Genomic DNA, 62,930 nt, shown 5'->3' on the forward strand with positions numbered 1-62,930 from the left:
ATTTCTGGACCCCTTGTTTAACTTTATTAAATTATTCCAATACCTTGTACGCCTGTCAGAAAAAATATCGTTTTTAATTTTTAGCGAGATAATCCATTCATTTCTATTTATATCTGTTGAACATCTTCTGTATAGTCGTTCCATCTTTCTACAACATCGTTTGGCGCGCAAGCAGTCTTCATCAAACCATGGAGCCACCCGCTCACCTCTGTCAAGAATCATTCTTTTAGGCACCAGTCTGTCAATGATATTCTTTAACTCATCATTGAAAATTTTTATCTCACCATCAACATCATTGCTACGACAAGAACCAGACAGTGGAGAATTTAAAACTGCTTCAACAAATCTATCTTCATCATTCTTTTTCCATGATCTAAAAATTTGGCTGTTGTTCGACGTAGTTTAACAATTACCGCCTTAATCGTTATTAGATTGTGATCAGAGAAAACTCCATGAGGAAAAACCGTAGTACTTATAATAAGAAAATCAGCGGAGCTAACAACCAGATCCAATGTTCCACCTCCTGAATGCGTTGACTCATTTCAAATAAACGTATGGTGTTTTGATTATTTATTCTTTCAATATGCACATTAAAGTCGCCCATCAGTAAAATATTTGCATTAACATAATTATATGCTCCAGAACTGAAACCAACTCTTCAAAAAACAAAACGGTTATTTGTGCTGAACCAGGCCTGTACACACCCAGAAGAATGAATTGATTTTTATTGATTACTAATTTAATGGCAACAGTTTCAAACGTTACAAATACAGGTAGACCTAACTTTCTACAACTAAACTCTTCACGAAAATGCTGCTCTTCCTGACAAAGTCTACATAACAATATCCCGGTGGCTTAGCAATATTGACAGAGTTGTTCCCAGCCAAGCCATGCCACGTTTCAGTCAACACCAGCACATCCAACCCATCACTAATTAGGCCATAAACTCCATCAACATTAGGTGCAACTGATTTGACATTTAGCAAACCCAAATTAAAATTTTCATTCAAATTATCATTATTATCATCATTACGGTAAAAATCATGACTACCACATTTGATCAAGCTGTATAAATCATACCCCCGGCTCTATCGTCCATTTATAAGGTTGACTCTTTTTTTGCTGGGAATTGAACTATCTTTCATTTTCCCACATCTCCTCTTACTATGAATAAAAAACCCTCCGTTGAATTTTTTTCCATCCGCCTGGCATCATCCAAGAATTTTTTAAGTTCATTTCTTTGCTCAACAGTCAAATCGTGGCTCAGACCAACATTAGTCAGACCATCGCCACAGACCTCATTTTAACAATGTTCTTGAAGATTCAACCTTCACGTCATCAAATTTAATCAAAATTGGTCTTACCACATTATCACTTTTCTTACCAAGTTTTAACAGCTTCACTATTAACCATCATAAACACCATCAGTCAGGTGAGTTATTATCTTGCAAACCCTGTTTCTGTCATCAGTTCCTTCACTCAATCAAAAAACTATCATGTTCGCCTCACGTTCTTTCGATTCCATTACATCGGTTAGCGTTTTCTGTACTTTTTTTACATCATCATTTATAATCTTTTCTTAACCTCTTAACCAACCACACTAGCGAAAGATCTGCTCATTTTATTTTTAAGGCTTAAAATTTCATTACAGAGCTTTGATTCAGGGATATCCAATGTAGACATTTTGCTTTCATTTTTTTCTAACCTCACTTTGATTGCATCTATCTTCAACCTAATCTCTTTGCTTAATCAGTCTATCTTGTCACGTATTTCAGCATTTCCACTTTTAACGCTTTTGATGACCTGGTCCTCCAATGAAGGTGACTTTAAACACCCATCACATACAAATTTGACATTACTACATGCCTTTATTAGTTCTAAGGATTCTTCAGTCAAGCCGACAGCAAACGAACCCCGCAACGAAAACACTGAACGTCTGTTGACTCTTTATCACATCGTACGGCATCACTGTTTGCATTTTTTTCCCCAGAATTTTATTCGAAAAGAAACAGGAGATCATATATACAAAAACATGTGCTGACCACCTTAACTAGTTGTGCAACAATATGAGATACAAATATAAACATTTTTAGTATATCGATAAATATAAATACACCCAATAAATCCATTTTTATAACTTAAAGTAAGGAGGTTAAATATTTAATCAGATGTAAAACAATTAAATTACACACGACAAAATTAAACAAAGAAAGCATCATACCTACATTGATCAGCATAAGTTTTCTATATATTTTTTAAATTCATTATATCCGGAAAATTTTTCTTACCTAGTTCCAAGGAATTCCAAAGACGAATTCCTCTTACCGCCCAGTATCTAGCATTTAAATCAGTTCTGCAAGTCATTGGTATCAACAAACCTTTTTGCCTAGTGTTTGTTGACACCGTTTCAAATAAGCCTAACATGTTGAACTCAGGTTAGATACCTATTAAGCTGTTCAATACTGAGGATACTATTATCGGAATATATTGCCAGTGTATGATCAAGATGTTTCAGAAAAAAACAAACCCTAAGGTATCTTTTTTGTACTATTGTCAATGATTTTATTAAATAATCATAAGAAGCTCTCCAAAAAACATTTCCATATAGGAGATATGGATAGATTAGGGAGTAATATAGCATTAACATGATTTTAGTACCTAATTTATTGCGTGATCTATAAATAATGCCAGTAATTTTATATAATTTGCTTACCAACGAATTTATATGCTCATTCCATTTCAAGTCAGACTGGATAATAATTCCCAGAAATTTAGCTGAAGAGTTTCTGAATATCACTGAGTCACCTATGTGAATGGTTAGGCCAGAGAAGATATCCTTGTTCGTTTTGATTTTAGGGCCAAAGGCTAAATAGGATTTTTTTGAATTCAGAACCAACTTGTTTCCAGTGAACCAGTTGGAGAATTTAACCAGTTGGTTATTCATTTCAGAAAATAGTCTTATCGGGTCTTCGTCAGATAAGAATATAGTTGTGTCGTCAGCAAATAAAATAGTGGTACACACATTTGATATTAAAAAAAATATCATTTATAAACAAAATAAACAAAAGCGGTCCCAAGATTGAACCCTGGGGAACTCCAGAAACTATTTCCTTGGGCAACGATTCAACACTTTCAAAACAGACATATTGACACCGATTGTATAGGTAAGACTTGAACCAGCTCAGTACTATACCTCGAAAACCATACATAGACAGTTTATACAATAAAATATTGTGATCAATTAAATCGAATGCCTTGCTTAGATCTATAAAAACGCCTAAGCTAAGCTTCCTTGAATCATAATTATTTATGAGAGTCCCATACAGCATAGCAATAGCCTTCTCAGTTGATGACTCGCAGATCTACCCTTCCCACTCATCATCAACTGATCAATAGGACAGTTTAAATCAGTTTAAATTATTATATTCTGAGTCTGTTATAAAATATCAGTTCGCAAAATTAACACGAGTCAGTTATAATATATTGCAACTAGCAAAATCAACATTAGACAAACAATGGAACTCGGCAAACGATATATATATATATATATATATATATATATATATATACAATAAAACGAACTACAAACATATTAACGCCAAACATTCGGTAGAATTTATAGAATATTGTAAAAATTATAGATTACCAATATATATATATATATATACATATATCTACATAAAAAAAATTTTTTTGATGTGTTTCGTTAGGATCACCATCATCACTAACTTTGCAATAAAGTTTAAAAATGGTTTTTTGATGTATTTGGGTTAGAAACTTCAAAAAACTCTGCGCTTAGTGCTTTTCTTGTGCTTCAAATTTTTAAATTTAGTATTAATTATCTATTTCATTATTTCTTTATTAGTTTTTGGTTGAGCAAAAAGGGGACAAATACGAGTCCCGCAGACACCAAAGCGGGACATGGGAGGCAAAATTCGGGATTGTCCCGTCCATTTCTGGACGGTTGGCAACTACGCTTTGTGCGATATGACACTTTTACGTGTCATCATTATTGATGATTCCTCTGTCTATAAATTTATTAATGGGAAAGATTCCAATTGCATGTAGTTGAATATTTATTATCGGATGTCTTTGTTCTATTAGTATTGATTTGGCTCGTCGTAAATTATAATGGTTGTTATTGTAATGTAAGATTTCAACATTGTGGTCCAAAATTTTTCTAGTAATTTTAATTTTGTGTTTCTCTTTCATGTGATTCTTTATAGCGCCAGTTTGTACGTGCATCATGAGTCTTCTCGATAACTTTGGTTGTCGTCATACCAATATATTTAGAATTATGGTGCCCACACTCACCAATATTACATTTGAACAAATATAATAGATGGCTATGATCCATTATCGATTCTGGCTCACTATTGCAGTTGTTTTTCATCACGAGAGATGACGTTCTTTCGCTGGAGTAGTGTATTCGTAGTTTAATACTATTGTTTTCGTTTGTTGCTTGGACGTTATTTTTTATGATCCTTTTCATATTTCATCCTGTTCGAAAACGGTTGACCTGTGGTTCTTATAATATATTACTATATTATTTTTGTTATCACTCTACGAAAACAGCACTAAATAATGTGACGTCTTACTTGTTTGATTCCATGAAGTTGCGTAATGTTTCCCCTTTTGCTCTTCTTGATATGAGCGCAGAATTTGATTGTGTTGATCACAAATTATTTGCTAACAAACCAGTGCCGGATTAACCATTAGGCAAACAAGACGCGTGCCTTAGGGCCAAAAATAGACTTAGGGAGGGGCAAAATTTAGAAGCATTTTTTCGTCAGAGTCAGAAGTTAGTGTTGACTTTTTAGTCTACGCAAACCTGCGAACAGGCGTCAGTGTTATTATAAATATAATAGACAGCAAACACGTTTATTTACACATATTTTTAAATCTGTAAGTACTGTAGCAGTTATCCTATCACTCAGTTTATTTTATTATTTAGGACTGAAGTATTTTAATATTTAGGAATCTCTGCTACTTTTAGTTGACCTTAGATTAGAACTATAATATATAATATCCAGCCAGCCAAAATATGCATCTCAAGTACAATAAGCGTACGCATATTTAAATTTAAATAAATTACTCTCAATTCACTTCAGTGTTTCTCTGTTTTCAGTATCATTATTATTTATTAGTTAGGCATATTAACACCTTGAAAGTACATGGGAGGTTTAAATTTAAATCTGATATAAATTTAAATTTTTTTAATTTGATATGTTATTAAATTTATAATATTTATGTAATTATTTATATTTCAGATTTATAAAACAAAATTCTCATAAATCAGTTTCATTCTCAGCTTATTAAGTTAAAACTTCTTAGTTGTAATTATTATCACAAAATTACTTATTTACCTTTTTTAATTTGGAAAATTAAAAAACTCTTCGATACAGTATATTTATTTTTTGGAGGTCGAATAAAATATTGTATTGTATAGTATTGTAATATATTTTCAGGCCACTTATAAATATGGGCCTTAGGGCCAACAGAGCCTTGATCCGGCTCTGTAATAAACTTAAATGCTGTGGAATTACAGGGACTTTCTAGCGTTGGATAGTTGCAGTTAAACTGTGCTGAAAAGTATAAAAAAAATCGAAATAGGTCCTATACACGCGAAAATAAATTGGAAAAATTTATATTATTCTAACTTTAATAAAATAAATAATGACGTCAAGAATTTGGTTAGAAATATTGAGATATGTAATAAAAAAACTATCCATCGATAGAATTTCGGTAGATTCGCACGTACACACACATGTGTGTGTGTGTTGTGTGCGTGTTGAACATAAACTTTTCTCTCACAAAAACTTGTAATTGCAGCAAATTGTTGCCTATTGATTATCCCTTAGATAAAATTTGTTAACGGTAATTTTATACTGATGCTGGAAAGATTTAATTGCTAATTAATAACTTGAATATAAAAGAAAATCTTAGTTTATATTTTCATGTATTTATTCGCACAGACGGCAACAACCATGGGGTCGGCATGGCTAGCAATTCGATACCAACAAACGACGGCGAACACAAAAAAATGAATGAACTTTTCATGATCTAATTTTTATAAATGTTTGAAATGTAAGCTTTTTAAATATTTTCCTATTGAAATAAATATTTTAAAATTAACAATTTCTTATTAGTATTTATTAAAACGTCTCAATTATTATGAATTTAAATTTTTACAAAGTTTGTTGGCGTCGTCTGAATTTCAACATTTATTATATATATATATATATATATATATATATATATATACAAAAAGTTTGTTGGCGTCGTCTGAATTTCAGCACATTTATTATATATATATATATATATATATATATATATATACCAACTATATATATATATATATATATATATATATATATATATATATATATATATATATATATATAGGTTTTTTGGTCCCCGAATCATTCATTCATTCATGTTATTATATATATGGAGTCTCGTAGACATCAGTCCTTACCAAGAGCAACTTCAAAATTATTCCTTATTTATTTAGTTAAATACAGTTAAACTTTTGGGCGATAAAGACACATCTATCGTGCGAAGATATTTTGAAGGCATGCACAAGCACCGCACCATACATGCATTCTGAGTTTTGGTATGAACAATGAAATAAGAAAATGTTTTGACAAAATAGTTTGAAAAGTTGTCAAAGTGTAATTAAATATTTTGTTTATTTTAACAACACGATGAGATATAAAACGTATGAAAAACATAAGAATAGAGCAATGATTTATTCAAAATCTGAATATTGCAATTTTCTCGAAAAATTTATGTTATCATTGTAAGAAACAAATAAAGTTAATATTGGCATCCCGATAAATTTGAACTGGAATTAATCGACATACAAACAGGTTTAAATAAATCTCATGATAGAAATGTGAATGACCTTAACTTAAATATAAAAAACTACTAGATAAGTCACCATGTTAATATCGTGGCTATGACGTCGTTTGTTCTCCCGAGTTCAGGATTTGTTTACCTTTTACGCATTATCGTAACCTTATTACCTTAATCGTTGCATTCGAATTTTTCGATAATTTTCAGCTTTTTCAATTTTCCGAATGTTAAATTAACCTATACATTTTTAATTCATCGTTGTAATAACAAATACCTATGTTTAATTTTAATCAATCACGATGCCTATGTTGTAACTATTGTTTGGCTTAGTAGTGTTACGTAATTAATGATGTTTGTTTCTCTTTCCAGTAATTTCGTTTGAACATTATTTTATTTTTTCGGAAGTTATACTTATTATTTACACAAAGTTTACTTTTTGTGAACTTTTGGTTGGTTTTTCGGAGTTTGAGATAAAGATTTCTAACAATAATTAGATATAAATATATGAACGTGACTTATCTATTAGTTTTCCATATTTATCGTCTTTAAGTATTTTAAATGCTAGCCGGAAAATTTTTTAATTTATAGGAAAATGCAAATGTGTGCCTCTACAGTTTAGACTTACATAAATATGTAAGCAGACTTTTTCAATAAATAAAATAAATAAACTGTCAAACTAAGGAACAAACTGATTGGCAAACATTTCGAAGCAGTGCTAAGAACTACAACATGCAATACTGAGCCAAACATAAAATTAGTGTGCAGACTCCAGTAACAGTCATCTCACCAGGACAGTGTCAGTACAAGCTCTCTACGCCCAAACATTTTTTCGATGTAGCCTTCTGTAGAATTATTGGAAACGTTGCAAACTGGATAAATATAAATGAAAATGGACGGAATATAAATAATAACTTGTTCACGCAAAGTGTTATACAACGAAAAGAATCTTAAATGAAAATAGTGATTGTAGAAAATTGTAAAATAGCAAGAATTCAAAGATTTGAGACGAAAAAATGTGGCAGAAGAATAATGTAAGCCGATTTGGTTATGTTCACACATGTAAAATCATGATGACCATGTTGATATAAATCGAAAAAGCTTAAAAAATGATTCTGCTTGAAAATCAATGAGTGAAAAGAAATTGTTTAATAGGACACAAATTTCAGGAATGGATGCAGATGCAACCGACATAAAATGTTTGTCCGGTAACAGGGTAGCAGTACAGCGCTAGAATTTTATAAATGCATGTTAAGTGAGACTGAATTTATTAATATTAGCTAAATTGGAAGCATTTGATAGGATGTTACAAATCTGTTTGAGACAATAAGTAAAAAACCAGGTCAAAAAAAAATTTGTGAAAAATGTAAAATGTATACAAAATAGTCATAAAAAATGGCTTTGAACATATTTTTAGAGCGTCAGATTACAAAGCGCAACGACAAAATAGATTGGAATAAAAAATTGAGATTTGCTAATAAATTGGATGAATGGCAGCGCTTAATAAACTAGAATGGGAACGCTGAGTTGACAGAAAATGGCTAAAAGAATTTTTTAAGCAACAAGATAAATTGGTACCATAAGTCCTTTAACAGTGGAAAATAACAATAACATTGGCTGATTGAATAAACTAATAGGTGCTCTTATTACTATTTTCATAGAGGTAATCCACCAGCAATTAAAAATGTGTACATCGGCTTCAAAACGACCATGAAGTATGCAACAGTGTAAATTTTTTGTTGGCAACTCTGGCATGCCTAACGTCTCTAAGCCAAAAATCATCAGAAAGATGTTCAGCTAGATATCAAAAATGAAAATTGGCAACTTAACAAGTTTAACCACTTTATTCAAATGAAGTAAACGATGGTATACAAGTTTTGTAAAATTGTTAGTGAAATCAGAACTGCTGTTATATAGAATAAAGGTTATTGAGAAGAACGACTTCCATATCGATACAAGAATTAAATAGGAACTGGTATTTAAGCGATTCACCTGGTAGTAGAACATTCACTTTTGTTAACGTTAATGCTTACTGTGTTACACAGAGCTATCTACTAACTTACAGCCATACATGTAAACCGATGCATTAAACAATTTTTGCGTACATCAGAAAGGGATCTTCCCGTCTAACTTAACGAATGCAGCTTGACGAATCCAAACTAAGAAACAAAATTAATATTTCATAAAGTTTATTTAAATTTTATTAAAAACCTTTATAAACAATACGCTTTATAAACGGTTAATCTATACAAATAATATCAGTAGAAAATGTTTGATAATTAAGTGATTTAGATGATAGGAAATTTTTACGATTAAAAGATTCAGAAAATGAGTTAGTAGACAACATAGTTCGACTTTGAAAATGTGAATTAGATGAGCTTTTCCCACACTGCACAGTGTGGCTTGGTAAAATACCAGTTCTGCTAGGAAGAGTATTTAATGATTCTGTATTTTTATTGTTAGTACCTTTAAAGCACAATTTTTTAATTAATGGATTATACGTCTCAACCAATTTCCAAATAGTTTTCCCATTTAAAACGCATGGAACTAAATTTACGTTAAATATATTGTGAACATATGCATAATGCTGTCTCATGTTTTCTTGAGAACCACTGTTACATTCAACGACGTTATCACAAATTCGACAAAGAAACGAAAATGTTTGCGGAGATTTTGGAGATGCTTCAATTCTACCAGCAAGCAAATTTTTATTGTTCGAAGGTTCAACTTCACAAACAAAACAGTCATTATCAACATCACACAAATTAATTAAATTCTCTTCAGTTTCATTGACATTATTGATTGATCCTTGATTCAAAGAGTCATTAGAATTATTAAGGGCAAGAGAATAAACTTTTCGAATAACAGGTTCTTGATCCTCCGATGACGACGGGCAATCCTTGAAAGTCTTGTTTTCCTTGTTACTGTTATAACTAGGACTAACCTCAGTTGTTATGCGATTAATGCTTACAGAACAGAGCTTCATTTTAAGCTTTAATTCTTCAGCAGTTTTTGACAACTTTTTAATTTGCTTTTTTTGTCTGAAATTATATTTTCGAACCATTGGATCCTTTGTTATTTTCAAATATTTGCTATCAGAATGTTTTTGTTCGTTTAAAATAGTGAGACACCACGTTTCATATGATGGAAAGCCATTCATAATGCAAGTTTGTTTTTTACCTTTGAAAGATGTTTTGAAATCTATTCTTCTACCCAAAGGAGATGTTACATCTAATGCTAATAGTTTTTGGTATCTGTTTCTTAAATGAACTTTTAAAAATGATTTTACGTGATTTTTGGAATCAAGCTTCTCATCCGTGGCAACAGGATTTTGATACTTTGACAAAGAATTATTCGAAACAGGTAATTCAATTTCATCATCTTCATCCTCATCCTCATCATCTATAACTATGATATCACCACAGAAAAAATTTGTCGAATCATCTGATTTTGAATGTTTTGAATTCACATTCACAGATTTAAGTCCCAACATGGAGAAATATTCCCTCTTGTTACTTGAACTATGCCGATGGTCCAAATCTTCACACGAATTAAATTTAGAACAACATTCCTTCTGATGAGCATGTAGCATAACTCTTAATCTAAACTCTTTATCACAATTAAAGCACGTGAAAACAGGTAGAAGAGGAAAACCTGCAGGAATAAAGTTAACATTTTTAAATTAAATAATAGATCATAAAGATAAAAAACATAAAATATATTATGTAATATCAACCTTCCATCAAAAAACAAATAAAACCAACTGACAGCCTCCCTACCCAGTTAATCTAACTATAACCCTTTATTGATACATTCAATAACTTAATTACTTCCAGTTTTTCCATTTTTCCATTTTGATTTTCGAATTTATAGCTACACAGTTAACATTTGAAGGAAGATTGAAAAAAAATTTTTCTGTTTAAAGAACTTTCTTACGCTTACAAGTGGATTTATTTATTGCTTTCTCTAAACTTATTAAGTTATTCGATGTAATCGCGTTTTTTAAATTTAAATTTAAAAACGCATTTAAATTCTTCGCCGGGATTCCGTTGGGAATCGAAATATGGCCTTATTTGCAGCATGAATTCGGAAAATAAGTTTATTTTGAATTTTAATAAACTAAACGTTCACCAAAAAACTTTAGTGAGAAAAATCGAACAACAAACATATTAACGCCAAACATTCGCTAGAATTTAGAGAATATTGTGTATATATATATATATATATTATTATATATATATATATATATATATATATATATATTGAATTTAATATTTGTAAGGTTTTTGATTTTGATTTTTTTCTGTTTCAGTTTCAAAAGAAAATCTAGTATCATGTTTGGTTTTGAATAAAATTGTTTTTGTACATTGATTATCTATGATTTTTGAGGCACATGTTGGGTGGCAAGCATAACACACTAGTGGGTACTCCGACGACCAAACAACCAAAAAAAAAATCTACAATCTACAACTACAACTTTGACGCCGAATTTTCAACAGCATGGCCAAAACACACGTCAACACAGAATAAAACTTCCAGTTTTTAAGGTAACAGCTTTGACGAGGTGGTTTGCCTTCACCGAGGCACAGTTTTATTAAAACGTCAGATTTAGTAACAAAGCTACCGTTAAGATTATTTGAAAATAAGAGTTATGAAGACTTAAAATAAAACAGTGGTTTAACCTTGGAGCACAGTCTAAACCAGAACTGTTCGCCCGGTTTATTAAAGCAGCAAAATGACCAGTACTACTACTTTCACTACTGACAAGAGTCAGTATTAAAGCAGCAAAATGACCAGTACTACTACTTTCACTACTGACAAGAGTCGTTAGTTGCAGCAAACAAAATAGGCGTGGGAGATGATCTTATCCGCCAAAAATTCATCCAGGCACTCCTTACATCCATTTCGCCAGCCATAGTCGCTCAGAAAGGTTTTGACATGCAACGACTAGGAAATATTGCTGATGAGCTGATGCCATTTGTAAAAAATAACGTTTATGTAGTAAAACAACATAATTTAAAAAAAAAGTCGCGTTTACAAACTCAATCAACATCGAGCAATTTTACAAGAACCAACGTATTCAAATCTGTCGTGGTCACATATTTTGAAAAAATTCTAAAACTTGCAAATTACCGAACAACAAAATTTTAAACATCCAGTTATCATTCAGATCTTTTTTTCTAGCAAAATCACGATCATCAACAATGCGGTATCATCACATCAGTCGGAAAACTAATAAGTCGAACCGAGGTCACCACGTTTTGAAATTACAGCTGAAATTGGATGGACACATTTGAAACTATTGTTTTAGCTCGATTTGGGGTGCCTTTTATATATTATATGTCCAGGAAGCAAACCACAACCAATTGGTTCGACTAGAGGTCGGCGGTAATGAGGGTGGTACGATTTGCAGGGCAGTTGAATAGGTGTAGAGTAGTGTGATGCGGTAAAAGACAGAAGTTGCATTGGTCAGGGATTGTGCTATTTATATGACTGAGGTAGTTATTGAGGTGGGTAGAGTAGCCACAGCGGAGCTATGATAAGATGGTTATAAATTTGCGGGTAGTGATGCTTCAGTTTTATTCATAAGAGATGGATGGCTGTTGAGTATAGGGCTGGATTTAGAGTTTATGGTATTGAAGACTGTGGAAATGTGAATGTGACAGCGCAAATCTTTATTCGTGTGATTGTTAGGGAGTGTTTATATGAAAGTGTTAAGTCGGGTTTAACTGAAGATAATGAGTGTTTATTTGATGCTGCGAGGGGCTGCTAGGGCTGGTGGGGCGTTGACTAGAAGATGACATGGATGATAGTTATTGAGGTATTGAGTGAGGCATAGGTCTGCTAGTGGGGAGGAGTGTTGGGGGACAGATAAGATATTAGTTTCTTGGTGTAGGTGATCTATGGGTGTCATGAGGAGGCAGCCGGTTATAGTTCATAAATCAAAATTTTGAGGGGTTTGGAGTTTTTGGAAATTGGTTTGGGAGATGTTGGGTAGCCAGATGGGTGCGGCGTAGTTGATGACAGGTCGACAGATTGATTTAAATGTAGCAAGGAGGGTTTTTTAGTTAACTCCAGTTAGTGTCTGCCAGAGACTTGAGTATTTGGTTTCTTTGTTGGAATTTTTGTGCTATTGTTTGTGTATATATTGAAAATGAGGGTTTCAAAATTGACACCGAGTAGTTTGGGATGTTTTCGAAAGGTAGATTTGAACTGTTGATAGTTATTGAGAGGCGAATGTTTGCTTCTTTTGTGAATGGGGTTAAAAGTGTGACTGTGGTGACGTCGATTACGTCAATTTTGTGTGTGTGTGTGAGAGAGAGAGAGAGAGAGAGAGAGAGAGAAAGAGTAAACGAAACGATTATTGAAAAAAGTTGTTTGGCTTGTGAAGTAGTTATTGAAAGAAATCGTGATTGATTCAATAAGGGGGCTAGAGGATAAGATTGAAAAGTCGTCAGCGTAGCCAATTACTTGGACGTTAGAGTAGAGGTATGTTTCTGATGTAGGCATTGAGTAGGGCAGGAGAGATAACGGAGCTTTGTGTAAATAATTCTTGTGCTTGATGTGGTGTTGCGGAATTGGGTTTTGCATTGGCGATTGTGTAGGTAGTTGGGGATCCATCTAATAAGGTAGGCTGGTAAGGTGAATTAATGATTTTGAGCACACTTCTCTTTTTTGTAGGCTATTGTTGTTAATTGGTGTAGTGATGGTTTATACAAGAGTTGTCGGCAAAGGGTGTATCTATTGATAATGTGTATAAAATGTTTGGGTAGGTCTTCTTCTTTCTCGTGCCTTATCCTTTCAGGACATTGGCGACCATCGACCTCCACAAAACCCGATCTTTAATACTTTGTAGCAGTTGAAATGTACTGATATTCAACAAGTGACACAAGGACTTCACGAATATTATGCGTTGCTGACCGCGATCGCATTTTTCTGCAATTATTCTAGTAGTAATTAGATATTCGATTCTTTCCTTCTACATGATGTGACCAAAAAAATTAACTGCCCCCGTCGGATCTGTAGTAATCTGTAGTAATTTTCTTTTTTCACAACCGGACTGTTTTAATACAACCTCATTCGAAGTATGAGAAGTTCAACTAATTATCATAATTCTTCTCAGCAGCGTTAATCTTTTCTTCCATTTTTTTTAGAAATTGTTCAGGACTCAGAGCCATAAGTTAGCACAGGAAAAATGTAACACCCTAACAGTTTTAATTTTGTTGATATTGTTATAACCGACCCCTAGAACTTGTAGGGTATGGTTATTTCTCTCTACGTGAGTTCTTGACTCCTAAACAGACTTATTTTAGATGAACTTTATTCGAAAGAAAACAGTGCTGGCAATCACTTGTGTATATTGCTGTGATCAATCACTCGTTTATTCAATCGTTAAAATTGTTAGAATACAGCACAATAACTAATCAACAGATAAATCATGGGATAAAACTAATCGTCAATAATTAAGCTCTTCTCGTCAGATATTTCTTGGCCGTAAATCCTCAGTATCCGCTTCTCGGGAGATTATCGTAATTCGCTCTCAGACCGCGTGTAGAATTCTTCGTGATAAATATTTCCTCGGGCGTTATCGCTAATTTGTTTGCAATATTGCTAAAAACTTCTTCTGACTTCTTCGTAATTCTCCTCGTGTTTCCTCTCGTATTCGTGTCGGTCTTGTTTGTTCTCGTTCGTCTCGTATCTTATATAGTATGCCGTGTCACGTGACTTTCAATCGTTATAATTGTTTACGCCTTCGGCTAGTAAGTGTGTCACATGACTTTTTACAATCGTTTTAATTGATTATGCCTTCTGCTGGTAAGTGTGTCACATGACTTTTTACAACCGTTTTAATTGTTTACGCCTCCTGCTAGTAAGTGTGTCACATGTCTTTCACAACCGTTTTAATTTGCAAGCGCATCGCGCAATTTCTAACCTCTAGTTCCTATCTCGGCTTCGCGTCTGTAACAATATTTTGATTTTACTATTGGTGAGGATGTTTTTCATTTTAGAATATGCATCTGTCGCCATAGCAATACTTCGTTTGATGTTCACATCATATTTAAAACCTGAGGTAATCAGACTTCCAAGATAATTGAAGCTGTTTGTTTAACTTGTTTACCATTAATGATTATGAGTAGATCCAGGCGATATTCCTTTTACTGATAACCATGCCCTCTATTTCGTTGATGTTAACTTGCAATCCTTTTTTTCAATTTCAAAAACCAGTTTGGAAACAATTGTTTGCAATTTTCCATTAAATCTGCTATAAGAGCTGTATCATTAGCATATTTTATATTCACGCCTCAATGGATATTCCAGGTACATCTTCTATCTTTCCCATAATGATCTCACTATAGAGATTGTGCAGGTCAGGAGAGAATACACAGCCTTGCCTATCAAATTTCTTTGGTTCGACAAAACTAGTTATTTGTTACCAACTTTCATCGCTTCTCTTTGGTCCCAATAGATATTTTGGTAATTCTCGTGTCTTTTCCATCAATGTCCAAATTTTCCAATATTTTCATAAGCTCAATGTGTTTCGCGCTATCAAAAGCTTTGAAGTAATCGACAAAACATATAAACAAGTTTTTCTTCATTTCAATCGCATACCATTTCATTCATAGCATAAAGATAACGTTTCTTGTGCCACAATCCTCGACAAAACCACAGTGAACATATGAAATTCCAGATCTGACTTTGCTTCGTGCTCTCATCATCAAAATTCTCAAGAGAAGTTTTGTAAGATGATTCATCAAGCTGATTGTTCGATATAGTTCACATTCTGTTGCATTAGGTTTTTTAGACAATGCAATATTGACTTGAATAGATCTTCAGGAATTTCGCCGCTGTTATAAATCTCTTTTAAAATTTCTGCCACTTTTTCAATGCTAAAATCATCAAGAAATTTAATTTCATCAACTGGACCTGGCGGTTTATTTGATTTCATTTTGGAAAGAGCGGCTCGAACTTCGGATCTAAGTATTTTTGGTCTTTCTACATCTTTTTTTATAGGAGGCTTTTCACAACGGTTATTATCAAAAAGATCGTTAATGCATTCAGTCCATCTTTCAAGTACTTTTTTTTCTCTAAGATTGCTTCACCGGATTTAGCACTCTTTTTTATTGTTTTTTCCAGTTTTTTGTAACTATCAGAATTGCAATCTTTCACTTTCCTTCGTTCATTCATCAGAGATACGATGTCATCTATTATCCAATTATGACCTCTTCTTTGATTTTTCACAGATAAAGCTTCCCTTGCTGATTCTGTGAAGGCATCTCAAAATATTTCATATTTATATTTATTTACGTCTTCCGTCAATAACTGAAAACGATTCCATACTTCAACGTTATATTTGATCTTGATCTTATCATTTTGTGACAGACTGACAAAATTCAAGCGTTTTGGGACAACTTCACGTTTGATTTTCTTTAACTTGATCCTGATTATACGAACAACTGGGTTATGATCACTGCCAATATCAGCTCCGGGATAACTTTTGCATTGTAAAACGGCATACGGTAGGTACCAGACATAAACTTATGTCGGTCGGCTGAAATGCATTTTTTGGAGACTTTATTGATGATCTTGCGATACATTTTTAAAGTTGTATGTAGTTGTAAGTTAGGGGGCTGGAGAGGGCTAATTAAAAAAGTGATTTTGTTTGTTTAAGATGTGTCTCACTAGGCTTTTGAAATGTTGATGTATGTGCGTTTTGTTGATGCTGTGATGTGAGTAGCTGTTTCTATTGTTATTACGATAAGGGCTAGGGTTGAGAGATGTGACTGAAGACCAATTCGTGGAGGTTGCAAAAGTTTCTGCGTTTCCATCGTGCAACCAACATCGCCTAGTCGTACACCAGATACCGAACAGGCGATGCAAATAAATACCTACCCACCATCTTACCTGAGTTTTATAAAACTAGTTGTAGACACTGGTCCAGCAGTAACAATTCAAAAAAATTTCTCAGCGGGGCTATTTCTACAATCTACCACCGTTCATTTGTCTACTGCAAATGGTTAAAACATTAACTTCCTCGGAGAAAGTTTTATTGAAATTAAAATACTTACATTACGCAGAACCTACAAACGGCATGTCGTCACTGCAGATATTGTCAACTCATTATCAGGTAACATTTATCAAATCATTACCTACCACCAATTGATCAACCGAAAAACAAAAAAGTCAACTACAGCAAATGTTTTGTACTGTTTCATATAACATCAACCTGAAAAAAAATCAAATTCAAATAAAATTGAAAGTAAACACATCCTCGACACCAGTCACAACTCTCCAGCATTCGCAGTTGGCCAGCTGTTAGAAAATACAAATTCCATTTCATTGCTCAACACTGGCAGTATTCTTGAGCATCCCCATTTAATTTTGTTTTGAAGAGTACCCATGGACAGTGGAGACCTATGAAGATTATCGAAATGTAAATCTCATCACAAAACCTGACATCACAGCATTGCAGATAAATTACACAGCATACAAATATTTTCAAAATTAGACTTATTAAAAGCATACTACCAGTACATGAAAAAGATTTAAAAACCCGCTGTGATAACACCTTTGGGCTTTTTGAATATATGTTTATGCCAATTGTATTAAGAAACGCAAGCTGAGCCTTCCAAAAATTCATAGATAATATATTTTCGGGTCTCATCTGTGTTTTTATGTATTTAGATGACACTCACATTTTTTGAAAACATCTAACACCAAAAAGATTTCAAAAATGCTTTTCAAATTTTAAGTTAAAATAATTTACAAATATTATTTTCAAAGAAAATCTTAATTATTTAGGAATTAATATTAGTGATGAAGGGCTACCTGCAACAAAAGAGAAGTTAAGTGAAATTGAAGAGTTTCAGTCGCAAATGAAACCACAGATAAAAAAACGTGGAGCGGATTTTGATAGACAGGTGAGCTTGATGATAAATGATCGAATGGAAGAATTGTTACCAAAAGATTGTTTAAATTTCATTCTCAGTCAACCAGAGAAGAAGCTTTGAAAAATGGGCTGTGATTCAAATGTTCACAGCCCGGTCATTTGTTAAGATAAACCTGTTAAAATTCAAAAAATTTAAGTATTCGCAAAACGGAAATAAGAGAAGGTGATTATTTGTATTCAAAGAAGATAGTTGATATTCATCGGGAAGATTCATATTGTTATAACTTCGTATTGTAACTTGTACTATTGTCAAATTATCGATATTCCTTAGGAACAAGATTTCTGATAAAAAAACACAACTGTTTTAAACGAAAACTTGTTTGGACGTTTATTCGAATGCAAGCAGTAATAAAAACGCTAAATTATTTACTAATCCAAAAATATGCACGATCGCAATAATTTAGATCAAGCTACATAAATCACAACTACAACCTTGCCACTAACTCAAAGTAACCTCCTTATATTAATTATATAGCGCAATTCAATCATTACAGCGGTTATGAAATGTGAAAAAATTTGTATATAACTATGTTGAAAAAATATAATCGAAGAAATAACTTGTCAACGGAGGTGCAGAAAGTTGCTGCATAAATCCGAGTCTTATTGATCGGTCAGGAGTAAAGATACAAAACAGAATTTCGGCTCTCGAACAAAATAGTAAGGCGAAAACGGTTGGTTGGTTATTTTTTTTTTAAACGAACCTTTTATTTGAGATGAAATTAGAGATGCAGCCCATCATAACAGATGAATAAGAAAGTAAGACATATAAGTTTGGCTTGCGGTGGTACCAGAATTTTTTTTTTATAAAGGATTATTTTACCACCAGGATAAATAATTAGGTCAAAAAATTGATCAGCTATGTCTACCAGTGTGCTGTGATTTTCATCAATAATTGCATTTCTGAAGTCTTAATCAATATATATATATATATATATGTATATATATATATGTATTATTTTAGTGGATTCATAGCACTATTATATAAACAGTTTAAAATAATATCTATTGTGGCATCAACAGGAACGTTAGTGAAAAGAGATTCCACATCTATTGATGATATGATGCCTGATGATGATCTAGTTTTTAAGATGTGAATAAATTCTGATGATGAAGAAATGCAATGTTCATTTGGAATATATGGAGTCAGGATGTTGTAATAATAATATATACAAGATGGAGCAATTAAACAACATTATCAACAACAGCATAACATCACTTTAATATATATATACATATATATTTTAAAGACCGACCAAAATTCGGTTTCGGCGCCGAAACTGCATACTTTCTAGTTGATATATAGAACTGTTTCAAACTTATATTTCAGTTTCGGCCGATTTTCGGTTTCGGCCAAAATTTAATAAAATTTGCGGAAAAAAAAACAAATCGCCACCCTAGTATATATGAGTATATATAAATATATATATATATATTCATTATTGTATTGCGTGGCCTATCATGCGAAAGCTTCGGGTCTCCTGATAATTCATTGAATAAATTATTTTTTTGAATTTTAATTTAAATATATATATATTATATATATATAACATGCAGAAGTATGTATGTATGTGTATGATCAGTGTTTACAAAGCATATCTTTATTGAAGTTTGACAGCCTGATCAACATAATTTATGCAGAGGTGGACAATCACTTATTAAGCTCAACTCAATTTTTCATGGTATATATATATATATATTAATATATACATATATATATATATTTATGTGTGTGTATTGTGTGGGTGGAAAGGGGGTGTGTACGCACAAGTATGATAATAATAACGTTTTATTGCCTATAAATACATTTCTAAACTTCTTTGTTGAAATAATTCAGATATCGAGTAAACAATAATTTGAATAATTAAATAAAAGTCGTCACTAATTGGGATATTAAAGATAATATCTATGTGTTCGTGACAATACATTCAACATGGTCAGATCAATGTGTATTGCCGGAATAAAAGACTGGATGCTTTTCTCATAATTTGCAACTTGTGAAAAATGCCATTTTTCTCCAATCTTCCGTTGAAACTGTTTAAAAAAATCTAGAAAAATTATTTTCCGATTGAAACACATTGAACAAGCCTGTCGACATCTTTCTCAAATTCAACAATCAACTGATGTTCCACAACATTCACTGATTCAAGATTTTGAAACGCGATGGAACAGCTCATATTTAATGTCGTCTAAGTTGAATGAGCAATAAAAAGCAATTAACTTATATTCAGTTGAATATGGAAACATTGCATTTTTGTCCAAAAATGAACGGAAACTTATAAAACGTTTGGGTATTGTTTTAGGACCATTTTATGACGCAACAATTGAAATATGTCACGATAATGCTTGCATTTCAATAATCATCCCAATTTTTTTAATGTTGAAAATTGGACACAACTACGAAAAATCGTGGATAAATTCAAATGAAGGCAGCTCTCCGAGATTCAATAGATAAACGGTTGGCATTTGTTAGAAGAATCCTTGAAATTCTTGCAGCAACTTTGCTTGATCTACAGTTTAAAGATATGTATTTTGACAATTCTGAAACAGAAGAGGCCAAAAATGAAGTTTTAAGATTTATAAAGCCAAAAATTGTTGAAGTGAAAGAAAGTAGAAACCAGTCCAAAGAAATGATCGAGGTTCATAAAAATATTTTTAAAAGTTCAGCTTCATTGTCTTTATATGCAAATTACGATAAAGTGAGCCTAGCTAAACAAAATGATCATGAGCGTCAAATGCAAACGTATCTTAAAGAACCTCGAATAAATGGAACAGCAAACATTTTTGCCTATTGGCATTGCAGCCAATCTTCCTGCCTTGAACCTGCTGCTCGAAAGTACTCATCCACACCTCCAGCAAGTGTTGCAAGCGAACAGCTATTTAGCTCTGCAGGACAAATTTAAGCAGATCGTCGTAGCAATCCTCTTGGAGAAAACGTTGAGAAACTATTATTTCTTGCATACAATATACGTTTATTTAGACTTAACTATTAAACCAAAACTGTCATTTTCAAATAATATTTCAGTTTCATTGGATTTTCGTTTTTCTTGCATTTAATAAACAATTGTGTCAGCTATTATTTTCATATCATTTTATCTTTCTATATATATTTTTGATTTCATTTTATTGAAAAAAATGTTTTGAAGTAATTGTTTAAATTTTTAAAATGGATACTATATATTAAAAAATAATATAAATGTTTTATTAAAAGTTACAATATTCGGTTTCGGCCGAAAATATTTTCATAATTTCATAATTCTTTAGTTCGAAACCATAATTTTTGCTTATTTTATTCATGATAGAACAGAAAAGCTTTTTTCGGTATTCTTATACCATCTTCGGTGTTCAAATTGATATGTTGTGGTTGTGCCCAGATGTTAAATTATTTTTATACTGTGCCTATTTATTGGTTCCTTGTTTGTTTAAAGTGAATGTTTAGTTTTATGATTTTCAACGTCGTAAAATATAACACTTTTTACGTGTCTTCATTATCGATAAATATAACACTTATGTGTTTTCATTATCGATAAATATAACGCTTTTACGTGTTTTCATTATCGATGATTTCTCAGTTTCTAAATTTATTGGTAGGAAAAAATCCAATTGCCCGTTGTTGAATATTTATTATCGGATGTCTTTGTTCTATGAGTATTGATTCGGCTAGTCATAAGTTATAATGGTTGTTATTGTAATGTGGGATTTCAACATTGTGGTCCAAGATTTGACTAGTAATTTTATTTTTGTGTTTTTCTTTCATGTGATTCCTTATAGCGCCAGTTTGTACGTGCATCGGGAGTCTTATCGATAACTTGGTCGTCGTCATACCAATATATTCAGAATTATAGTGCCCACACTCACCAACATTACATTTGAACAAATATATTAAATGGCTATGATCCGTTATCTATTCAGGTTTACTAGTGCAGTTGTTTTTCATCACAAGAGATGACGTTCTTTGGTTGGAGTAGTATATTCGTAGTTTAATTCTATCATTCTCGTTGATTGCTTGGACGTTATTTTCATGATTGTTTTCATAATTTTTTCATCCTATTCAAAAGCAGTTGACATGTGATTTTTATAATATATTACTATGATATTTTCGTTACTATTGCTGGTTTTATTGTTGTTGTTGCTACTTTTTTGTTCTTTTTTTTCTTTGCATTCTGTTATTTTCTGGTTCATGGAATTTTTATATCCATTATTAATAAGTAGTTTGGTGATTCTAACTAGTTCTGTTCTCTTAGTACTTATATCAGAAGAGTGCCTGTAGGCTTGGTTTATAAAATCAGAGATCGTGCTCTCTAAATATGTTTGACAACATTCACTATTGCCATTGTGGCATAAACCTTTGTTTATTGCTTTGGTTTAGACTGAGGTTTTAAATTCATTTTGCATATTTTGTATTAGTACATCTAGGAATGGTAGTTTATTGTCAGTTGATTTTTCCATTTTAAACATTAATTTTGACAAGTTTAGTCATTGTAAAAATCTTGCTATTTGATCACATCTTCATATGTAGCAAATATATCATCAACATATCGGCAGTATATATTAGGTTTTAGCTCTGGTTCTTCTTTAAATAACATTTCTTCAATATGTCCAACATAGAAGTTTGCGAATATATATATATATATATATATATATATATATTATATATATATGTGTGTGTGTGTGTGTGTGTGTGTGGTGTGTGTGTGAACAACTCTGCATCTCTGCCAAAAAATATGAAGAAGTTTACAAAAATAAATGTGGGTTTTTTTTAGCAAAAACAATTATAATGCAGATTTTAAATACAAAATCCAACAACTTTGTCTTGTTAAGTTTCCCTTATAAAAAAGGTTAGTAATTAAATGAACTAAATGTGAGTCTCCCTTTAAAAAAAAGGTTAGTAACTAATAGCTAATCAGGCAAAAGTAACTTTAAATGTTTTAATTTTTATTTAATAATATTTGTACTAACAAGAAACACATTCCAAATTAAACTGTACACTGATGTATGTATCATATTAAAATATCCAAATAGAACAAAGATAATATAAACATTATATTATAATACCAAATAAACATCTTGTTCATGTTAACAAACTCTCTCTAAAAAAATTAAAAGTATTATATCAGAAAAATCAATAGCACACAAACAGCAGATATAAATATGTGTCAAACGACACATAACACAGAATGTAATAGGCGAGGATCCATTTGTCATATTCAAACATGGTCACTGTGTAACAGGACCAGGGGATCTAAACTATTAGGCCATTACGCCACCAACAATATAAATAACCTTAACCTAAGTTTGAGTTTATTAATAATAAAAATAGCAGTTTTATAGTCAAAAAAGTAGTTGATTTTTGTTTAACCTTTCTTTCCACACTTATTCAACATATAAATATAAATTATTAAAAAATATCACTGCCTTTTCAGTTTTGATTTATTTCTGGTCAGAAAATAATCAAAGCTAAAACTGCAATGATATTTCTTGATAATTGTATTTATGACAGTCCTAACCCTTAACCTTAATTAATTATATATATATATATATATATATATATATAATAACTAATTTTTATATGTGGTTATAATTACTTACAGGATACAATATGAAATAGGAAAAAATAGAAAAATGTGAAAGTACCTGTTTCACTCATGACTGAATTTTTTTTTCTGTTAGGGCAGGTAGATGAAGGTTGGTGAGTAGTCAGTAGTTGCTTTCAGCAAACAAGCCTTACGTTACAATTTACATGCAAATTAAACAAATCAGGCTTTAATCTCTAACTAAATTTAATCTTAATGTGACAAAAAATTTCAAAAAACGTCACAAATTTTATCGATTTTATTCTCTAATTATTTTGTATTATTATTAATATTATTAATCTGCCTCTAACTGATAGATTTCAATATAATTACTTATATTTTAATTTAATTTTTAATAAGAACAAAAATGTATTTTTCATTTTCACCACAAACTCCAAATTAAAAAACGGCAATAACAAATTGTAATTATTTTTTACAAAATGCCCAGCAACCTAGTTTTTGACTAACTTTTAATAAAGAAGACAAAATAATTTTTCAGAGGTTACAAGGTAAATAATTTCCTAACAACTAACAACTGCTGGTATAACAAAAACGAAATGTTAATTCGCTTTAGGGCAACCGCATAAATAAGCGAAGCTTGTGGGCGGCGCATTATGTTTTAATATAAGTACTTGCATATGCATGAGGTGCACGTGACAGCAGCTTTCTTAGCATGTTAGTTTTATGTTTGCACACGTAGCAGCTGCTTAATTACCGCCATTTTATAGTCTTTAAAAAAAACAGATATGAAAATTTTCAGTAGAAATTTGAAATGTAATAACGTTGATCGGGAAGGATTTGCGTTATAAATATTCACCCGAAACCGAGATTTATCTGCCACTCAGTTAATCCTTGTATAAATGTAATACATGTCTATGAAATTTAAAGATGGAATTTGAGCAAAAACAACTGAACTTAACTTTATTAAAAAAACATTTGTAATCATATAATCGCTTCACTTGCACAACAATCAATATTTGTCTACTTCTTGTAAACTCCCTCTTTAAAATATAATGAACGAGTGTTGACGTCAATGACACTTTTACTTTCAAAGATGTATATAGTCTATTCTATAATGTATAAGGAAGAATACGATAGGACAATTCTAAAGAAGGAATGAGACCTTTGATGTTATCTATTCTTTCATGTTTTTTCATATTTTTTATTTTGAGAGCAATTACTATATTCCACATAGGAATTGAAATAGAGCACTTTTGCTGATATTGTTAAATTTAAATCATTGCAAAGTCTTAATATTTTAACCAGCCTATTCAATATTTTCAAAAATATTTAATTGAAGAATGTAATATTCTCATACTTTCTTAAGACGCCCGAAATTTTTATGTCAATCGCATTTTTGAAATAAATAAAACTGATCGTTTGCCATGGAATTATATATATAATTCAATGTCGTTTGCATATATATATATATATATATATATATATATGTTGGTAATAGACCATAATTTGACATAGAATATTGTAAATATATATATATATATATATGTGTGTGTGTGTGTGTGTGTGTGTGTGTGTGTGTGTGTGTGTGTGTGTGTGTGTGTGTGTGAGTTTATTCGTGTGTGTATTATTGGGTATATTTTTATAGCGCCCTTTCACAAAATCTCAGAGGTAATAAAACAAAAACCAAAAAAAAATAACAGTAAAACAATGAACAATTCATTGCGCAAACAGGAGCGTTTTCAGTTCTTTCCTGAAGATTAAAATTGCACTGGTTACCTATAAAATATAAAATAGTTTTTAAAATATGCACATTTTATGTATTAGTCTCAATCTAAATTATTTCCTAAGTACTTATCAGATATATTAATTAAATCTAAACGCTCCGGTTAACGATCGTCTTCTTGTTCTCACTTCTTCTTCACTCGTCTTAAACACTCTTTTGCTAAATCCTACATTTGCTTTTTCTAGCCCTTTTCTCTGGAATTCTAACCTATCTAACCTAATTCTCTGACTACCTCTCCATCACTTACGAAGTTCAGAGCGTATCTCAAGACCCATCTGGTTGCAAAATTCATTGAGGAGCGCTGTTGAACATCGCGGAAATAGCGCTTTATAAACTATTTGATTGATTGATTGAATAATTGATTGATTGATTGATTGATTGATTGATTGATTGATTGATTGATTGATTGATTGATTGATTGATTGATTGATTGATTGATTGATTGATTGATTGATTGATTGATTGATTGATTGATTGATTGATTGATTGATTGATTGATTGATTGATTGATTGATTGATTGATTGATTGATTGATTGATTGATTGATTGATTGATTGATTGATTGATTGATTGATTGATTGATTGATTGATTGATTGATTGATTGATTGATTGATTGATTGATTGATTGATTGATTGATTGATTGATTGATTGATTGATTGATTGATTCCTTCTTCTTTATTGCATAATATTCTGTGATTGAACAGACCAATTCTTGAGTTACAAACTCTATCACAGATTAGACAACAATAGGAGTCTTTTAAAGGATTGAGAGATGACGGTGCTTTTCTTTTTTTGCGCCTTTCAGAGGCAGTTTCAGATTTTTTAGATTGTCCCACTATAATACCATCTCTAACACTTTGTCTCCATGCAGTTCGATCCTTATCAATGCGTAAAGTCCTGATGTCTCGCTTGTTAATTTTGGACGACCAATTGTTTTTTTACCCCTGACCAGTTTGGCTTAATGAATTTCTTTAGGGATTCTGACATATGGTGTACCTGTCCGAGCCAGCGTGGTCTTTTCTGCGTCAGAAGCGCATAGATACTGCACATATTAGCTTTTTTTAACACTCCCTGATTTGACACCCAATCTCTCCATGAGATGCGCATAATGCGTTTCAGGCAGTGTATGTGAAAACTATTCAATTTATGCTCTTGATACATAAGTTGACCAATTCTAACTGCAATAGAGCAAAGTACTCAAAACACATATGCTGTATACAAGTTTTTTGGTAGCTGTAGTAAGTTTAGTATTTTACCAAACACGATTTGAAAGTTTTGCCATGACTCCTGGGGCTTTTGCAATTTGTCTTGAAAGCTCTATGTCAGATTTAAGTTGCCTGTAATTGTTGGCCCAAGATAAGTAAATTGATTTACCGCATTAAGAGTATGATCACTGTTGATTATCGGTAATTCGTTTCTACCTTGAGCAAGTATTTCGGTTTTGGTAAGACTTTAGGTAAGCCTAAATTCTCGACATGCATTTGCCAAGATAACAATAAGGTTTTAACAGATCCTTCAAATTGCACAACAGAGAGCTGTTATCATTCCCAACAGTTTAGAAGAACAAACAACATCTAGTAACTAAGTCAAAGGCTTTAGTAAAATCAATGAAAGCAATAAAAAGTTGCTGTCTTTGTCCATTTCATTCAAAGATGGCAAACTTTGAACTTTTGACTACGCAGCGGCAGTAGCAACACTCTTGGTTTTATAGAGTTCTACAAAGTTTTTAGCCTATTTTTCCATTTAAGATGCACGGTTTTTAATTATAGCACCATCTTTTGATTTGAGTGGAACTCATCTGCTAACATTTGGTCTAAAAGTTTTTTTATATCTCCATAAAATCCCTTTGCATTACCAGAATCAGCAAAAAATTGAATATTTTTACAAAAATCTTGCCAATATCTATTTGCACATTGTCTAGCAAGTTTCTGTGTTTTTTTTCTTGAATCTCTAAAAACAGTATGTTACTTTGTGTGGGTTCTCTTTTGTAAGCTATCCGAGCTTTTCTTTTGTTCTTTTTTTAGCAATTTCCATTTCTGACAAGTTTGTTTCATACCAATCTTTATTTTTTTAGTTTTATTTTTCAAAAAAACAATAGGCGTAACGCAGATCCTTGAAGAAAACCAAACGACGACGATTTTTTAATCTTAGATAGTCATCAAGGAACAAAAAATGCTATGTAGGTAAAATTTTTAGAGAAAAAAATAGTGCCAGAGAATCCAATTAAATGCTGTAATTTATTAATTAAAATCACATAATCAACTCAATCAAAAGCCTCATTTGTGCCAAGCAGAACAAGGAACAAAACTCATCAATTGCAATAAATAATTCTGAAGCTTTATTAATGAGTGCAGTTTCAGTCGAATGGAACCAACAAAAACCAGACTGGCAAGATGAAAGAACATCATTTACGGACAAACAGCAATGCTACGGCCTGTTGACAAATTTTTTCAATAATTTTAGCCAAAAACGAAAAGTTAAAAACCGGGCGATAATTCGCATGTTTCAGCAAAGAAGGAAACTGGCCTCAGTAAATGGTTAGGATTAGAGTATGTGATAAGTGCTAAAAATTGGAGGAATAAATCAACGTAAAAACATGGGGTGGCAATGTGTTAAACTGTTGGATGGATCTCGTTGTTTCATCCAACCTGTTATTGCTAAAAATGATATCAGTGATGAAATCCATTTGGACATCAAAAAATTATCAGATGTCACAAGTGATCTCAGGGATGAAGATGATATCTATGCTCTGAATCGCACCGTCAGTTTTAAGGCCAACGGAATGAACTTGATTCATTCGAGAAATCACTCGATGATTTTAAAACTGAAGTCAAAGAGTCAGGGTCTTGTATTGTCATAAGGGGTATTGACTCTGTTAGAAATGACCTGAAATCCATTAGCAAATCCTTAAATTAAACTTATGACGTCAAAAAAAAATAAAACAACATTGTCATTTTAAACCTTGCCGAAATTATGGCAAAGATAAAAATACTGTTTTGTCGGCTGTAAATAAGCTGACAGCCGATTCTGTCAAAGCTGTGGATAATTTAAAAAATTACCGAAGCTAGTACTCCACGCCCGGTTATAATAAAATTTGTCAATTTTGCTCTTAAAATAAAAGCGATGTCAAAAATTCGTTATATAAAATCCCCTGACGGCGATCTTAACAAGATCAGGCTTAGTCATGATTTAACTTGCGAGCAGCGCACTGAGTTGCGCGGTCTTATGGCTGATGCAAAGTGTAAGGGTGGTGGTGATCAGCATTTTTTCTATCGGGTCAGGGAAGCAGTCGGTCGATGGAAAATAGTAAAACTTTCAAAGACTCTATTATAGTTGAGTTAAACTTTGGTTTACTAAACATCAGGTTAATTCTTTTTAGCCTAAATAATATTTACAAACTGTTTTCTAGTGGTTTAGATATTTTTTTGACGCTGTGGTAAGCCCTGTTCCGAAAAAGTTAAAATTAACCTTCAAGTTATTAGCCTGTGTCAAACTGTGTTTTTATCTAAATTTGTTGAACGCATAGTTTTTCAGCAACTTGTCACTCACTTAAACACCAATAATCTTTTTCCGGTTTACCAATCTGGTTATCGTCAGTTCAATTCGACTGAGACGGCTTAATTGGATGTTTGTTCAAATTTGTGTTCTTCCACAGATGCTCAGAATGTGTCGTTGCTTGCTCTTTTAGACATGAGCTTTGTCTTTGATTGTGTCAATCACTCATTACTTATGCAAGCTTCAATAATTATATGAAATTTCGCTTTTGTGTTTTTCTATCGTGCACATGCACACCCTTCCTGAGATACAATCTTTGCAAATTTTTTATCGAGCGCCTTCTCAAGCGTCATGGTATTTTTGTTGTACCTTATACATAAATTAAAATTTAGACAAATACAAATTTAAATTCCAATGTGGTGAGTTGTAATCGGTGGCCTATTTGCTCAGAAGCACGTAAGGCAGCGTCGAAGCAGTTTAATATTATTGGGACTTATGTTTGTGTATGTCTAAATTTTAACTTGTAAGGCAGAACAAAGAAGTCTGAAGCCTGAGTGGAGATGTTTGAAGAGTGTGTCTCAGGAGGGGTGTGCACCATAAGAGAAAGGCAAACCCGAGGTCTTAGGCCCTAGAAAAGCCCTAAATGGGGAGTAACGCCTATAAACGCTGATGATGATGATATACAAATTGAATTATTTTTACAAATGTTCAATGGCTAAAAAAGTTCATAAATTTTCAAGTATTTACAAATGTATGTTTGGCAATAATGAAATTAGAAGGGTAGATTATAAGAAATCATTTAAAACTAATATCCAACAAACAAACTTTTTTTCAAATAAATTTCTTTCTAGCTTTACTTCTTGTGAATTCATCGATAAATTTTGCCGTGTCCAACACCATTTAATGTTTCTTATTTTATGTACAAAATTGCTAAATTATTCATTTTTTGTTTTCCCATTGTGCTCCTCAAATAATTTTTAATTTTCTTCAAAACAGAAAAAGACCTTTCACCGGATGCATTAGAACAGTTAGAAAAGTTAGGGATGTCCGAAGAAGTGTCACTGTAGCTAATGCATCACATATTGCTTTCAAACTTATTAGAAATTACAGTACAGAGTAAATTGCTGATGTTGCAAACGCTTATTAACGTCGAATTTAGCCATTAAATTGAATTATTTTAATTTTTATAATATCTTAAAATTTATTTTAATTATTTCTATAAATTTATTTTTTAGACCAATGGCCAATAATAAAAATAGTATTAAAAATTGAATAATTTTTTAAAATGCTCTTTTATTGGAAAAGTCATTTAAATTCTTTTTTAAAAGCAAAATTTTTCACGCTCTGTTAGCTTTTCAGAATTCTTCCTCATTAAAAAATGAGTTTATCAATTTTTAATTTAAGTTGTTTACTGTTAGGTAATTTTAAACAATTAATTCTATTGTCACTATTTGTGTTATCTTGAGTTTCATTACTTTCTTGCAAAACGAATAAGTATAGAAAATAAAATCATCAAAAAGTAAATCAAATCTGTTGACAATAAAATGGTCTTGATAATAATTTTTCTGTTGATTTGTCATTAAAACTTTGAAATCTTCACCCACAGAGTTTTCTTCGGCAATAAGCATCGAAGAGATCACTGGACCAGATGTAAGTTGCTCCGTAAATGTTCGTGGATCCTTGATACTGATCAATGGCCAGCATCCAACTGGCATCATCGTAGTTCAGATCATACCAACTGTTGTTGTTAGCATCTCGTGTTGGTAGGGTGCCTGAACATTTCCATGTTGTGTTCGTCAGGATGTAACCATCTCGTGTGTAAGCCTCAATGTATTCTGAATTTGCAAACGGGTTGTCGATAAAGTAGTTAATATTGTTTTATAAATTTTAGATAAATTCTAAAAATTACAAAATAAAAAAGTTCAACTGTGAAATTCAACTTTCTTTCTTTAAAAAAATGTATTTAGTTATAAAACAATGTAAAATGTTTAATTCATTTAATAAATTTATAATTTAGTTAAAGGTTATAATAATCAAACATATTTTTGAACTTGTTTTACTTTCAGTAATTTTTAAACAAATCAAATTTTAAATTTAAAAATCGTACTAATTATATAATTATATATATATATATATATATATATATATATATGTATATATATGTATATATATATATATATATATATATATTATCGAAACAATAAAACAAAAGAAATGATGTTAAAAGAAACATTGCACATGGTCTTACTTTCGCCGGATAGGTTGATGGCTTGAATGGCGATGATTTTCACGTCAGAACGAACAGTTGTGGAATAGCCATAACTGCCTGGTGGAATGACTTGTGAAACACCGTCAAGGTAGAGAGCTTCAAGTTCGAAATCAATGAAAACGGTCAGCGTTCGATTGAAAACATCTGAAAAGGCTAATAATTAATTTGTTTTTGTCACATTATATTTGACATTTGATGAGAAAGATTCAAAATTTTAACCTCTCGATGTCAAATGCATGCAACCAAAAACTTCTTTAAAACATTTTGGTGACATACCGCAAAAAATTTGACAAGTTTTGGAATTTTCTTGGAAGTTGAAAGCTTGACAGTCATTACTTTTTGAACAAATGAAAGAACATGAAAGGAGCGCTTCACTAATTGATTTGTTGTTGAATGTTGTTTGCGCTAGAGGCTGGTCACAGCGGCACTCATTTTTCTGCTGACTGTTCAAATGTCTCTTGAAACATTTTGCATTGCCGACAGAATTTTGACTAAACACCAAAATGAAAAGATGGAAAAATTTTATAAAATGATTCATTATAGACAACATATTTTTCTTTCCCTATCAATTTTAAATAAACCAAGAATTTTATTTGAAGATAAAAATCCCTATTTTTAAATGTAACCGTAGTTTATAAATTGTTTGCGAATGAATCATTTATAACGTAGCCTTTTTCTTATTATTATTATATCGTCATTATTATTATATCGCCGAGAAGCAAAGTACTTCATTTTTTCATTATATCGTTATCTGGCTTTTTGTTGAAGTTAATAGTAAAGAATAATAGTGAAGATGAACAAGTGCACATCACGGAAATCGATGTTATTATGTTTACTACTTTCATGACAATTCATAAAATAATTTTTTGAATGCTATGTATCCCTATCTTGCAAGCTGTCCTTTAAAAACATTTCCGTAATTATTAGTAGTATTGTGTGCATGGTTTTGTGTCGTTATTGCATTTTTTGAAATGTTTGTTTTGGAAATGTCGCAACAATATTGTAATTGATTCCTTTCAGTAGTGCATTTTATCATAATTTTCCTTTTGTAGTGGATTATATTTGACTGCATTATTTCTTAATGAACAGAAAGATTATATTGCCTTAGAACTAGACTAAGTAATCTAATGAAATAATTAATGAATAAAATACATTAAATTAGGTACAAACTATTAAATTTTATTTTTGCCCTTAAAGTGGGTTTAAATATTGGTAAAACTTTAAAAGTTAAAATCGCAAATTTATCAGTAAAAGCTATTGAAAAAGCTATTCATATGGATGTTTGAGTGGTAAAACAAAAATATACATCAAAGAATTCTCGATTGATTAAAAATTTTCTAAATATTTTGTATATTCATTCAATACAGTGGCGTATTAAGATTGCCAGGCGCTCTGGCAGCAGGGTCCATCGGCTACCCCTACCATTAACTCATTTATCAAAAGTTTTATAAGAAGAGCCATAATTTAGCAATAAAAAAAATTATATATAGGTTAAACAAAGTTAGTTAACGATTGATCGATCTGTAGCGTAACCGCATTTTCTAAAAGATATATTTTTTTTATTTTTGAATTTGCAAAGTTGACAATGACATGATCAAACAAAAATAAAGGTCTGCATACCTACCTATGTCTGTACGTCTGCACACTTAGCAGTGCTATGTCAGACAAACAGACTCTCCTGTTTAAGTAAAAGTTAGCTTTCGGAACAAAAGTTTGGAATGACGTCATTGCCACAGAGATAAATAAATAAATGTAATTTCCGTGGACTTCTGGTTACTGCATCCGATCGGTTTTCAAAAATTTCTACAAACAGCTCGTTTCCACCAACTATATTTTCACAAAAAATTAAGCAAGTACTCAAAAAAAGACAAGTATTCAAAAACAGATGTAGCCCATCATTTTTAAAATCAATTTTTAACAGTCAACTTTTGTGTTATCTTTGGACATGACGCTAAATCTGACAATAAATTTAAACTCTTTATAAGAGATTTTTATTAACAGCTTCGAGCAATGCATTTTATTTTTTATACCAGCTTATAAATTTAAAACAATAACAGCCGGGCTGAAACTTGAATTTAAAAAATTTTATTCCTTCTCTTTTAATAAGGTATTTTTATGCCATGACGTATGTTTGTGTTTTTGTAATGTATGTTTTATGCTTTAAAAAGTACGTAAAACTTTATAATTTATATAGATATAAAAAGGAATGACAAGCAATGTTTAATTTATGAACTTTTAGATTATATAAACCGTATGTTTATTTTTAGTATTTGTTTTGCACGTGTAACTTTAATACACATGATATATACAATACGATACGATACAATTTTATTCGACCCCAAAACAAATTTGAAGGCACAGGATGACTGTGAGAAGTCTACGGAAAACTCATCGGACACAGCCACTTAACATAAATAGACAAATTTTAAAATCATGCACTGAACAATGTCTCTAATGAACATAGATTAACATTATGTTTCTAATCAAAATACTATATAAAATGTGCGAATACCTAAGTAAAACACACATCATACAACAATTAGATTTTTATAATAACCATATAAAATTCATGTACCTTATATAGATTAGATCTGATCGACCCTTTGTGTTGTATAACATAATAATGAGAATACAGAGAAACGGCCGAAAGAAGATGAAAGCAACGAGTTAACAACTGTAAGACACAATACGAATAACACATTAGCAACTTGTTTGTATAGCTTAAATTTTAATTTTAAAGACTCCTACAGGCAAGCTGTACAAGCAAATTGACAGTGTAGGCATGGTGTCTTGTTCGCAAATTTCTTTTTGGAACATCTTGAAAGCAAAACATTCAGAAGCAATCCTGAATTAAAACGAAACATTTATGCCAGAAACATTGACCACATCTTCGTCGCATACCATGACTATGAACAAGTAAACCCTTTTCTAGCAAACGTGAACCGGTCAAAATTGAAATTTTTATTAAGCAGGTAAGTGATATTTCTGGAGGTTTTGGTATCGTATGATGTATTTACGATTACCGTATATGTAGAAGCAACAAACAAAAAAGTATTTGTTTAAATGGACTAAGCGAATGCACAGAACAGTTTAAAGTAAGTACAGTAAAATCCTTTGTGAACCGTGCATTCACGCATTCATCTTTCATCTTCAACTAAAGATCGCAATACGGAACAGAAAAGAATTACTAATTTACTAGTAAGCAATGGCTACAAAACATCCATTGTAAACACCATTTAAGAGAGACTACAACAGAATAACAATATACTCAAAAACAGTAATAACAACGACATAATCTTACATTACAGTAATCATATGTCAAGGGCACCTAAAATAGCCGAAATCATCCTCAGGCAAATCATAGAAAAGACGTTACACCAACCAATGATACTAATGAAATAAAAATCAGGATATACTGCAAAAATTGTAAAGCATCACAATTGGTTTCAAAGAACAACTGCACACATAAAGACAATTCTAGTTAGAAACAGACTAGGGTGATGTAATTTTGAAATTTGAAATTAGTAATTTTTTCACTTCAATCATTGAGATCCAATTTTTTTTAACAAGAGTTGAACTGTAGCACGCTTAGACACAAGATGGGAATGTTTAAAAAAATAAGCTCTAATTTGTTAAATTTGTTAAAAACGGCGGAAACATATGTAGACATTTTTCAAAATGATTTTTGGAATCACATCAAGTTGAACCAAATTAGGTGGTGAATTGAGAATGATTGACTTTACGTCGGATTCTAAGCATTTAGAAAAGGTGGAAACAACTTATTGATTGATTGAATAAATGATTGATAATCAAAGAGTACAATTTGAAACCTAACTCAACACATTTTTCCAAAGACTGTTAAATAGTGAATCTTCAACCTGAAAAATTGTGCAATTTTGCTGGCAGTTAAATTCGAATTGATGGTTTGGTTTTTGTCATTTACTTTACACAAAATCTAATTGAAAACTTGCCAAATTTATTAAAGGCTTACCATTTTTTCAAAAATGTTTTTCCAGTAAAATGTTTTCTTTTCTCTGTATATTATGTATCAATCTTGTAATGCCGATTTCCAAGCAGAAGCATCCACATCTGATAAAAATCGTCTATAACCGCGTTCCAATTTTAGAAAAAGACGTTTTGCTTTTTTACATTCACCACCAAACCACATAGCTAATGAAACTTATTTATACAAAGCAAAATGCATCAACGCAACAGCATCAACTGCTTCTTGTTTTTGTCAAACATATCAGTAAATTCATCAATATTTTTAAGCTAACAAGACTTGGTAATCGGTGAAGCAGTAATCAATTTAATCAATTTTTTTTATCAACTTTTTCCAGTTTAGAATCGGTTTAGTAACAACTGCAAGTGTCTTGACTATTTTTCCAATCACAAGCCTAATGTGACAATGACAAGAATATTTGTTACATGGACCAACAGCAAAACTATTAATCGAAAACTCGTGCGTTGAAATGACCAAGTCAAATAGTCTTCCTAGTTTTTAGTAGGTTGTGTAATTATGTTCTGTAGACCAAAAGATTTTAATGTCAACAAAATTAATCGCATGTAGATCGTATGGGTTTTTTGAATACAAATTAAAACCGCCGCAGATATGTATATTTGAACTCATTGTAAAGTGCTTCAAAACTGATACAAGCTCCTCAAAGAAATTTGGTTGAACCTGCATTGAACCCGGGCAAAAAAGACATTAAAATAAAACTAAATTGTCAACGTGAACCTTAGCAGCTAACGCTTCAAAAGATTGAAATATAGGAAAATCAATTCACATAATGTTGAACATCGATATAAAGTAACTCTGATTAAACCTCCGTGTGAAGGATCATGTGGTCTGATTTAATCTATAATAAAATTGTAGCCTGGTGGAATTGCCAATTTTACTGAGAAGTTATCAGAAGATTTATGCCATGTATACACCAACATCCACACTAAAATAACCAGTAACTAGATCATGTATTATGTATACTTTTGGTGTTAGTGATGTGATCTGATATTCCAGAAACCAAAATTTAACAATTTTGCACAACTTTTAAAAAGACCACAGTTTATTTTCATTCAACCTTGACCCTTCATAAAATCTATCCCCATCTGACTTTTGAAAGCCTACTATTTTCCATTCTTTAACTTACCTTCTCACCCGGTACAAAATGTACTGACTGTACACTGTTTTTTTGCCTTACCAATCAAAATCTTCAATTAATTTTTTGTTCTAGAGCAATGGTATTCAACGGAGGCGATTTTAGCAAAATTGGAGTCACTGAAAACAAAAGGGGCGGTATGGGGCGATGCGTTGGAAGGTGGCCGTAAGGGGGCGTAAAGTGAATAATGAAAGGACAGGATTTTTGACCATAAAAGCATGTAATACATTTTTGTCAACGTTTTTATTGGCGAAGTGAAAATAGCAAATAATTACCCTGTTCTAATGATATTATTATACAGGTGTATGAAACAAATGATGAGCAATATGTTTAGCTCTTATAGTATACTGAGGTTCGCTGGCTTTCAAAAAGAAATTGTCGTGCTCGTTTTGTAGAATTTTTTGATACCCTCTTGGAATTTTTGAATTTGTTAATTTGCAATGATTTGAAAAATGTTAAAAAGGATTTGTTTTACATATCAGGGATCTATCGCAAAATGAATTAAACGAATTTGCAGCTGCAAGGAAAAATGTTGACACTAATGAAGCAAGACAAATCATTGGCTCTATTATTGAAAAATTAAATATTTTGTATTAAAAGGTTTCAAGAAAAGAGTTTTAAAATTTTTCAGAACTTTTTCTATTAACGAATGAATACTTCCTGAAGACTTTGATGTTTAATGGCGCAACTAGTGGGGGGTATTGGGAGCAATTGCTCCTTCAGAAATATAAAAAATTATTAAAAGGTTCGGTCAAGGCTCAAGATTTAGTTTAAAATAAATGTAATAGGAATTTATTACAAATAACGGTTTTTGCAACTATCACAAACGTACGTTTGTTGTAATTATAGAGATAAATATTCTTGGTAGGTTGGGTAAGTATGGTATAGTTAGTAGTTACTAATGTTTTTTTTTATCTTTCATAATTTTCAAGGCGCAATTAATGCTGAAAAACATACAAAATTAAAAAATATTTACACCGAAGCTTTTGAAAACCTATCTAATATCACAAACTATATTCGACAATCAAAGTCACATTGGAAGAAATTAGTAATTGGAATGACGCCAATGCTGCTAGTAAAGCAAAACAGCTTTTGGTCGCTATTAATCAATCAAAATTTGTAATATCTTTGTGTATATGTGCTCGTTTCAGGTCGCTAATTTTACATATTTTAAAAGCTCTTCAGAATCCGCATATAGATACTCTTCAGTGTATTGAACAAGTTTCTGACATGGCGCTAATTATAAACAATTATCGACAAAATGACAATAATGACTTTCATAACATTTTTGTGAAAGCTGAAAATCTACTGTTCGAAATAATACCTGGTTTGGAAAATTAACTTGTCTTGTTTTTGAACGAGTGCTTGTAAAGTTGTGTCTTATGATGCTACATTTGTATTTTATTTGCCCCCCCCCCCCCCGAAAGTTTGGTCTAGTTGCGCCACTGTTGATGTTTATGCATTTTATCTAAAATTGCTCAAGGAAGATATGACAATTCGCTTCCACGGTAAAATAATTCTAAAAATTTTAAAAGATCTAAAAGTTGAAGTGAGGATTGAAACTTTTGAAACATCTGTTACTGATGTTTAAGTTGATTTACAAAAGAAAACGGGAACTACGAAATGATGAAATCAGCAAAATGAATTTCAATAAAGGAAGTATAACTGAGATGTGGCTGCAGTAAAATGTTAATATTTTTTTATTATTCTTTAAAAAATCAGGATCTGATAGACGCAGAAGCTGTTACACATGCAAGGCAATAATATAATATGGTGACGAAAAATTAACTGAATAAATAAATAACGGAGAAAAAAATGTTTAAACATGAAAAGTATTGAAAATAAAGTATAGTAATTGTATAAAAAGGCAAATAAATAAAGTAATTTATTAACGGACTGGATAATGACTTTGTGAGTTAGTGAGGTGATTGATAAGTAAAAAAACTAAATTGAATAAATGATAAAGTTTTGTTGGATGCTAATATATTTAAGTCTCTTGTGATGAAGGTCTTTTCCTGACTGGATAATGACTTTGTGAGTTAGTGAGGTGATTGATAAGTAAAAAAACTAAATTGAATAAATGATAAAGTTTTGTTGGATGCTAATATATTTAAGTCTCTTGTGATGAAGGTCTTTTCCTGACATGCTGATTGAGTAGCGACTTAATAGTTATGCTTGCGTTGACGAAGGTTGTGTGTGGTAGTTTTGATTGGTCGTAATAAAAGAAGGGTGATGTGGTTGTTATTTTCTACTTTCTTGAACAGTCTTGAATCAAGTGTGTTGAATATTTGAGTGATGGTAGGATGAGATGCAGATATACAGTTGAGGCAAATAAGTTTTTTGATGAGAGATTGTAGTTGTTGAAGTTGTTGTTGTGTAACAAAACCAGACTAGGAGAGAGCTGCATATTTGATGTGTGAGATGATTAATGATTCTGTGATGTCGAATAATTTGATATCTCTGAGACCATGTGAGCGGAGTGTTTTGAGTGCGTGATATGCTTGAAAACCTTTTGTGACGATGTAATTAACATGAGGTGCTAAATTAAGTTTGGAGGTGAATGTGATGCCTAATATTTTTAATTGATTTTTGCGAGTGATGGATGGGTGTTATGGAGGTAATGTTTATTTTTTTTCACGACTATTGTGAATGATGAGCTTGAATGATTTACTGAGGACAGAGTGCAGATTTTGGCCATGTAATTGATGAGTCGAGTTCTGATTGGATGGTGTTTGTTTTAGATGATGGAATGATAAGATAGGTGTCGTCAGCGTATTTGATGATTTGATTAGAGCTATGAAGAGTTTCAAGAGTAGAAGCATTGATGATAAAGGTTGGTCCAAGAACAGAACCGTGAACTACACTAGAATTAATCTGAATTAAATACCCGAAGTTATGGCCAAAAATAGAAATGTTGTTATTAGCATCTTCTTCCACATACATGGTTGAAACTGGATTTAGTGCTGCAACAAGCTTAATGAATAAGCAAAGAAACAGACTGGATGAAGCCAACAGAAGGACCTTCGACCTGCTTTGACAAACATATATATATATATATATATATATATATATATATATATATATATATATATATATATATATATTTATTTATTTATACATATGCTGGTGAAAGACCGAAATAAATGCAGCGTTAGATTGTTTTCTATTACATTTCTCAATAGCTAGCATGAGCTGTTAAAGGGGTTATTAACATATTACGTGCATATGCCATTAGGCTATTGGAATTTATATTTGATACTCCACTTCTGGAATTTTTGGTTATTATGCGTCTTATTGTGACCCATTGAATTATATATAAGAATGGCTTTATAGTGTTGACCTTCATCTCAAGGTCAGGAAACTTGGAAGCAAACTTTTTTAGCACCAAATTGTCAATGGGTTTTTCCGTTTTCCAATCTATATTTAGCTTCTTCCCTGTTAATGTGCCACCGGCGGCATTCTTGTAAACGTTTTTTGCTGCTAAAATCATTCTACGGCAGTTTTAATCGATTTTTAACTTAATAATTTAACTGAATTATGTAAAATTTTTGGAATCATTTATTATTTGATCCATTTTGATTTTATAAAGTTTATTTGTTTAAAAGTTTTAAAAACGTTACATTGTGCCAGGAGACACTAGGCCCAGACTAGTAGAAGAAAAGAGGCTTTGCTTTTTTGTATTTTTATTTAAAATTTTTGACTTTTTATTTTTTTAACTATCGTTAATTAATGTTCAAATATTTTTTATATTGTTTTTATATTATGGGTTTATTATTAGTATTAGGATGCCCTTGTAAAATGGCTTATTGTCATAAGAAATACAGAATACAAAGAGTTTCTTTATTTTAATTTATTGGGTATATATATATATTATATATATATTATATATATATATATATATATATACGATGAAAAATTTTAAATGCAGCTATTTACTTTCAAACTTAAATCATATTTAGACGTTTTGCTTAATGGATGCACATCTCATCAAGCAACAGCAAAGGCAATCAAAGTATTACAAGTCCAGAATCACAATGCTGCAGGCAACAATAAGAAAACTTATGAATGAATGTAATAAATTAAAAAATGAATTAGCTACATACAAAGGTTTTATGTTATGTAACCATAGCAAAATGAATTGAAATTTTGATTAATTTTTTATTTTTTTTTTTTTGCTTCTAGATAAAAAACTCATACCATTTAAAAAGAGTTAACAAAGTATATAATGATAGTTACAAGACCTTTTATATGCAGCTGCATTTTCATGGTCCTCATGCATACCAATTTTTAAGAAAAAGTGGACTAACACTGCCACACTCGAGAACATTGAACAAGTAAAATTTTGTTAATAATGATATTCTGTAAACTAATATTGCTATATAAAGAAATATGTACAGCAAATAAAATATTGCAAATGCTCTTTAATCCTTGATTCGATATCAATAAAGCCTCAAATAACGTATAATAAGAAAATTGGTAGGTTTTTTAAAATATATTTTGTTTGTAAAATTGTGAGTTTAAAATATAGCATATTTTGGTAGCATATGCTAGTTTATTCCTTGTGTATTTTATTTATTTCTGGATTTTTTTTTTGTTTCCCATTTCACCATAAACATTTGTTTTCAATTTATTTAATTTTATTGATGTTAAATGTTAAGCATAAATTATCAAACGCATTGTTTATTTGTGAAGATGACTTTATTGGATATGTTAACTATGGAGATGGGAATGAAGACATAGTTGCTTCAGAGATGTTGATTTTTTATGTTGTTAGTCTGAGAGAAGCTTGGAGGCATTCAATAGCTTATTTTTATACAAATAAGTTATCTCACAAGTTGAAAGATTTTAGAGAAAGCCATTGATAAGTTACATAATGCTGGAGTTAGGGTAAACAACATTTGTTTTTCTTAAAGATATGTTAAAATTTTTATACATTATATTTATTTTTTAGGGTTGTTTCACTGGTAATGGATGGGTTGGCCACTAATGTTTCAGCATGTGGATTGCTTGGATGCTCTTTCACATTTCCAAACATGCAAACAAGTTTCTTGTTCCCAACAACTGGCCAGAAAATATATATCATATTTGATGCATGCCACATGCTGAAATTAATGAGGAATATGTTTCATTCTTATATGATATTTTATAATAATAATCCAATCAAATGGAATCATATTGTAAACTTAGTTAATTATCAGCAACAAATCAAAATGAAACTAAAAAATAAATTAACCAAAAATCATGTAAATTTTGAAAAGCATAAGATGAAAGTTAAATATGCATCTTGAGTCTTTAGTTGCTCTGCGGCTAAATCATTGGAACTCTTAAACGGATTTTATGTTTTTTTCAGACGTTTCTGAAACAATAGCTTTTGTGAAAAACATCAATGATCTTTTCCATATATTGAACAGCAAACTGATACTGGATAGAGAATGGAAGCAATACATTGCAAAGAGCAACCTGACAGCCAGTATAGATAAACTTTATGAAATGAAAGCCTACTTACTAAGTTTGAAAAATTTAGATGGTGTTACATTTACAAAACTCAAGGTTTTTTTTTATATATCTCAATATCTGAACTAAAACTTAATTACAAATAATTTCAGAATTTTTATTTCAGAATAATTTGGCTTGGACAATTGACATATCCCTCAAAAGGAGTATTAAAAGTAAAATGATACATTTATTTATTTTCTGGTAAAACCAATAAATTTTAATGATTTTCAGATCTGCCAAGAATCGGAAAGATTATTAAAAATAAATAATTATTGTTTTAAGAAAAAACTTGTAATTGAAAGCAACATACTCCCACAATGTGTCAACGAAGATTTATTTAACATGGAAAATCATTTCAATGATGTACAGAATGCAAACCACTATTATGAATTAATAAAAAAAATCATCATATACAACATTAAGACGTTTTAACTTAACTAAAGGGTTTTCTATCAACATGCAGTTTTAATAAAAGTAAATTAAATAATAAAATGCAATGAAAATTATACTATTTAAATTTATTAAATCAATTGTTTTATTGAATTTGTACAGTGCTTCTAATAGATTACATCAGAAGCAAATTCTACAACCTTAGTTTTATCTTTGTATATATATATATATATATATATTTCACTTTTCAAGATAGTTGAAAGATAAATTTATAATTATGTAAATCAAACATTTTGCAGTTATACAACAAATAAACAAAACCGAAATCCAGAAATAAAAAAAGTAAGACTGATCTAACTACGAGTTAAGTTAATTACTAATTATTTATAAATGTTTTATAATCAACAAGCAAGAAATATAACAATTTACACATAAATATAAAAGTATACATGTTCATGATCTAGCACCTTCAGGGTTATTTTATAAATAGTAATGTTAAACTAAAAATTATTAAACATTCCATACCTATTCTATTAAAAATCAACAGTTTTATAAAATTTAATTAAATCAATAGCATAATGAATTTCATGTTAGCTCAATATTAAACTTATTTTTTTAATATATTAATGTCAATTACAGTTGAAATAGTTAAGTTAAAGAATTTGATTTTAACAAATTATTATATAATTAATTTAATATATTAATAAATTATATATAAATCATAGCATTTAAAGTTAAAACAGAAAAAAAAGATTGTTTGCTTTTACTACCAAAAGAAATTTTAAAAACCTCCTCTGTGATTAAATTTGGTTTGGGTATGTTATGTTGAAATCAAATATTCCTTTGTATTGTAAGCTTTGGGGTGTTGAAAGATTCTAGTTTAGGACATATGCACAGGAATTACACCTTAATTTAAAAATTATTAGTTGATTAATTTATTTATAACAATATAAATTGATCATGAGTTATGTTTTTTAAATATTAATAACATTTCATTTTTACAATAAAATTTTTACCCACTTCTTTTCGTTTTCTAGATTCTAATTTAATTTAGGAATGATTCTTACTCTAAATGTCTAATCATCGTGATTCGTGGGTGCTGGGAAAATGAATGAAGAAATCTTTATTTCAGAAAAATGAGGATCGCTAACGAACTTATTACAGATCTTCGATTTTTCCGATGCATCAAAAAAATGGCAATATCTATTTAATTTAACGATTAAATACGGCACATTATAAAACCTAAAACTTCACGGAATGTTGAAAACTAAATAAATTTTAACAAACGAGCTGAATGTAGATCGGCAAAGAGTCATTAACATAACTTCTGGAAGGCCAAGATTTTTTCTAATTATATCTCAGATTTTTCTAAAAATAAATCAAAATGCTCATGAATAATTAATTTTTAGGAACTTGCTTCCAGAGGTAACTTGCCCGTTGAAAAAAATTTTCAATGTTAAAACGCTGGTAGGGCGCTTCCAGTTATATAATTCCATGTTGTGACCTCGGCGTTCTACATCGTCAAGCAAATTTTCGTGGAAAACGGTTCCAACGTGTTAAACCAACGTTGCCCACCTGCGATTCGTCTTGTGTTTCGTTCTTTCTGTTTCTAGTTACGAGTTTGGTTTTGTGGTTTAGATGGGATTTTGTAATTTGATATCTAGTTTTATTGTGTAAATATGTGGAAAGTTAGAGAATTTGCTGATAAAGTGTTAGTTAAACAATGCGATTTCAAATTCATATTTTAATTTTTTTAGATTAGATTAAATTAAATTAAGACATTAGAGTTGCACTTGTATTGTAATTGTAGGTATTGACATTGAGAATAGACCAACGGATTAGACAACGTAATGAGTAGGGTGAGTGTGTCGGTAACTTTTATTAGAATAAAAGTTGATTCTTCAATTCATTACATTTTTTAAAATGCTAAAAAAAAGCAAATCAAAATGTGAGAATCAGCTAAAAGCCTAAAACAAAAGAACAGTCAAACCACTTCTTTTCACTTCCCATGATAATTTGGTTAAATTGATTTGTAATTGCACTTCTTTTCTTGGGCCTGCAATTGTTTTAATGGTCTACAACAGAGTTTTGCTAACAGTGACAGGCTAACATTTATTTTTTCAGTGCGGTGATTTAGATTCGATCTAAATGAGTATGAGGAGTTATTTTTATTTATGATATTCAACTGTTTTCTTTTTGTCACAGAGTAATGTAATGTAATTATTTTAATAAATATTAATTTAACTTTTTGTTCTATCAAAGATTTTTTATCAAACAGCTAAAACGTTATTTTCTGAAAAATATTTTTCAAAAGCTGCATAAATTTTTTATTAAATTAGAAAATAGTTCAAATTTATCAATTTTTGTTTAGACATAATACTAAATGGTTGGTCTTTCATATGTTTTAGCATCTAAAAAAATTTGGTAAAATCAGAATAATGATAATAATATGAAGCCATTTGAATATTGCCTAACTCTTCCGGGAGTGGAGATTTAGGTTATTGTTAAGCAATGTTACACATGTGTTGTAGTTAGTGGAGGTTTGAGATTTGTCATAGAAGTGTTTTGTAGGTTGGGAGAGGATCGAAAAAATTTTTGTTACTTAATAATACTCAAGTAATACTTTAAAAAATTATGACACCAAGAGACACTACATTCAACCCATAGGTTACATACAATTCAAGTGACCCCTGTTGATGCTTTATGTTATGTTGTTGGCAAACAAAATTTTTTGAACAAGTTAGCCACAGTTACAAATAAATAAATATAATATTTTGAGATGCTAATTTTTATCTCAAAACATTTCAGTTGTTTGTTCTAATCTAAAAACATAAGTTTTGACAAATCTCAAGATATTTGATTGTCTTTGAGTTTTCTTTTAAAAGGATTGCCAACAGATTTATTAAATTGAAAGGAAAATGTACCACCATGTTTGGGAGTGCAGGCATTTTTAATCAAAAACATAAATAAGTCCACACTGAAGAACAAACCTGCAAGAATCATGCTAAAAGTTTCAACAGGTAATATTGAGACATACGTGACAAAATTAGCAGATTTCAGTGACAAACATCTCATTAGAATAGTGTCAGTTAGTTTCAATCATCCATGCCCCGACTTTTTGTTTCTAAGCTAACTTGTGCACTACTATTATAAACAAGGCTATGTAAATGTGGACAATGTTTGTCATGCCATTTTTTCTTACCTCAATTTGTTTCATATGATATGGATTAGATTAAATTTTAAAAACATAGTGCTTTAAGAATTATTCGCTACATAAATTTTTAGATTCACTTGTTGCTACAGGCAGGTTTTCAAATAACTTCCAATAGCCTACTGTTTTATTTTCTAATTTGTTTTAATTCCTTTTTTCAATGTTCAGTACGAATGTTGTGATGAATTACACCGAAGTGGAAGCGAAAGTGAGAGAAGCGACGTGCGATGATGCCTGGGGGCCTCATGGAACTTTGATGTATGAAATATCCCAATACACATACACATATGAATACTTCCCTGAAGTCATGGGTATGCTTTGGAAGAGATTGTTCCATGAGAATCAAAAAAACTGGCGGAGGGTTTACAAAGTAATTTTTCTGATTTTAATTGTACTTTTTCACTTTTTCTTGTTAGAAAAAATGATTTAGATTTAATTAGAGTTTAATATTGAATTTGTAATTTGCATGGATCATCTTCATTTAAATGTATTTTTTGTTTTTTTGTTAATAATAATTATTATTGGAACATTTATATAGTGGTTGTTATAAATATGTGTTCTGAAAGTTTCTACACCATATTCTTTTTAAATTTTACTTTCTGTTATGGTTCATTTTTGTTGGGAAATCAACGTTTCTAGTGCTTGATTTTAGGGCTGAATTTTACTCTATTTTTAGAATTGGTTGACATTAAATTTGCTTTTATGAACTTTTTTATAATACTTGGTACCTTAATACCTTCTAATCATTTTTTATGTGTCATTAATCTTCTTAATCTCCAAATTAATTTATTTGGTATTTATCAAATTCAATAATTTTTTTGCAGTCTCTATTATTGCTGATGTACTTGATAAGAAATGGTTCTGAGAAAGTTGTGGCCTCAGCAAATGAACACCTACGTGACCTGAAAAGGTTGCAGACGTATACATTCATTGACGAGTATGGGAAGGATCAAGGAATTAATGGTTCACAATCTTTTCTTTCTTGTTGTTTATTTGGCTGATTGATAATAATTAAAATCAATGAAAATCAAAAAGCCTACATTGAGTGAGCATTTCTTGCATGTCGAGGTAAAAGATAGAGAAATATTTTTTCGTTTTGTGTTGTAAGAGGAGTAAGACTTCAACCTTTATGTTTAAAATAAGTGAATAAAATGCAATGTTTTTTAGATTAATAACAAAAAACTAATTATACATGGGAGAGTTTGGAGGTCAGTATGAGATTAAATGTTGTTATTTTTAGCACATCTCAGCTGAAACTAAAAATGTGGTTGTGAAGCGTGAAGACGAATCCATTGTTTCAGCGATATTTTTTTAACACTATCATTTTCAGAATGCTGGCTTCAGCAGTTTAATAACCTCTTTCTATTTAAATGCACTAAAAAGAAGATAATAACTTTTTGGGTCACACATGAAGGGGTTTCAAAGTAATACCAATCACTATATTTCTTTCTAAATTTGATATTAAATTTACACAAAGAGCAAATTTTAAATCTATGATTTCACACCACTTACAAAACAATCAAAGAGGTTTGTTGCTTGAAGTAAATTTTATGCTAGATTTGCACCAATATAATTTTGGAACTAAGCTGAAAAAACTTCATTGACTTCATTAAACCGTCGGTAGACCTGATGTCAGCAGATGTTTTTTCTTGAATCGTGTTGTTAGCTCTTGGAACATCTTATCTAATGACATTGTTAATGCTCAGTTACTGGACATTTTTAAAACTAAACTTGTTTTTGTTATGGTGACAAGAAGTATTCAACATTTTAATATTAGTTTGTCATATGTTTGATTTTAATTATTGGTTTAAATCCTCGTTTGTATATATAATAATTATTTTAAGAATATGTTTTTCGAACGTTGATATGGATTTAAACATTGATCTTTTTTGTTGATTTTTATTGAAATTTGTTCTAATTTACTTTGGTTTATTTATGTCATTTCAGTTTGTACAAGATGCTTTGCCCAAGTCTTTCTTTTTATAAGGACAATTATAATAAACTTATTGTCATACTTTCACAATTTATTTAGTCCATTTCATTAAATAATAAAGTTTTATTGTGCTTTTGAAAATAAAAATGTATATCAGAATAACTTACAGAAGATGTAGATTGTAACTCTAACGTTAATTTCTTTTAGAGCTTTGCATTTTTTAATCAATCAGTTGTTCAGAAAGTTAAAGAGCTGACTGATTTACTACAAGATTTGGAGAAATTAAAAGACGAGAGAAAGAAAGCAAAGAAGTCAAGGGACAAATATGTTGGCATTGATAGCCATGCTTTCAAATCAGGTTGCAAGATTTGTTTTGAAACTTTATGACAAAATCTCATTGAAAATTAAATCTGAATAAAAAAATCTTATCAGAAATGAAATTTTATTTGAAATAAAATTTTATTACAAATCATTTAACCATCTTCAATATTTTTATTTTAATCAGTTTTGCTTTCCATTCTAGTTCGTTTTTGTCATAATAGTAGTTTCTGTTGAGACACAAATTTATTTATTTTAATCCATTAATATAAATTTTTTTTAAAAACGACAACTTCAAACATGAGAAATTTGTTCCTAAGTTATTGAAAATGAAAAGATCTCACATATTCGAGGATTCATTCATGCTGCCCCTGTCTCTGGTTCAACCGAAGCTGTAGCCAACTTGCAACCGCCACAGAATTTTTGCAAAGGTTTATTATGTTGAGGTGAATAGGGTTGTTAATGCAGTTGAAGAGGTGTGGCACATCATCCGGGTAAGATGGCGAAACGGGCAGATGTTGTTGATGTTGCTGTTTAATTTTGATGAATAGCTATTGGAAGAGATGCTACGGCCAGACCGAAATTGCGCGTATATTCGTCTAACAGATCTTGATAGCGTTTGTTCAGACCGAGTTATTCTAGGTGTGAGATGAGTAAAACTGTTACTTATGAATGAAATCTTTTATCGTGTGTAATTTATTCAAGATTTTAATGGAGGGATTGTTAATGCCTTAATGAAGTGTTTTTTCATTTTACAAAGGCGATTTATTTGCGATGTGGTTTGTGACGGGCGTGGTTGATGTAGGATTGTTGTAAATATTGAGCTGATAAGAGGTCTGTCGGTTGTCGACATTGAGCATTTGGCGTTCTGAATGAATGTTGCTTGGTGAAAGTATTGTGATAACCCGTGAAGGTACGAAAGGCAGCATTCTGTACGGTTTGCAGGCGGGTTAAATTTGTTTTTGAAGTGGTTTGGGCTCAAACTAGTCTTCAGATCACTTGATCATGAAGCCGAAAAGTGGCATGTAATCTCTTTCATTTCAAATCAAACAGTTTGCGTTAACCTGCAAAGAAAGAGGTTTTAGAGCTTAAATCTATGAATGATCAGTTGGAGGCAACATATCTTCCGACAGAGTAAACTGATAAACAATTTTCACCTATTTATCTTCTATCCGTTGCTAGCAGACAACACAAATAAAATAAAACAAACCAAACACATTATAATAATAATAATAATTATTATTATTGTTGTTGTTGTTACTTTCATCATTGTTAGATTACTGGTTGATCCGTTTAACATTATTATTGTTCATTCTTCGATTTGGAAGTGTTGTTGTGATTCGTTGTTGGATGTTGATGGAAGGTTTATCAGATTCGATGAAAATGGCTTCTGTGATTCTTAGGTTGTAGTGCTGTTGATTGTTGTATAAAATTTTTGTGTAGTTATCTAGAAGGTTCCTAGCTATTAGGGTGTTGTAGAAAGTTGCCAGATGGTTTATATATATATATATATATATATATATATATATATAAATTATATAGATTAATGATGTTGAGGTTATTGTTAGATTGATACGCTTTTGTTGGCTGCGCTGTGGCACCGGGTTCGAGCACTGTTGGTGCCTCAGATAAATTTGGTTGTTTGGCCAGAAAATTTTGGTGTTGAGTAAGTTTTTTACGTCAGGGGTGTCTCAATGATCTGTTTTTGGATCAATTCTCTTTAATTTGTACGTTGCAGAGATATTGGATTAACTGAATAAAGGTGATTATTATTGCCATGGGTACGCGGATGACATGCAGATTTGTGTCTCATGTTTTCCAGATGAGATGCCTACCGTATTAGAGAAACTGACAAAAACTATATCTGATGTCAGCTCGTGGCTGGTCAAAGTAGGCTAAAGTTGAATCAGACTAAGACTCAGTTCATGTTGGCTGGTACATGGCAACAAACGTCAGCAGTTGAACCTTCATCGATTAACATCAGCATGACTGATATAAGTTTCAGTAAAACGGTCACCAATTTGGGAATTGTGATGGACTCCCTTATGACATATTATAGCTGATAAACTGTTGGCTAAACTTCAGATGGTTCAGAATCAGGCTGCTAGAATGATATACCGCAAATTAAAATTTGATCATGCATCACCAATTCTAAAAGAGTTGCATTGACTGCGTGTTGAAAAAAGAATCATGTTCGAGTTGGGTGTAATGGTTAAGATGTTTGAATGATCTGGCTCCGAAATATTTAGAAGATAAATGTATTAGAGTTTCATCTGTGTCATCACATGGGCGTCTAAGGTCTGCTGAATCAAACACGCTGTATGTTAGAGATTGGAATCTGAAAACAACGGATAGAGATTTTGCAGTTGCTGGGCCTATTTTTTGAAACAGCCTACCTGTCGAATTACGTATTGATGTTGAGCTAGTTTACGTATATTGGGTTATCATTAGCTGGGTTTAGAAAACGTCTAAAGACATACCTATTTGGTAACTCCTATTGATCTCCACCGATGATGGCTTCGCTTTCAACATGCTTTATACGAGGAGAGCGCTGATGAGAAAAAATTATAATTAAAAATTTGATTTGATAAATATACATACATACAGCATATATATACACAGCATATACTCCGTGTTTTAAGTGTGACGTAACCAGTAGAAATGTTCTGGATATGGCCGAATAGTTGATGCACTATTTGACCGAATCCTAAAGGCGAATACAGAAAAACTTGCATTTTGAAAAAAAAATTATTTTTAGAATAAAAAAACAAGTTGTTGAAAAGACAGTAAGCGAAGCGTGTATATCCAAAAATTTTAATAATAATATTCAATCTTTTGTTCAAATTTAGTTATTTTAACAGCTCTGATGGCCAAAATAAATTTGTTGCTAACAATAATCAACAACTGTTGTTCTGTTCTGGAATCTAAAAAAAATGGCCGAAACCGAAGTTGAATTTCGGGTAAATATTCGGCCAAACCTAACATTCGGTACATCATTTTGTAGGCTATTTTAATTTTGTTGTCCATGGGTATACTGAAATCAAGAATGTTGTCGAATGTAACTCATAGATCTTCAACTGTACCAACATTATTAAGATTTAAATTATCAATTTATTGTTCAAAGTTTGTGCCAGCAATGTAACTAATGTAGCCATTGAAATTTAATTTAAGACATTCGTCATCAAGTGCAGTGGATATCCATCTAGCAATTTTTTTATGTTTCACCGTTTATCAAAGATTCTAAATTTGATTAAAAATTAAAATTTAAAGGTGAGAATAATGGTCCTGCATCGGCCATCAAATATATCCATCAGAGCATCGACAAAAGAAAACAAATAGAAGATGTCATAAAGGACTTCAAGTTGTTAATTTTTTCAATCGTTCAGCACGTTGTTGCTGCTTTTTTTCAATGTCATTATTTTTTGACGAAAACAAGTTTGGTCGTAATTATTTGTTGCTATTTTATTATTTATGAGTAAGTAATGCAGGTTAATCGCATTTGATGTCACGATAATAGTTTGTTCTTCCACCCTTAATATTGCCATTTTTTGAGATTTTATAATTGTTCACATATCAAATTAGCAAGTTCGCTGGAGCAATGAAACTCATCTTCCCACCATCTAGCATCTTTGGAGCTTTTCATTCAAACTCTCTCGCAGACGCCGACCTTTCTGCGCGAAGATTTTGTGTACACATAAACTGCAATAAAGCACATGCGGTGTGTGATAATTTTTGTGAGGCCCTGACAAGCAGCATGCGAGCCAGGTCATTGCGCAGTTGAAAAAACGCGAAACGAACCTTTGCTACCATCTGAGCTAATTTGCCGACTAAAAATCACGGCAACTTCATTTGATGATTTGTTTGGGATGGATGACATTTGAGCCAGGCAGCACACAACAAAAACGCTAGAATTAATATTATTTATATTATTTCAAAAGTACAAATGTTATAATACGTCGATAATTATATTATGATGTTTATTAATTTTTTGAAAAATAAACTTCTTTTAATTTTCACAGAAAGGAAGAGAGTTTTTCAGATGAAGAAAACAAGTCTATTCATAAATTGGGTCAGAATACGGTATGTGTTATATTTTTCAACTTTTTTAAGTCTATATCAAGTCTATGAATCATTTGCATTGCAAAGATCAAAAAATATTTAAAATTAATTAATTAATTAAAAAATCAATACTTAAGGACCCATATTTCAAGGTGCAGTATGATATTTCTAAATAAAATGTGTCTGTTTACATGATTCTGACCTACATTAATCGGTTAAACATCATGGCCCCACTTTTACACTTAATTAATAAATTAATTAATTCAATTAATTAATTAATTAAAAAATCAATACTTAAGGACTCATATTTCAAAGTGCAATATGATATTTCTAAATAAAATGTGTCTGTTTACATGATTCTGACCTACATTAATCAGTTAAACATCATGGCCCCACTTTTACACCAGTCCTCATCTTTGCATATAATCAATCATCATTAAAGGTCTCACACGAACCTTTTGATGTCACTGAGAATCTTACAATCCCACACATCTGTCGTTTAAATTTTTAACACTTGACGCACGCTGTTTTTGGGAAAGTAAGAAGATACAACTGCAATCAAGTCGACGAGTCAATGCTTTATTGAATCTATATCATGCAACCTACATCATTCTAAACGCAAACGTGCAACCGCCACACGTTCAGTCTTGGCCATCTCAAATTATTTATTAGTAGTTCACATGTTACTTATTTTTGTTTAGAAGTGATTTACACATTAACACTAGAGTAACAAGCAAGTGATGATTGTAAGCCACCAGTGTGTTGTCACAAAAACTCTGCGATACAAGCGAAAATAACATTTCTAAATTTGAATTTAACCTCAACAAATTAACAGGCAGATAGTATCAGCACATTTTCAATTATCTTATCTGATAGAGAATACAATCTACATCGTTTGCTCATCAAATGTCCTTTTTATTCAACTCTTTTTATATTTTTTATAAGTTTTTTAATATCAATTAATAATTTTATTTATAAGTTTTCATAAAATTATTAATTTCTTACCTAAAATGTTCATATTAAATATTTATTTTTCTGCCTGCGTGTTTCTGCAGCACCCAGCCGCTACTGAATTTGCTGACTTCACAGTTTTTGCTGATGGTAAAGACATTGACAATAATAACGTGGTTAAAAAAGATCTGACTAAACAAGGAAGTTTGCTTGAGTTTGCACATGCGAATGGAAATTTTGCAGATTTTGACAATGTTGATGAACTTCGTTGGTAGTTTGTTTCATTATATCTTTTAATATTTCATAATTCATAAAATTTTCACCATAATATAGAAATAAGAGGATGTGCCACATGATTTAATTAAAAATTATAGGTATTTCCTTTTCATCACTTTGTTTCAATACCACTTTTTACACCGCCAGTTTATGTTTGCTAATTTTTTTTTTTTTTAAATTTCTGATGTGTCCTTTTTTTAATATAAAAATTACTTTTTATTTGTACTTAAATGCACTTTTTTTTCTTCTCCCCGCATGCCCCCTATATATTTGCTTCATTCGTCACCATCTCTTCCATCATTCAGTTTGTACCTTTTTCAATTTTTTCTACATCTGCTAACTATGTACTGATTAGTTAGCTCTCTCGTTTTCGCCTGATACACCAACCTGGTAGATCATTTTACCATTAAACGACGTACACCTGTTGAGCTCCCCCACTTCAAACGTCCATCAAGATATGCATCTATCCTAAATATACTTGGCGTTTTTTGCGCTTTCTCGTCCAAAACATTTTATATTTTAGAGCCTGATAAAAATTCTGGTCTTATAAATTTTCCATTCATTTCCTGCAAGCAAAAATCTTATTGCTCCTTTAATTTCACATTTTTTGAATCTTTTCTCTGGTCCTATGCAAGTATGTTTGTTCTTCCATAGGTTTTGCATGTTGACAATGTTAATAAATAATCGTGGGCTAACTTGAGCTCTACTTATTGCTACTCCTCTTAAAAGAGTGAATGCAGCGTAAAAATTCGATTGATCTTAAAAACTTGGTGTACCTGAGAAACTTCACCTGTGCCTCCTAAGTTGTTTGAATTTTTATTTCATAACTACTTTTATGTTTTTCGTAGTGTACTCGTGTGCTTTTGTTGGAAACTCCTTTAAAAATTAGCAAGTGGCAACTCCCCATCTTTCAACTGAACCTTGCGAATTATCCTCGCTTAGAACTGGCCTAACTGATCCGACCACTTCCATGCGGCCTTTTTACCGATCTCTTCAATGAAAAGGTTGACATTCTCAGTTATTCATGGCAGTTTTGAGAACAGATGGAAAAGTCATACAGCTGCAGGTTACTCTTGCATTATGGCAAGACCGTGTAAAGGAGCGACAGACGTTTTCAATAACTGGGTCCTGAATAGAAAAATATTATATGATGGAAGAAATAAATGTTGATGCTTCTATTGTATGCATTTGTACATTTTATTTGTCAGATTAAAAAGCACTATTTAAATTTATCAAAAATGGCGTTGAATGAATTACAATGATTGGTTTATTCTTTACACAAATGGCATCTCCTTGCCTCTATTGATGCGGCGTGACATCCCACTACCACTACGATCAAGACTTTATAAATCTGTGATACGTCCGGTCTTGTTATATGGTGCAGAAACATGGCCAATGACAACCAAACTGGAATAACAACTTCAACGAACCGACAAGAAAATGCTCCGATGGATGCAACGAATTAATCTGAAGTACCACATCAAATCTACCGAAATCCTTCGTCGTGCTGGTTTAGATGATATAAAGGAGGAATGCCGGCAATACCGTCTGCGGTGGTTTGGTCATGTCAAACGAAGTAGAAACAGTGCCATAACTTCTCTTGCAGATGATGTTGAAGTACCTGGTACACGTCCCAAAGGCCGTCCAAAGAAGTCCTGGTCGCAAACAATTGAGCAAAACATGGAAGCTTTTAATTTAAATGAAATGGATACAACTGATCGTCTAATTTGGCGCAAAATGTTGATGGCAAAGAAAACAACGTCCTACCTCGTGAAACTGGGTCTCCGGACGCTAAACGAAGATTGATTGATTGATTATTCTTTACACGCAGATTCGATCGTTGTCCACGAAGATTTGCACACACAACATTCTCTTGGAAGGTTTTTTTTCTCAATTTTTTGTATCTCATGAATATTTTTGTTGTTTTTGTGAATCAGTCAATTTATCCGCAATTATCTTTAGAGCTGCAGTGACCAAGTTCGAAAGCAAGGAGTGTCTATATCCTCGGTACCTCTGAGGAATAAGAGATAATTGGTATTAATGTTAATAATGATAGTTGGGATCTGTAAATTATGTTAATATTTTATTATTACAACGTTACTAAATGGAAGGTAGCGATCTGAATTTTACAGGCTATTTTTATACTAAAAGGTGCTGATCGATCTGGAAACGTTTGCGTCGTCGTATTCCATTATTACCTTTTATGGTTCACTCATTAATCCATTTTTATTTGATGTTTGGATGCACCCTGCACAAATTAAAATAAGTTGCTAGTGTCAATGCAGCTTTAAACGTACGCAGTGGAAAAATTCGATAGAACAGCTCTAGTTATTTACTTCCATGTAATTAACATAACAAGGGTTGTAGTGGTTCAGTAGATATCTCTGTGTGAGAACCACTGGATCGATTTTGACTAATAATATGGATTTAAAATTCCAATCTTCCAAATCTGACTATGAACTCCTGCGTTGTAGAAGCTGTTACATTTTCTTCGTCCAGCTTATTCCAATGTTCAATAACTTTCGTGCTGATGACTACAAAATAAAGTCACAAGTTTTTGACAACTACTATTGTCTTTTCGTCGTTAATTTAGAAATTTAAGTTAATGAGCGTTGGTATGAAAATAATTGCACAATAAACTAATTATTTGCTTAAGGTAATTAGTTTTGTGTAGTCAAATCTGATGCGTCAAATATGATGCGTTCTAATTAGCTGTTTAGAATGCGTTGTATGAAGATCATATTTTTATTTATTTTATTTATTTATTTTCATTATAGAGGACCAAATAAGTTTAAAATAAACTTGTGGAGAGGCCACCTTTAACTAAGTCATAAATAAACATAAAAGTTCATGAGTTAGAAATTAAAAAAATCCATTTCAGCGATCAAATGCATTCAAATACTATATCAAAATTTTATAAAAATGTTAACTAGAATGAAATACATTCAGATAATACTTATGAAGTAGTCAAATAATCATAATAATATCGGATAGACAAAAACACACACGCACAACACACACCCACATACCCATTCGTATTTAAACAACAGCTATATATTAATGTTTATAAATTGTTAGATGGTGGTGTCGGGGTGAAGTAAGTAAAGCTGAGATCGCAACCTTTTTTTAAAGATTTGTTTATTTATTATGTTATGAATGTCATGGGGCACAAATAATTTACAAATTTTAGGGCCAGTTGTTTTTAAACTTGTAGGGATGAGTTTAAGGCGAGTTTTTACTGAGTAAAAGATAGTAGTGTGTCTAGTTTTGAGAGTTTGAACAGATTCACTGAGTGTATAAAAATTGGAAAAAAATGAGGGGAGTAAATTATTTAAAAACTTGAAAACAAAAATAGCTGTAAAATAAATGTATAAACAACTGATCGGCAAAATATTATGTTTAATAAAAAAAGAGCTAGTGGGAAAGAAAAGGTTCAAGTTGAAGATTAAGCGTATAGCTTTTTTTGTGACAATATCATACAATGAAGATGGGTTTTTGGTGAGTTACCCCAAACGGTTATGCAGTAAGTGAGATGAGGATAAATAAAAGCATAGTAGAGTTTTTAAGGCGTATTTGGTTAATTTGTGCTTGATTTTATAGAAAAGACCTATGAGTTTGTTAATTTTAGAGGAGATAGATTGTAGATGAGATTCCCAAGAAAAGTTTTCAGAAATGGTTATACCTAAAAATTTAGAAGAAGATGCACGATTTATTGAGATATTGTTGATATTTAGGCTTAGATTTGGAGACAAATTATTTAGGATTTTTGAGCCAAAGATAATGTAAGAACACTTAGAGTAGTTTATTATGAGTTTATTAGCAGAGAACCAATCAGAATATTTAGAGAGCACTTGGTTGATTGAATCAGAACAGTTTGAGATGTTATCAGGAGTAAATAGGAGGTTGGTATCGTCAGCATAAAGCAAACATTTTATATCGGTAGATACATTTTGGATATTGTTAATATAAATTAGAAAAAGTAGAGGGCCTAAGATTGAGCCTTGAGGTACGCCATTTAGGATGAAGGCCGTCTTAGATTGGTGATTTTCAACGGAGACGTATTGTTTACGTGAAGAGAGATAACTCCTAATCCAATCGTTGGCTACGTTTCTGACACCATAAAGTCTTAGTTTGTTTAGTAAGATGTTATGATTGATTACATCAAATGCTTTGGAAAGGTCTAAAAATAATCCAACTGAAAGCTTTTTGTCATTCAATCTGGATAAATTGTGATGTATGAAATCAAGAGTAGCAAGCTCTGTGGAGTGGTTTGGGCGGAAACCGTATTGATTTTTGCAAAAAAATTTGTTGGCATCAAAAAGGAGAACAACCTAGTATAAACTAATTTTTCAAGAAGTTTGGATAGTGGAGAGAGAAGAGAAATGGATCTATAGTTATTGATGTTATTTGGTTTACCGTTTTTAAAAATAGGAATAACTTTAGAGGTTTTAAAAGTATCAGGAAATACACCGGTGGACAAAGATAAATTTTGAAACGAACAGTGTTGTACAACTTGTATATATTAATAAAAGTGTACAAAGTACCAGAAAAATACGATATCTTAGATTGAATGCTCTTGAATTACAGTTTTTGTTGGTATTAGTTTCATTGTTTTCAAGTGAACGTTTCATGGGCCGCCCGTCTAATTATTTATTTTTGCCAAACATTTCGTCTGTCATTTGATGTTTGTTATCGATGTTATTAATGAGTTCGTTTAACGATTATCTCAGTAAAGAAGAAGAAACGCTCTCGTGTGGCGCCAAGCAGAGCAATGTTGATTTGTTGAACTGTCTTAGTTATGTGCCAAGCTTTCCAATTGCACCAGTAAATCATTACGCTTTCAATATTGGACCGAACCAGTCCTACAACTGTTAGTTTGATTGACATGTCTGGAAGTGTAGAAAATTTATAAATTAATTTTAACTTCAACACATGAATAGGTCCTCAATATTATCCAAATATGATCACAACAACTACTCAGGTTTTTTTTGTTTTCATTTTTTATTTCTGAATATTTTAAAATGCAGGTGATTTTAGATCGCAAAAAAATGTTTGCACGAGATGGTGAATATAAATTGAGTGCGGCAATTAAAATTAGATCAAGTTGGTTTAATCGAGTTAAGATGAAGTAAATTGTTAAAATAAAACTGAAATGGATTTGAATTTTTAAATTATAAATAAATTATAGTAAAATAGTTGAGCGAACGATCATATTAATGATCTTTACATTCCAAATTTGTAGAAATTGATCCTAGAATAAGATTGATTTAAAATCGTGATTTAAATATAAAACTCAGGACCTGCCATCGACTTGGCAGAACCCTGGTGTGAACATAAGTCTGGAGACGTTGAAGATTGCTTCTGCAAAGCCTGCTGCACGTCCAATCAACAACCTCCTGATGCAGCAGCAGCTTCAAACATTCCAAGGTCAAGGACTGTTTCCTCAGACACATTCAAGCCAAAACATGCGTCCATGCACGTGAATTACAAATATCAAAACATGCATTTGTTTGGAAAATATTTTATTTTAGTCATTTAAAATTTTTAATTTATTGGTCGGGTTTTTTATGTTATGTACAATTGTATATTTTTTAAATTTTTATAGTTTTTTGTTTCCTGTGAACAATATTTAACCTAGTCAATGATTTTTTTATTTAACTCAGATATATTATAAAGGAATTGGTATTATTTAAAAGAAGTTTATTTTGGTTAATATTTTAAAAACGCTTTATTTTTAATACAAACGCAATCAGTTGTTTTCAATAATAATCATGTTCCCCTTCCTTCTTAACATGTACTTGTCCTTCTATCATCTTACAATTTTACCGCCTCCGATACACCCTACTATTTAAAATTTTTGGGATAAGCGATCCGACAAGCCAATCTTTTTCGATGAGCTTTAATTAGATTTAATCAGATAGTTTGGTCAGGCAGCTTCTTGGACTTATTTCAATAGTAACATTTTATAAAGAAAAGTAAGGTTGGGATATGTGGTGTTTTTTATTGAAATGCTCTGGCAAATGAATTTCAAACATTTTCAATAGATGGGGCGAGTAAAATTTTCCGATAACAATGCAAGAAATAAACAAGCAGCGAACTTAATTTAATTAAAATAATCTATTTTTTTATTATTCTTTAAAAATCAAGATCTGACAGACGCAGAAACTGTTACAGCATGCAAGGCAGTAGTACAAAATTAAACAAATAAGTAAATAAATAAATACAAATCTTTCTCGTGCCTTATTCTTTCAGGACATAGGCGACCATCGACCTCCACAAAACCCGATCTTTAACACTTTGTAATAGTTGAAATGTGGTGATATTCAACAAGTGACACAAGGACTTCACGGATGTTTTTCTTTGCTGACCGCGATCTCTTTTCCCTGCAATCTTTCCAGTAGTTGTTAAATTTTTCATTCTTTTCTTCCGCATGATGTGACCAAAAAACTTTAACTGCCCCCGTCGGATTATCTGTATTAATTTCCTCTTCTCATAACCGGACTGTTTTAATACATGCTTATTCGAAGTATGAGAGGTCCAACTAATTTTATTAATTCATTTATTTATAAGTCATTTTGTTAATTTTAATTGATTTATCCGCTAGGCAGTAGGACGAGATGTAAAAGAGTGAGAAATTTTGTCTGCGAACAAAAATATTTGATGGAAGTTCATAGAAAGGATTTCAAAAAGATTGGATAATTATTAAACAATTTAAAAAATACCTCCAAAAAAAGTTTTGTACCTTTAAAAAATATGGTCTAAATATTTTTTGTAAGAGAAAAGTCACGATTCGACATCAAAGGTTTTACAACATTACAAATCGCACTTAGTGCAAAGTTTCACCTGCAGGAAATGTTTTTGATTTTATTTAAAATGTACATAATTGAAAAGACAAAAGATAAAAAGAAGTTTTCAATCTCTTATAATTTTTTTCTCAAATTTTCATTATCTTACATCATATTAAATTTATTTAATCTTAAAATTTGAGTGAATAAATATAAATAAGTAAATGGTTTAATAACTTTTTTTATGACTTAATGAAAATTTAATCGAAAAAACAAAAGAAAAAAACTTTTTCAAAGATATCTTATTAATATTAAATTTATTCAATCTTAAAATTTGAATTACATTTGATTAAATGTTTTAATTATTATTTGTCTCACATTTCTCCTAAAAATTTCATTCAGGTAAACTGAATAATTTGACAAGTTTGTATGTGTGATTCACAATTTGGTAGGCATTTTTATATAGAAAGCACTATTACACAGTTTAAACTTCCTGTTTTGTTGAGGTTAGCTAAGCCCTGTAAAACAAAAACATCAAAATATTTATTTGAATGATGATGCGATCCTGTTGTTGATTATATATGCACATTATGTACATACACACAGATAAACACATGTGCATATATATATATATTATTTATATAATATATATATATATACATATATACATATATATAATTTGGAGACAATTATATATATATATATATATATATATATATATATATATATGTGTGTGTGTGTGTGTGTGTGTGTACAACTGTTAGGAAATATAACCGCATTGTTGAGTTTGTAACTAAGTTTTTCAATTTTTTCGAACAATTATTTTATCAATATTATTCAATTTATTCAAATTAATAATAAAAATTTTAATTATTTTAGACTGCATTTTTCGTATATACCTTTACATAAAAGCTTTTTTCGGTAACTTTTACCGTAATCAGTGTAATAAAGTTTGTCATATTGTTATATGTAGGAGTATTTTTAACAAAGGAACTCCAAGTTCCATTGTTTCTTTGTGTGAGTAATTTCTTTGTCGGTAGGATCGTTACAGTCTGTTGTTGGATGTTTATTACAGGGTTTCTAATTTCTATTAAGAAAGCCTCTGCCATACTCAAATTACTTATATTATGGTTGTGAAATAACACTTTAGTATTTGAGTTTATTATTTTCCTTGTTATTTTTATTTGGTGTGAATCCATTATATGATTTTTTATTGCCCATTTTGTGTATGCATTGTTAACCTTCATAGATAACCTTCATGTGTATGCATTGTTAACCTTCTAAGTAAATCAGATATATTCTGTGTTTATGGCCTACAATCACCGATTTTACAATCAAAAGAATATACTAGACTAGATGACTGCTCTTCATTACAGGTTCTGTTGTTCATGTAATAAATCCTAAGTAGTAATTTATCATTTTCATTGATAGTTTTTACATTACCGCTTACAATCCTTTTTATTATGTTCTCATCGGTCTTATAAGTTGTTGGCATAGTATTTTTGTAATAAAGTATTATGTCATTTGTTGTTTTATCATTGTTACTTTTGTTTGTCAAATCACGATCTTTTTTGCTAATAATTTTATTTTTTAATGAATGTTCTATTGTAACCATTGCTAATTAGCATGTTGGTTATCCGTTTGAGTTCAGTTACTCTATCCTCTGGATCTGTAGGATGTGTGAAGGCTCGATTAACAAATGATGAGATTGTGCTTGTTTGGTAAGCTTCGCTGCATTCACTCTGTCCATTCAAACAAAATCCTTTATTACTTGTTTTAGTATAAACGGAAGTTTTGAATTTGTTGTTGATATTGTGTATTAAGGTTTCGAGGAGAAGTAGTTTGTTGTTTATAGATTTTTCCATAGTAAAATTTAATTTCGATCTATTTTATTATTAATTTGAATAAATTGAATAATATCGATAAAATAATTGTTCGAAAATTTGAAAAACTTAGTTACAAACTCAACAATGCGGAAAATGTGCAATTACCCCACCAAGTGAATACTAATAGTAATTAGAACAGTTACTAAATTTTCCTAGTATTAGGTAAATCTAGTAACTAATGAAATTGCATAAAAAAGAATGTATTTATATGTATTTTAAGTTTCGTTTAAAATAAAGCTCTATAGGGGTCAATTTAGAAATATGAGGATTTGAGTTTTGTTATACCTTTCTACCGGGTTTTTTATTTTTTACAACGAGTTATTTTTCTATTTTAGATGCTCCAATTTATAGCTTTTTATTTGTGTAACTAATAAAAAGTTACGCAAATGATCCCCGCCTATTACATGCTTCGCGTGTGATGAGTCGTTAGCATATTCATATATGCTTTTTGTATATTGTTCATTTCTCTGATCTGAATTTCGGTAGAGCGTGAAAAGCCTTTTTTAGACGTAGCGTAAACAAGATTTATTATTGTTATTAATAAACAACGTTTCTTAATAACTTATATACAACAGTCTGAACAAATATATATTGGATTAAAACTGTCAGAAATGCAGTTATTGATGAAAATCACAGCATGTTCCGCGTTAGTTAGCTTCATGTTTAATTTTTCGTTTATTATTATTATTTTATTATTAATTGGAATAAATTGAATAATATCGATAAAATAATTGTTTGAAAATTTGAAAAACTTAGTTACAAACTCAACAATGCGGAAAATGCGGTGATATTTCTTAATAACTTATATACAACAGTCTGAACCCAATGTATATTGGATTTAAACTGTCAGAAATGCAGTTATTGATGAAAATCACAGCATGTTCCGCGTTAGTTAGCTTCTTGTTTAATTTTTCGTTTTTTCTAGCGGTTAATCGTAAATCATTCCCAAGTTTCTTGAGTTGAATTGCTGATATAAATTAATATAATAAATAAATTATTTTATTTTTATTCTATTATATCAACAATTTAATTTAATTATATCCAATAATTCAACAACATACAGATAAGTTTAACTTTCCATAATTTTAATTTATTTATCAACAATCTGACAAACTTTCCATAGTTACTTATAACAGTAGTTACACGTCACTTATGACTGTAGTTACACGCCACCAACCACACTTTTAAATTTATGATAATACGATATGCAAAAAAAATGTTTATTTTATCCATAACTATTTAATTACTTTATTTTATTTAACTTAATTTATTTATAATATGTTGATTTTACAAAAGTTATCACACATGCTGACATTTATTTTAGGCCACATTTATCAGTAACTTAATTGATTTGATTGATTTAACTTAACATTTCATATATTATAAATTATAATTCAATACAAAATTTAAATTAAATACTTAATACATGCAATTTTAGGCTCTGACAATGGCACTAGCCGAAACGGCCAGTCGGCCTAATCACGGACTTAAATAAATATGATTCTGATAAATTACCCTACGTTTTGTTGAAGTCTTATTTAAAAAGCAAATAACTATAAATTGGGGTATTATTTTTAATCGAATAT

General features: G+C 31.0%; 6 protein-coding genes across 6 annotated transcripts; 1 reads left to right on the forward strand and 5 right to left on the reverse strand.

Annotated features, from left to right (window-relative positions):
* Positions 1-326: 326 nt before the first annotated feature.
* Positions 327-2,944, reverse strand: HELRODRAFT_164934 (hypothetical protein; the record flags this gene model as incomplete). The annotated part of the gene is made up of 4 exons (XM_009030862.1): positions 327-523; positions 785-967; positions 2,289-2,386; positions 2,751-2,944. The coding sequence occupies 4 exons, from the start codon at positions 2,942-2,944 to the stop codon at positions 327-329; spliced, it is 672 nt and encodes a 223-aa protein (XP_009029110.1).
* A 6,150-nt stretch (positions 2,945-9,094) lies between these two features.
* On the reverse strand, positions 9,095-10,700 carry HELRODRAFT_164935 (hypothetical protein; the record flags this gene model as incomplete). Its single annotated transcript, XM_009030863.1, has 2 exons — positions 9,095-10,509; positions 10,649-10,700. The coding sequence occupies 2 exons, from the start codon at positions 10,698-10,700 to the stop codon at positions 9,095-9,097; spliced, it is 1,467 nt and encodes a 488-aa protein (XP_009029111.1).
* Positions 10,701-12,933: 2,233 nt separating this feature from the next.
* On the reverse strand, positions 12,934-15,802 carry HELRODRAFT_164936 (hypothetical protein; the record flags this gene model as incomplete). The annotated part of the gene is made up of 4 exons (XM_009030864.1): positions 12,934-13,068; positions 13,327-13,476; positions 14,485-14,580; positions 15,734-15,802. The coding sequence occupies 4 exons, from the start codon at positions 15,800-15,802 to the stop codon at positions 12,934-12,936; spliced, it is 450 nt and encodes a 149-aa protein (XP_009029112.1).
* Positions 15,803-30,210: 14,408 nt separating this feature from the next.
* On the reverse strand, positions 30,211-32,611 carry HELRODRAFT_164937 (hypothetical protein; the record flags this gene model as incomplete). The annotated part of the gene is made up of 4 exons (XM_009030865.1): positions 30,211-30,449; positions 30,863-31,036; positions 31,160-31,374; positions 32,508-32,611. The coding sequence occupies 4 exons, from the start codon at positions 32,609-32,611 to the stop codon at positions 30,211-30,213; spliced, it is 732 nt and encodes a 243-aa protein (XP_009029113.1).
* Positions 32,612-38,429: 5,818 nt separating this feature from the next.
* Positions 38,430-39,529, reverse strand: HELRODRAFT_164938 (hypothetical protein; the record flags this gene model as incomplete). The annotated part of the gene is made up of 2 exons (XM_009030866.1): positions 38,430-38,548; positions 39,259-39,529. 2 exons carry the CDS (start codon positions 39,527-39,529, stop codon positions 38,430-38,432), a joined length of 390 nt encoding a protein of 129 aa, XP_009029114.1.
* Positions 39,530-43,517: 3,988 nt separating this feature from the next.
* On the forward strand, positions 43,518-58,458 carry HELRODRAFT_108184 (hypothetical protein). Its single transcript, XM_009030867.1, has 11 exons — positions 43,518-43,636; positions 45,305-45,506; positions 45,961-46,099; positions 47,302-47,427; positions 50,658-50,748; positions 51,407-51,467; positions 52,502-52,664; positions 54,505-54,553; positions 57,404-57,543; positions 57,614-57,654; positions 57,965-58,458. The coding sequence occupies exons 1-11, from the start codon at positions 43,605-43,607 to the stop codon at positions 58,154-58,156; spliced, it is 1,236 nt and encodes a 411-aa protein (XP_009029115.1). The 5' UTR covers positions 43,518-43,604; the 3' UTR covers positions 58,157-58,458.
* Positions 58,459-62,930: the final 4,472 nt, after the last annotated feature.

The sequence above is a fragment of the Helobdella robusta genome (assembly GCF_000326865.2).
Source record: "Helobdella robusta unplaced genomic scaffold HELROscaffold_7, whole genome shotgun sequence".
Classification (NCBI taxonomy): domain Eukaryota; kingdom Metazoa; phylum Annelida; class Clitellata; order Rhynchobdellida; family Glossiphoniidae; genus Helobdella; species Helobdella robusta.

Coding starts and splice junctions, on each gene's coding strand:
- HELRODRAFT_108184 (XM_009030867.1), top strand. CDS start 43,605: ATGTGGAAAGTTAGAGAATTTGCTGATAAAGT. Junction 54,554..57,403: donor ACACAACATTCTCTTGGAAG/GTTTTTTTTCTC, acceptor CGATTATCTCAG/TAAAGAAGAAGAAACGCTCT. Junction 57,655..57,964: donor TGATCACAACAACTACTCAG/GTTTTTTTTGTT, acceptor TTTAAATATAAA/ACTCAGGACCTGCCATCGAC.